At 39.7% G+C, this 68,262-nt stretch overlaps 1 long non-coding RNA gene across 1 annotated transcript; it reads left to right on the top strand.

Annotated features, from left to right (window-relative positions):
* Window positions 1-8,366: 8,366 nt before the first annotated feature.
* Window positions 8,367-14,088, top strand: LOC122702921. The gene is made up of 3 exons (XR_006343368.1): window positions 8,367-8,523; window positions 10,118-10,295; window positions 12,028-14,088. It is a non-coding gene; the product is annotated as an uncharacterized LOC122702921 (long non-coding RNA).
* Window positions 14,089-68,262: the final 54,174 nt, after the last annotated feature.

Genomic DNA, 68,262 nt, shown 5'->3' with positions numbered 1-68,262 from the left:
AAAACAGGAGAAGATATTCCCAACATGTTCTGTTGACAAAGGCCCTGGATCCAGAATACATAAGTAACTTATTCCAAGGACCAATAAGAAATGGACAATAAAAGGAAGAAAGGACTTTGACACCTCTCAAAAGTGGAAAAACACATAGTTAGTAAATATATTAAAAAGCAGCCATCACTTGATATACAAGGACATACAAATTAAAACCACAATGAAAATCTACCACAGAGGCATCAGTTTGGCAAAAATTAAGAGGCCTGACAATACAAAGTATTTGCAAGGATGTGAAGTAATGGGAACTTTTTCCTATTGCTTATGGGTGTGTAAATTGGTAGAATTTTAAAAAACACTTTGGTAGAGTACAGTAAAGCTGAATATATGCAAATATTATGAACCAGTCATTTCACTTCTAAATGTATATGCTAGAGACATGTATAAACATAAACATCAGGAAATGTGTATAGGAATAGCTATACTGGCAACATTATTCCCAAACAGCCTGACTGGAGTCAACCGCAAATATCCAACAATCGAATAAATAAATCGTGGTATATTTGTAGATAGAAATACTATACTCCAATGAAAACAAATGAACTATAGCCACATGAGATAGCAATCATAAAGCAATATTGAGTAAAAGAACAAGATGGAAAGGAATACACACATGGTATTTATATGAAATTCAAAACAGTCAAAACTATATTTTTAAAAGATGCTTATTTGTCAGAACGAAACGACAAGGAAATGATTGCTATAAAAGTCAGGATAATAGTCGTCTCTGGAGGGAAGGAAGGGGGGAGTTGTGATCAGGAGGAGACACATGGCAAACGGGCTTTGGGGGTGCCAGCCATGTTTTCCCTCTGATCCGCATAGTGATTACATAATCGTACACTACTTACTCAGTATATAGCACCCACGCGTTTTACGTGCTTTTCTTTGTTTCATGATCTCAAAAGTTAATGAAATGCATATATGCATATAGTTTTTAAAAGCAGACATATATGTATTGCAAGACCCTGATTGGATTAATTTTTTCAGACACTGCATGGGACCAAATCAGAGCCAATCAAACACAAGTGCATCTTTTGATGAGAATTAGAGAAAAGAGACTTTTGCCCCTTTTCAGGGCCCTTTCCTACTCCAGAATAATTTGGACTTCCTAGGGTGGCAACTCTTCCTCCACTGGCTGGTCTAATTTAATCTAATCTAGTGTGGGCCAACCCAATGGGCTTAATATAAAAACAATCAATTGAACATCCATCCACTTTGTTCCCAATTTCTGGTCAGCTCTGTGCGAGATATAATACAAGGGAAAGATAAGGTCCTTTTTGTTCAATGATCTGACAACCTAATTTTGGAAACAATAAAAACACATGAAATATGATGAATAGAGGTTGTGCAGGACCGAAAGGTAGCTACACACCTGTTAGAGGAAGCAAATTTAGGAGCTGGCAAAATTCTGTCAGCCCCGACCTTCTCAGATTCCTTCAGAGCCAGCTTACCAGGAAAGGGGTGAGCACACCCCTTGTCACCACGATACAGATGTCTTAACACGTGCAAATTCAGATTTACTCGAAAGTGGCACAAAAAGGGAAACATTAGAAATCAGTCTTGTGTCAAATAGAAATGAGTATAAACATTCACCAAAAGATAGTAATATATGCTAGACCACTTACATGAAGTACTTAGAGTAATCAAATCACCCAGGGACATAAAATATAATGATGGTTGCTAGGGCCTGGAGGAGGGAATGGAGAATTCATAGTATAGAATTTCAGTATTATATGATGAAAAAAATTATGGAGATAGACGGTGGTGATGGTTGCACAAAATTATGTATTTATTAACTACTGAACTACATGCTAAAAAAAATGGTCAAGATGATGGGTGTTAATTAGACTTAGTGTGGTAATCATTTTGCAATAAACACAAATATTGGATCATTATGTTGTCCATCTGAAACTAATATAATGCTATATGTCAATTACATCCTAATTTTGAGAAATGGTTAAGGTGGTAAATTTTATATGTATTTTACCACAATAAAAAATACTGGGGAAAAGATAACCACTAGGAAGTTCAGAGAAGTACTACTTATAATACTTGCCCCCAAATGGCCAACAATTGTAGAATGGATAAATTGTTGTATAGTCACACAGTGGAATTCCTTACAGTAAATAGAATAAACAAACTATTATTGCTACTGTGAAACATGATGTTTAATGAGAGAAGCCAGAAGCCAGAAAGAGTACATATTATATGATTTCATTTATTTTAAGTGTAATATAAAAATAGGCAAAAACTAACTTGTTCTCTTACAAGTGGGGCTGGTGTGCACCCTGGTGGGAGTGGGGGAGGTTAGTCGCGTGAGCAGGGAGGAGGGCTGTAGGATACTGGTTGTATTTGGGTCTCAGTCTGGGTGTTGGGTGTTGGCCTGAAAATTCAGTGGGCTGTACACTGATGTCCACTTTGTAGGATGTCAATTACACCTCAAGAAAAAGTTAATATAGTAAGAAACTTTAAAATAAAAAGTCAGTTCCTATATAACCCCTACTTTATCTTACAGATGTGGAAATTGAGGTTCATAAAGTTTAAATGAAGTCACACGGTCACACGGTTGTCAAGAAACAGAAATGAAAATGACCATGGTGTGGGGGCTGCAAGTTTTGCACACTTTGGCCTATACCTCAGCGTGATTGCTTGTTATTTCCCTAGCAGATTTCACCAGTTTCAGTTTGTGCTGTTTTTCAAGGGCAGAGGGGGGAGTAGGGAGTGGGAACCAGGGCAGAGGAAGTAGACTCCCGAGCAATACATGCAAAGCACCTAGCCTAGGGCCTGGCACATAGAAGAACCTTTATAAACGCTGTGTCCTCCCCCCACCCCCTTGCCTTTGCAGGGTGAAGAAATGGAGAGGATGTCAGGAGTGCTGCTGGCTCTGGAGCGGACAGGGCTCACCTCAGGACGAAGTGACCAGACTGGGGCCTCTCCCTGTCCGTGGGAGAACCAAGCTCTGCTGCAGGTGGGTATGTGGAAGGAGGGCTTCAGATTTAGGCTCAAATTCCCTGCTGTGTGTAGGGCAAGTGAGAAGTAAGATCAGGAAGTGGGGTAGAAACCCAGTTTGGGAAGGGGAATTCCCAGCACCTCAATTGCCTAAAGTGTGTGTGTGTGTGTGTGTGTGTGTGTGTGTGTGTGTGTAAGAAGGTGGACCCTTTATGTGCTCTCTGCTGCCGTTCTTGCTGGTTGCTTTTTTCATGTTTCATGTCATCTGAGCAGGGCAGAATAAACACTCCTGCTTAGACACAAGACGACCCTGCGCTCTGAGCTCCTCATCACTCTTAGAAACCTGTGTTTCTAAGGTCTGGAAACCAGTATTGTTCCTTTTGTGATTCCCAGGTGGCTCGGAGTTAAAGAATTTGCCTACCAATGCAGGAGACAGGGGAGACGCAGGTTCAATCCCTGGGTCCGGAAGATCCACCTGGAGGAGAAAATGGCAACTCACTCCAGTATTCTTGCGGGAAAATCCCACAGCCAGAGGAGCACGGTGGGTTACAGACTGTGGGATCGCAAGGAGCAGGACACAACTGAGCGCGCGCGCAAACACACACACGAATACGCTCAGGCACACACGCACACATTATTCCTTTAGCCAGAGCGGCAGCAAAGGTAAATTTTCCCTTGAAGCGTCCCTACCAGCCCTGGATTTCACATCATGACGGCGCCACCTAGTGGCTTCTTGTGGAAGTCCAGCCTGCCCCGCTCCCTGTTGGCTCTGGGAGCGAGGGGAGGAGTTTGGAAAGGTTCCAAACACTGCCCTTTGCAAACACAGCTTCCAGGAGCCCTTGATCGCTACGCTGCCAGTTCTGAACAACTCAGCCCTTAATCACATCCTGTCCTGAGTTGCCCTGTTTCATGTGTAATCATTTTAAATCATTTTGTCTATTCAATTAGACTAAGGTTTTGAGGCTAGGGCTCTTTGAATCAGATCGCTTTAGGTTTGGATGGGAATTTAGTATCCTCTCATCTGACCCACACGGTTTTCAGACAGGAAAGGAAGATGTTGAGGGGTGAAAGGAATTGCCCAGCAACTTAAAAATGAGGTTTGGACCAGAGCCCAGATGTCCTGAAGAGTCCCAGATCAGTACTATGGTATTTCTTTGTGTCATTCATAGGGCTTGCATATAGTAGGCACCTGGCACAAATAGGTGCTCCACAGATCCTGCCTGACTGACTGTTGTTCTCAAAACCCTATTTGAAAAACGAAGTGAGTTTTCAGTTGTCATCTGGGCCACCGCCCAGCTTTGTGCTTCTTGAGAGTTCTGATCAATTAAAGTGGTCACTCTCCCCATAGCAAGCCACTGCCTTTTCCATATAAGGCACACAGTGTGGGTTCAAGGGAAAAAGAAATGAAGAGGAAACACACACTTTAAAGCAGATGTCCCAATCCCACATCCATTCAGACCACACAGGCTTCGTGGGTTCTAACTCAATGCTTCCCAAACTTTGATGTGCATCCAAATCTTCCAGGAATCTTGTTAAAACACATACTCTGATTCTCTAGGTCTTGAGTGGAAGCCGAGATTCTGCATTTCTAACAAGACCCTAGATGTTGTGGATGCTGCCCTTTGAGGAGCAGGGAGCAAGGATGCTCTGGACCCCCATCTGGTCCAGGGTGTCTTAGAGTGCCAGAAGCCCAAGCTGAGCCTCTCCTTCCACTCAGCCCTGATGCAGTCCCTCAGACTTCAGACCCTGACCTCAAGGAAAAAGGAAAGGGGTTGAAGCAATTGTGAGCTCCGGGACCCCTGGGTGAGTCGTTTCAAGTCCCTTTCCTCATCCCATTCCCCACTCCTCCCAAAGACCCTGCCTTCAGACAATCTGAAGAGGAAGGCAAGGTTGAACCACAGCAAAACATTGAACAGAAAGCTGGGGGCAGACCTGCTGTTGACATGCCTCACAGTTTTCCTGAGGAACAGGCCTGCTTGGCTGCCATTTTATGTCTGGGTGCTATGACATCCCTGCAAGCCACAGAGTTCTCTTTTTAATATAAAAGATACTTTAATTTACATAGCTTAATTATAAAATATATATTATAGATTACACATATTTTCACTTTTACTATTCTTTTGCTACCACTAAACACACTCCAAAAAATTCATTAATGTTAAAGAAAGAAAGGAAATTGGAATTTACTGAGCTACTATTAATGCTATATACTATTAATACCAATACTGTGGTGAGTATTTTCATGCACATTATCTCACTCCTCACAATGCCCCTGCTTGCACAGGTGTTATCACTCTATTTTATAGATGAGGACACTGAGTCTCAAGGAGGTTGGATAACTTATCCAGGACCACCTAGCAGTCATAGAAGCCCAGATAAATTTGATTGAAAGGTTTCTTTTTATTATAATGATAGTAAATACTAATATTTGCATTGTGTTAAACCGTGGACCAGACACTATTCTAAGCACATACATTAACTCATATAATCTTCACATCAACTTATGAGGCAGGTAACTATAATTACTCCCATTTTACAGATGAAGAAACAGAGGCACAGATAGGCCAAATTTCTTGCCCAGGTTCATACAGCTAATAAGTGATGGTGCTGGGATATCAATTCAGGCAGCTTGACTCCAGAGTAGTACTCTCAAATAATGCTGCTATTGCCTGTCAATTTCCTATCAATTTCTTAAATCTCACAATTGAGTGGAAGTCACAGCCCCCATTGTTATGTCACCCTTTTATTATTCAGTGTATACTGTACTGCCTGGAAAAATTCCCACTTACCACACTAGTAAGGACCTACATATTTTTTTCAGCTAGGATTGTCTAGGGCTTTGGACCCTCTTTGTATATGATGAAGGCTGGGATTTCCTTGGAGAACCCTTTTCCCTACTGGTTGGAAGTTGAAAGAGTCAGAAAGAGTTTGGGGTGTCATATGCTCCCCAGATAGCACTAGTGGGAAAGAAACCACCTGCCAATGCAAGAGACAAGAAACTCAGATTCGATCCCTGGCTCTGGAAGATCCCCTGGAGGAGGGCATGGCAATCCACTCCAGTATTCTTGCCTGGAGACTCCCATGGACAGATGAGACTGGTGTGGGCTACGGTCCATCGGGTTGCAAAGAGTTGGACATGACGGAAGCAATTTTGCATGCATACTTCTCTCTTGATTCGTCATCCTATCCCACCTTGTCCAGCTGGCCTAAGACAGAGACAAAAGGATGAGGCTGGCTGGCCTGCAGGAGTCCACTCTATAGACACAGTAAATGTCAGGTGTGTGCACAGGACCCTTTCCCCACCGACAGGGAATATTTTGTCACTCTGTTGTTTTTCAACTCATTTCCTATTTACCTACCACTCTCCCAAGTCTTGTTTTCCTACTCGCAGGAATTCAGATGGTGAAGGGAGCTTCATATTTCTGAGTATCCAGAAGTCGTGACCTTATAGTCAGTCCTATCCTAGTTCTACCTCTACTTGTGTGACTGAGAGCAGGTTATTTGAGCTTTTTTTAAACTTTTGTTTCCTCACCTGTAAAGTGGGGATAATGAGAATCTGTCTCAAAGCTTTGCTGCATAGGAAAGGTGAATTTAAAGTGCTTTGCTTATCATAGGCCCATCAAGAGTATTTATTAATACAGTTTATAAATATATCCCTTGTGAGTGAGTGAATAAGTTGAATGAATATAATGGAAGGTTGGCTGAGAAGTCTAGCCTGATTTCCCCCAGACCAGCAAACAGCTTCCTTAACTTCTTTAAACATGTACATTTAGAAATGTGTTATTTTGGGTGAGAACTGGGTAAAAAGAGAGCACTAAAGGTTGTTTGGGAGAGCTCCAAGGACAAACTTCTTCAACTTTATAGCTCTACTGGGGGTTAGGCTAACTCAGCAACTGGGGAGAGGACATGCCTCTCACATCCTCCTATGTTTCCTTGCTGACTCAGCTCTGAATTCAAACCCAACCAGGGCTTCCCACTGGAGGCTTCCAGAATGACAGAATCCATTTCGTTGGTGAGGGAGGGGGAATAAAGAGGGGAAAGGGGACTGTATTATATGGTGGCTTTCTATGAGCAAAGCAAAGTAATTTCTTTTGTTGTCTCTTTTGGAAAGAAAAAAGTTATTGAAGAAACTTAAGGCTCTCTGGTAATATGAGTGCACCTACTAATAAGACTGAAGACTTTTTTGAAAAGAAATAAAGTCTAAAAGCAGAAAACAGCTCTTCATGTTTCTGAGAAGATAACAGAGTTTAAAATAAGATGGTCAGTTTTTTATTGGTCTTTTTTATGCTTGCTATCGTCTACTGAATAGGGTATTTTCATAATGAACGAGTGTCTTGAAAAGCAGTTTATTCTCCAAATCAAGATACATCTGGTTTACTGATTGTAACATCCTTGCTTTTTTTTTTTTTTTTAATGGGTTGTGTTTGCCTTGTAAAAATAAAATAAAATGCAATTAACAACACCCATATGCTCAATGCAATGAGCATACGACTAGTAAGTTTTAAAACTTCTGGGATGGATTTCTAATGTGATTACAATAGGTCATAAAAGTGGGTGAGAGAAACTAGTTTTCCAGGTTAGGGTGTCTACTTACCATCTACTGGAATCTATGACACTTTAGAGTAAGACAGTAATCATCTAGGAAGAAATGACTACTGTTGACTCATCAATCCATGAACTTGCCACTAATTACAGTGCCTCAGTTTCCCTATTTTATAAAATGAAGTTGTCACCTGCCTGACTCTCTGGAGTGTTTGGAAAACCCAAGGAGATAATAACCTGAGTGTTTTGAAAAAAACAGAATACAAATGCTGAATAATAATAACAGGGAGTCTTTAATAACAGGGGTCCTTTAATAATACTCATCAAGCATAATGACATTACTAACCAGTAGGAACAGGACTCTGTCTTGTTAATCATTAGTTCGCATCATGGGAAACTGGTGGGGGATTGGCATCTTCTTCAGGTTGGTTTTGGCGCCTCAGGAGGCAGAGCCTTTAGGAAAGCTGGTCTCTCCAGCTAACACTTGAATGCCTTTAGAAAGACATCGTGCATGCAGGTGAGCGAGGAGGGGACAGGCGCCTCAGAGTTCAACTCCTTGTCCACGGATTTAAAATTTTCCATTCCTAGGTGGTTGGGGGAAAGAAGGAACAGTACTTTTTTTTTTGGAACAGTACTTTTGAGACCTAAAAAAGTTACAGGCAGGCTGGTCTGGCCGATGGGCCAGTGTGGCCACCCAATCCTGCCACAAGATGGCGACAATCCAGCTGAAAACACCTGCCCGGGCCGGCCCTGTGGGTTTCCAGGCGGGGAAGGGCTTCCTCCCTCAGACACAAAGAAGGGATCCTTCGAGCCAGGGAAAAGGGAGTTTGAGTGCTCGCAGAGCGGGGATTGGGAGCCTTTGCCGCGAGAAAGTAGGCCGGGGGAAGTAGGGCGGCTACCTTCTTACTCACATAGGTTTCAACTTTACAGGACTTGAAAAGCTCGAGGGGAATTTGTGCAAAAGCACCCGAGAAATTCCAGGTTTGACCCCCTCCCTCTGCCTAGAGGACCGTCCAGATGCTTCCCGTACCGGCGACATTCCCGGGATTCCGGCAGGGGGAGCGGGTGCTTCCCCGGGCGGGGCGCGTTCAGCCTGGCCCGGGACCCGCAGGGAGAGAGGCTGGGACCCGGCCCGCCCCGTCCCTAGGCCCCGGAGCTTTGAGGCGTGAGACTTCTGACTTGAGCCCCCGAGAGGGATGCGCTTGTTGTTGTTGTTTAGACGTGCTCCTAGGCTCCAAATCCGGGCAGCAGCCACAAAAGGCGCCCCCCCGCCCCTCTTTCGCGGCACATTTTGCCTGGGAAAAGGTCTGCCGGCCTTCCGGGGGTTGGCAGCGGGGGTTCTCTTTGTTTTCTTGTCTTTTGTTTTGAATGCAAGGAACCGCCACACCCGCGTTTGTCTCAGTCGGGAGTGAACTTGCTTTGAAACGTAGAGCTGTTAGAAAACACACAGATTGTCATCTCCTAATCGCCCTGAGGTATGCTGTGTATGGGGGCTGCCGAAACTGGACCTGGCTAAGCCTGGCTTCCATTTCCAGCATTTAGCCTGACTGTGGCAGCCCCTGAAGGATCTCTATTCCTCCAGTCCGGGTGTTGGCCAGCGCTGGGAAGCAGAAGGGGAAGCCCAGAACAATGGGGTCACTGGCTTCAGTTGGCCATTTATCTGCCCACCCTTCTGGGGTCTGGGGTGAGAGTAACAGAGACCTTTGATTGAATTTGTGCCACAAACAATTGATTGCCTTATTTAAGCCTATTTATCTCGTTTAAACCAAGGTTGTATACTCCTCTGTCCATAGAATTCTCCAGGCAATAATATTGGAGTAGGTAGCCATTCCCTTCTCCAAGAGATCTTCCAGACCCAGGGATCAAACCTGGGTTTCCTCCTGCATTTCAGGCAGATTCTTTACATTCTGAGCCACCAGGGAAGCCCATTTAAGCCTTACACACTATTATTATCTTCATTTTACAGAAGAAGAAACCAAGGTTTAGAGATGTTGAGTAATTTGTTTGCCCAAGGCCACACAAGTCTTAAAGAGTGGGGCTGGGATTTGAATACAGATCATTTCTGCTAAGCACCAGGTTGTAGTGCCTCCTTCCGGTAGTGCCCACAGCACCACTGGGAGACAACAGGGTCAAGTCTAAGGACATACGTGATGCTGTGATGGTGCTTACCTCTTCCTGCCTTTAGATGTGTGCTGGGCTAGTCTGGCCTGTCTTCTTTCCTTCCTTCCACAATTGCTTGTGTGTGTCGCTCAGTCGCTCAGTCGTGACTGACTCTTTACCCATGGACTGTAGCCCCCCAGACTTCTCTGTTCATGTACTTCTCCAGGCGAGAATGCTGGAATTGGTTGCCATTCCCTTCTCCAAGTAAATTCAGATAGTAAAGAATCTGCCTGCAATGCGGGAGACCTGTGTTCGATCCCTGGGTTGGGAAGATCCCCTGGAGAAGGGAATGGCTTCCCACTGCAGTATTCTGGCCTGGAGAATTCCATGGACGGAGGAGTCTGGCCGGCTACAGTCCATGGGGTCACAAAGAGCCAGACATGACTGAGGGACTTTGACTTTCACTTTTCTTCAGGGGATCTTCCAGACCCAGGGACTGAACCAAGGTCTCCTGCTTTGAAGGCAGATTCTTTACCTTCTGAGCCAGCAGGGATGCCCCTGTAATTGCTTATTGAGTGCATATTATACACCAAGGATAGCCTAAGCACTGAAGTATCACAGGGAATGAGGCAGATGACACTACGTAACCTTTGGTAAGTCCCTTAATATTCTAGTTTTTAAGCTATTGTCTCTCACCCCAAACCATCTTCTATATGTGACTTTAAAATACTGCAGCTGGGGACTCTGCAAACTCTTTGCTGCTGCTCTCTGTTAAGCTCTGTCAGTAGGGGTGCTGGAGGGAGATTCAAGCAGGAGGAGAAGGCAGGCTTTCTGTTGGCTTGCTATCCCTATCAGTTTCACCCCAGCATCAGTGGTAGGTTGTGGCCCCCATGTTCCTTTAGTATCTCTATAGAGTATCATTGTGCCCCTCAGCTGTATGCGCACCAAGGGTGCAGCCACCCCTCTACAGACTGAGCCTGGACTCTGGGGGCCCCTCCTCCGACATCCTAGGTTTTTATAATCCAGTCTCTTTCCTTTGTTTCCTGGTCCTGGGATGGTAACTGCTTAATCCTGTCTCTGTTACATCATTGTTCTCTTTTCCCCCAGTCTTCTAGTACATATAATGGGTGATGGACTGGTAAATATTTAATAACCAATGCTCCAGGAAAACAATAAGAAACTTGATTTGTAATGTGTACTGATTTTTGTAATACAGATCATTCACCATGTATAATTTTTAACTGCCTACATGGCATCACTGAATTTCACAAGTTGATGTGAATAGTTTGTGTACATAGATGCCTGCAACCAGTCCCCTAAAATGAATTCGTTCTGTTGAAGGACCTAGTTTGCTTCCTCTTTCCATGACTGGGTCCTGACAACACTTAAGCTTCTGAGAATTGATTTTTGTTTTTACTGTAAAATGGAACTACTACAATTTCTTCCACCTAACTGACAGTTGTTGGGATGATATGACATAACACATATAAAACACTCTGCAAACTACTTTTTAAAACTGGGGACTCTCACAATTTGGGGGCATTTCTGCTGGAAGGATATAAAGCTGAGATGATAAAACTGGGCAAAATATTTTAATGACAGCTCACAGAGGTGTTCCAAGTACCTTTAGGACTTCAGACCAGGTGTGGAGCCTGGTGACTCAGAATCAGAACTGTGGTCATAGCAGTAACTGGGCTATGATGTTACTAAGTGTATTGATTAGTTTTTCAAGGACTCTAGGACTGGATATTGTGCAAATCAAGAAAACACACAAAACCAAGGGACAAACGATTGATATCATTCAACTAATAGCACATATGTTGAGCAGCATTGAGCTTTTACACTTTGCACTACTCAGTTGTACAAAGGAAATAAAACTTCTTTATCTTTCCATAACTGATCTAATCTTCAGATTTTCAACCCATGAGTAATGAGAAAAGAAAATAATCTTTACATTTTCAAATCACCAGTATCTCCATCTATGCCACTTAAATAATCTCTTTTGAATGACTCTGAATTTGTAAAATGCTCAGTTCTAAATAGATAGCCAGTGGGAATTTGCTGTTTGATTCAGGGAACCCAAATCTGGTACTCTGTGACAACCTAGAGTGGTGGGATGGGCTTGGAGGTGGGAGGGAGTTTCATGAGGGAAGGGACATATGTATACCTCTGGCTGACTCATGTTGATATGTGGCAGAAACCAACATAATATTGTATTATCCCAATAAAATAAAAAGACACCTATGTAGGTTAAAAAAAAAAGAGTTTGGCATAACTGAAAACAAATTAAAATTTTACGTTAAAGAAAAAAGTAAAGTCATAGGGAGTACTCAAAAGAAAAAAAAAACCTCAGTTCTCTCCATTTCCTCTCCCACTCTCATTTAGGTTACTGTTGCTGCATTTGGGGAAAGTGGGAGCTTACATGACTTCATGGCACCAGGAGAGAGGAGGACTCAGATCCACATGTCTCCTGCTTCCTAGCCTGGCCACTGGACTGGTCTTACCCAATCTTTTGTCGCTCACTGGCACACACACGTGGAGTCTGAGTTCTCAGACACTTCCTTCTGATTTGAAAAAGTACTACATACGGAGGTTTTTTCCATCCTGACTCCAGATTGGCTGTTCATTCAGACCTCAGCCCCTTTCTGGTACCTCACTAAGGCAGTTGGGAACTCTATATCTCTATATGCCACACACAGGCTATAGAGAGCTGCCTCTGCTCTCCTGCCTTCTCTGAGACCACACCATCATTTTCCTAGGCCGGATATAGAGAAGCTAAAGGCTGGGCTTCCAGAGGCCTGCAGCCTCTCCAAATCATGCCCTGGGAATGGAGTCACCAAATTCAATTAACTTGGGCTCCCCACTGCCCAACCGGATGTCTCGATAGTCTCCTCACCTTGAAGTTCAGCCAGGAAGGAGGGACTGGAACTCTGCCATTGGCATCTGAACATCTCCGTCTCCCTCTGGATCTACTGTCCTTCCTTTCCCACACTTATACCTCTTCAGATTGAACGATCCTCACCATAGCCTCCTATCCTGGGGGACACCAGGCCTCATGAAAAATGGCTAAAGGAGTATCTTCTCTACCTCGGTCTGGGTTGATGGTGAAGCCTCAGTAACTCTAAGATCTATGAGTTACAGAGGATGAAAATACGTAGGTTTAGTACTCTCAAAATATTGTATATGAATGCTTCATATATATGAAGTATTCCCCATTATATATGAATACTTCAAAGCAGAAGATCAACAAAAGTAGAATACAGTAACAATTTTGACTAATGTTCTACCGATAGTATTTTCATAGCTAAAAAAAAAAAGATCCTTGGCTTCTCTGCTTACTAAAGTCATGCATGCTTATTGTAAAACCAACAAAACAACCCAAAATACATTTCTAAATGTACAGTGAGGGCAGAAGAGTTCCTTAGTTCTGGATTGGCCAAGGACTGCTGCTCACAGAAAAGTACAGCTTACAAGAGATTTCTCCTTTAGAAGGTGCCAGGGTCTAGGGGCATTGTCCTTACAACTGGAAATCTCTCTTGAGAGTTGGAACCCAGCAAGGATATTTTCCCTCGAGTTTGGGGATTATGAGCTTGAGAATAAGAATATGACCCAGGGGCTGAACTGGATGGTGGGATATATATGAGGCGTAGGGGAATCGTGGATACAAAATTCCAAATAAATGTGTTTCTGGAACCAACCTGGATTGGATTTCCAACTGAGCTTCTGCTATATCTTTCTTTATGAGCACAAATGCATCCTAGTTTATTTGGGTGTGTTTTACAGTGTTTGATGACATTTATATAGTGGGGTAGGAGTGTTCCTTCTCAGTGACAATATTCTGGAAGTATGATGGGCTGATGGGTCCCAATATAATACAAATACTCTGATAAGTACCATGTGCTGTCACTTCCATTCTCCCTTTTTGTCCTCCAAACAGCACCTTGCAGTAGCTAACTCTGTGTAACAGATGAGGCAGCAAGAAGTCCCCAGTAGGTGAACTGATTGCCTCCAATCTCATAGAAGGTAGAAAATAGAACTGGGACCACACCAATGTGCACAAGGAACATTGCACACCAAGCCATCAGCCACTGCAGCCGCCCCTCAGCATACCCTGAGGGGAACTCAGGATGAAGAAAAATAGCATGCTAGCCTTAGACAGTTAAGATGTATATCAAAGGAATAATTTAGGTGAGCTCAGACTCTTGCATCTTCCCATACATAGAAAAGCATTGAAATCATAAACTCGAGATGTCTGTTTTTGTGTGTGTGACTAGCAATAATCTTTTGATGTTTGACTACATTTTGTTCTTTTTTTTTCCCAGCAAAAACTACTTACCCTGGCTCCTTTCTTACCTTTTTGAACAGTCCAAAAAAGCTATCTGAGAGGTTATCTCCCAGACTGTAGTCCTCTGTATGGTCCCAGAATAAAACATGACTCAGCTTTTAGGCTGTGCAGTGTTTTGTTGAGTTATTCTCAGTTAATACCTACGACGGCTAATTCTCAGTTCCAGGTCTCTTTTTCTCTGCACCAGGTTGACCCCGTAAGGCAAATGAGGAAGAGCCAACTAGCTTTCCTTTGGTCCCTTTTGGAGGCTGGGTGTTCCAGAGCAGAGCTGAGGTTTATCAGCCTTTGTGCTGCTCTGCCCCAAAGTCAGGTGATTAGTGTAGAAGTCCCAGTGACCAAATATCCAAGTTGACTTTTGTGTTTTCCCCCATCCTTCTCTCCCACTTTACAGATGACACAGCTGAAACCCAGGGAGGCAGAGTGTGGATCAAAGAGGAACTTGAACAGGGGAACAGAAGAGGTTACAGTACATGCTCAGTTTGGAGGATCAGGGTATAATTGGTGCAAGTGGAGATGGGGAACAGAACCACCAATAACTAAAGACATCTCAGCATTCCTGGGCTCTCAGGAATCAAAACTCTGAGGGTCAGAACCCAGGCAGTTCTCAGTAAATACTAAGTCAGTAATTTTGCATGTCCTTATTGCAGTCTTCCTTCACTATCTTCTCTCCCCCATCAAGCTCAGGATTCTATTTCCTCCAAGGAATAAAACTGCATTATATATAACATTTGTAATAAAGGCCTTGATAAGCTTTTAATAGCCAAAAAAATGTATTAGTAATTACCAGAGAACTTTTTTGATTTCTCTTCAAATATTACTACCTCTGCAAATTCTTTGAGGGGCAGTATGAGAGTACATGTTAAAATATTTAAAATATCTAGTAGTAGTACACTACTCGTAAGTCCATCCCTGGGGTCAATTATGAACTTAATAAGAGAAAGAAAGAGCGGGTTTCTCACAGCTGAATGAGATCTCTGTTTCTGTTCTATTCTATTCTGGACCAGCAACATTAGCATCACCTGAGAGCTGGTTAAAAAATGCAAATTCCTGGGTCACAAACCTACTGAGTCAGATATTCTGGGGGTAAAGCCCAGCAATCTGTGCTTTAACAAGCCTTCCAAGTGTTTCTGCTGCACCCTCAAGACATTCTTAGTCTGGACTGTATACACATTTCCCCTGCTTTTGGGAAATAGAATGTTCCTATGAAACCTTTTGAAGCCAATATTGTGTAAATCAAAGAAGCAATTACCTTAGGACACATCTTGCTCATGGATGAAAAAAATACATCAAGATAAAGCACAGATACTCACAGATGCAGTTCAAAGCTATGGCTTCAAAGCTTGAGGCTGAGATGCTGAATGTGGTTCCTGGGGAGGGGGCTTGGTGTCACTACTCAGGGTGAAACTCCACCTCTTTAACTGCTCCCTGTGAAACAAACGCTTAAGGCTATTTTAGCTTTTCACCATTTTCTGTAAAATCAAAAATCCTCTCTGGATTCTTGTTGTTGTTAACAAAAATAGGTACTAACATAGGTCGTTCATAAAAATGAACTAGCATAAAGGGAAAGGGACCTTTTAAAAATTGTGGGATACCTGTATTACTATCACTTGGGAATATTTTAAAAATACTCATATTCAATCCCTACCCAAGAACATCCAAATTAGAAATTCTGAGAGTGAGACCCAGGCTTGTGCATTTTTCTGCGGTTTCCCCAGTGGTTCCAAATGTGCAGACAAGGTTGAGAATCACTGGCACAGAGATTCTCCAGAACATGGTACTATCACTTGTGACTGTTTTACTTATTTATTCCACACATAGTGAGCATCTACTCTGTGCCAGACCCTATACTTGTTACCACATAAAGATGAATTGCCTTAAAGAGAAACAGACAAACACATACTTCTTTGCAGCAGTGGAAGCTCCAGAGGATGGCTTGGGGAAGGGGTGGGCATAATCTTGTCTCTATCTCCTCCCTCTTCCATTCTTTGACACCAAATGCTGACAAGAATGTGGAGCCACAGGAACTGGTAGAAATGCAAAATGGTACAGCCCCTTTGGAAGATAGTGCGGCTCTTTCTTACAGAACTAACAGTACTCTCACCATATAATGCAAAAACTCACACATATTGTTATGAAGGCATTATTCATAATTGCTAAAACTTGAGAGCAACTAAGATGTCTTTTAATGTACAAAAGGATAAATAAACTGTATATACATCAATACAGTGGACTATTATTTATTGATAAAAAGAATTGAGTTACTGACATTTCTCTAAGGAAGATATGCAAATGGACAGCAAACACATGAAAAGATATTCAACATCACTAATTATTAAGGAAATGCAAAACAAAACCATAATGAGATATCAACTCACACCCATTAGGATGGTTACCATTTAAATTAAAAAAAAAAAACCAGAAAATAACAAGTGTTGATGAGGATGTGAAGAAATTGGAACCCTTGTGCACTATTGATAAGAATGCAAAATAGTGCAACTGCTTTAGAAGTTCCTCAAGAAATTAAAAATGACATTACCATATGACCCAACAGTTACACTTTTAGGTATATATCCTCCAAATTGAAAGTAAGATATCAAAGAAATATTTACACCCTTGTTCATCACAGTATTATTCACAATTGCAAAAAAGGTGGAAGCAACCCAAGTGTCCACTGATGGATGAATGGATAAACAAAATGTTGTATATACATCCAATGGAGTATTAGTCAGTATTCAGAATTACCATTAAAAAGGAAGGAAATTTCAACAACATGCTACAACATGCACAGACTTTAAGGGCATTATACTCAGTGAAGAAAGTCACTCACAGAAATACAAATACCTTAGGGATCCTACTTATATGGGGTACTTAGAGTTGTCAGATTCAGAGACAGAAAGTAGAATGGTCATTTCCAGGGGCTAGAAGACGGGGCACGTGAGTTGTTTAATGGTTGCAGAGTCTCAGTTTTGCAAGACGAAAAGTGTTCTGGAGATTGATCACACACCATTGTAAATGTACTTTACGCTACTGAACTGTACACCCCAAAGTTGTTAGGATAATAAATTTTGTGTTTTTGTTTGTATGTGTGTTTTTTTTCTTTTCTACTCAGCTGTGTTGCACTGCTTGGAGAATCATAGTTCCCTGACTAGGATTCGAACCCATGCTCCCTGCGGTAGAAGCATGGAGCCCTAACCACTGACTACCAGAGAATCCTCCATGGTTGCATATTTTAACACGATTTTAAAAAATTAGCAGCAGTGGCCAAAATGGTGGATACATTAGGGATCATAAGCCTCTAGGCTTTAATAAGAAATAAAGAAACTGAGATCAAGCTGACAGAAGTGTAATTAATGAACCACACCATTTGTTATCTAGGTTTTTTATATCCATAGACCATTTTTGCTGGCTTCTGGATTTGCCTAGGGTGACAAGAATAGGATCATCCGTAACTGTCAATGTTAAAGTAGAAGGCCTTTTGAAAGAGTTAAAACACAGAAGCTGACATGGGCATATGCCATATAACAAGAAAGGGCTTGCACAAATGTGATAGAATTGGTGAAAGGCCAGAAGGCTGAAATTCCAGAGGAAAGATGGGACTCTAAACTGTACAGTTGGGGAGTATATCCATGATGAGATAAGCCAAAGTACAGAGGTGATATGGATTGGGAAGAGAGACAGGCCGTCTTGAGGGAATGTGAATTTGGAGAGTAAAATCTGTCAGTCTCCTTCTCGCTGATGGAACCAAAACTGAACTTTTGCCTGAAATATGATCGCCTCCACACCAGGGCCCTGCTTATCCTTCAGTCTCATTTCCCCTCCCGCCATGAACTTGTCTTCGATATTAAGGAACTTGAAGTGCTCCAACATGTATTTGTTCTTTCCACAAACATAAGTCCCTACTATGTGCCAGGCCCTGTGCTAGAGGGCTTCTCTGGGAGCTCAATGGTAAAGAATCTGGCTGCCAGTGGAGGAGACACAAGAGATGCAGGTTTGATCCCTGGGTCGGGAAGATCCCCTGGAAAAGGAAATGGCAACCCATTCCAGTATTCTTGCCTGGGAAATCCCATGGACAGAGGAGCCTGACAGGCTACAGTTCATGAGGTCAAGAGGGGTCAGACACAACTGAGCAACGGAGTACACAGAAACCTACTGTTGTAGAAGGTAAGGGTACAAGCCTTCATGCAGCCTATTATCTCATAAGAGAGGTAAGCAAGTGAGTAAACAGGCAATTATAACATAGTATGGTACTATTATGGAGCAAACAGCATGTAAGGGTCTAGGAAGACTTCCAGAGAAGAGGCTTTAGAGCTACGACTTGAGTGATGAGTTAGAGTTAACCACACCAAGAAGAGAGTAGGGAGGTTGTAAGGAGAAGAGAGATGGAACAGTACACGCAAAGGCACAGAAGACTGAGAGCGTGTACTTTGGAGGAACTGAAAGTAGTTTTCTGTGATTGGAGGCTGTGAATGGAGAGAGCTGAGGATGCTGCAGAACAAGCAGGGGCAAATCACGCAGGGCCATGTATATGGTGTTCAAGTGTCTCGGATTTAACCCTTGGAAAATGGGGACACGGGAAGCAAGGAATAGTGTATCCAATTTTTGTTTTAGAGAGATCATTCTGTCTTTAAAGCAGAGAGTGATTGGGGGTTACTGGAGAGAATGAAGGCAACAGTGGAAGTAGATGACCAAGTTACAGAGAAAGAGTGTGACCTAAACTAACCTAGAGGCAGTAGAAACAGGATTCCAGAGCCTTCCCTGAAGATCTGCATTCAGCAGGCTAATGGTGGGGTCCAAGCTCATCATCTGTGGGGTCCAATACAAAATGAACATATAGGCCCCTCTTGTTTATAAAACGGGAAAAATGATTTTTTTTTCTTTTATGCTCTCTCATCTGTCACTGTGTTTTTAGTCGTAATTTAATGTTTCACTCCCTTAGGCATAAAGATACTTGCTGGGCAGCTGCAGGCCTTATAACACCTCAAACACTGGAGCCCTGCCGCTGAAAAGTGCTTAAAACAGTGCCTGACCAGGAAAATGCAAATTAAGGCCACCGAAAGATACAACTACTCACTCAACAGAATGACTTAAATTTGAAAGATCTACAGATGGCCAACAGGCACATGAAAGGATACTCACCATGTTACTTAAAAAAGAAAAAAAAAAAGGATACTCACCATTGCTAATTATTAAAGAAATGCAAATCAAAACTACAGTGAGGTATCACCTCACACCTGTCAGAATGGCCATCATAAAAAAAAATCTACAAATAATAAATGCTAGAGAGGGTGTGGAGAAAAGGGAACTCTCCCACACTTTTGGTGGAAATGTAGATTAGTGCAGCCACTACAGAGAACCATATGGAGGTTCCTTAAAAATCTAAAAACAGAGGAAAATGATGTTAGGATGCAAGTGGAGGTTGGAGTGATACAAGGTCAGGAGCCAAGGAATATGGGAAGCCTCTAGAAGCTGGAAAAGGCTGGAAAACGTGCTCTCCCCAAAAGAACAAGCCTTCAATTTTCATTGGGTAGACTCATTTTGGACTCTGACCTCCAGAACTCTGCTGTAGAATCCTTACCCTGCATCTGTGATGAAATGCTCTGAGGCTGGCTATAAACCTTCAAGAATTAAACCTTCAATGGAATGATGATGTTGACTCTCCTGACTTCAATTAACTATGGATTAGACTGTCGACATTTGCCCCAATTCTATGCTGAATTTTCCGCTGTTCAAGCCACCTCATGGATATGTGTGTCCCCTTAGCTTAAAATTTTCCCAATTTTGCTATTTGTGGAGACACTGCTTTGGGAAAGATCCCCAGTGCTCTCCTTACTTGCTGCAAGTAATATTAAATCCTTCCTTGTCCCAGAAAAAAAGAAAAACTAAACTAAAAAGACAGTTGCATATGATCCAGAAATGCCACTCTTGGGCACATATCCAGAATAGATCAAAACTCTAATTTGAAAAGATACTGTTTTTCAATATTCATAGCAACACTATTGACAATAGCCAAAATGTGGAAAAAACCTAAGTGTCCATCAACAAGTGAATGGATAAGGAAGACATGGAATATATAATATATACTTATTATATATTATATATATATATAATGGAATGTTATTCAACCACAGAAAATAATGAAATAATGCCATTTGCAGCAACGTGGATGGATCTAAAGATTATCACGTTAAGTGAAGTAAGTCAGAGAAAGACAAATACCATGTATTATCACTTATATGTGGAATCTAAAATATGACACAAATGAATTTATTTAAAAAACAGAAGCAGAGTCACAGACATAGAAAGCAAATTTACTGTTACCAAAGGGAAAAGTTGTGGGGGGAGGTGGGGGTTGCGGCAGATAAATTAGGAGTTTGGGATTAACAAATCACACAGTACTGCTAATATATATATAATAGAAAAACAACAAGGACGTACTGTATAGCACAGGAACTATATTCAATATCTTGTATTAATCTATAATGAAAAATAATCTGAAGGATATATATCTACATAAATCACTTTGCTATATACCTTAAACTAATACAACATTATAAATCAACTATACTTCAATTAAAAGAAAAAAAAAGAACTGACCATTCCAAGAGTTACCTAGGATGTATTTAGATGTAAATAGACTCAATCATTTTGGGAAAGTTGACAATAATTACTAAACATAAACCTACTGTATGATTCCAGAATTCAGCTCTATATAACTGCACATGTTCATCAACAGAAATGTATAAGAATATTCACAAATCTTTATTCACAGAAGATAAAACCTGAAACTCTCAAATGTTCATCAAAAAGATAATGGATAACAATATATATATATGGAGAGAGAGATATATATAATATGGATATGCAGTATATATGTGTATATATATAATAGGGTAGGGAACAATGTATATGATATATATGGATAAATATAATATGGAATATTCATAGAGTAATATACAGCTAAAAATAAATGAACCAGTCATAAAATATTATTTATGGATGATTCTCACAGATATTACATTAAGCAAAAGAAACCAGATAAGAAAAGTTCACACTATATGATTTCATTTATATGAAGTTTCAGCACAAGCAAGACTAACTGATAATAGGAATCAGAATAGTGTGTACTTTGGAGGGGTATAGACTTTAAAGGGGCATAAAGGAAGCTTCCAAACTTGAAAATGTTCTATATTTTGGTCTGGTAGGTGGTTATGAGTATACACACACAAAAGTAAAAATCCTTCAAGCTGGACATTTAACATTTGTATTCTTTACTGTATGTAAATTATACCTTAAACGTAAATAAAAGAAGATAACCTACTGCTCAAAACAGTTGGAAGTGCTTTAACCCTTGAAAGAAAATAAATATCAAAGAAATATTCAATATGGGTTAAATTAGATGCCCTCATTGCTAAATCGGGGCTTCTCTGATGGCTCAGACAGTAAAGGATCTGCCTGCAATGCAGGAGACCCAGATTCAATCCCTGGGTCAGGAAGATCCCCTGGAGAAAGAAATGGCAACTCACTCCAGTATTCTTGCCTGGAGAATTCCATGGACAGAAGAGTCTGGTGGGTTACAGTCCGTGCGGTCACAAAGAGTCGGACACAACTGAGTGACTAACACTAACTAATTGCTAAGTCACAGTGGTTATTGATGATGGGGCATCACAAGGTAATATCCAGGTCCTATGGAACCAGGAGGTTGGGTAACAAGAAATTGCTTGAACTCACTTGCTATATGACATCTTAAATCCTGTCTCCTCCTTCCAGCAGAAGATGGGATGGGGTAAAGGTCTTTCCCAGACACCAAAATGTTTCCCAGAAGCAGTTATAATACTCTCCCATAATTTCCCTTCTTCCCAGACTTGAGGACCAGAAGAGTGTCTAAAGAGGCATGGGATTAAGGGATTCTGAATGTGAGCATGTTAAAATTTGAGCTCTGGGAACCGTTTTCATGACAGGCAAGTGCTACTGGTCATTTCTGGGCTTCTTTAGCTCAAGTCCCCAAACGTGCTAGGAAGCTGATGGCAACTATGAGCCTCTGATTAGCAAGACTTGTTAAACATTTAAATTGATCTGGGGGCTTCCCTGATAGCTCAGTGGTAAAGAATCTGCCTGCAATGCAGAAGACCTGGGTTGGATCCCTGGGTTGGGAAGATTCCCTGGAGGAGGGCATGGCAACCCACTCCAGTATTTTTGACTGGAAAATTCCATGGACAGAGAAGCCTGGTGGACTACAGTCCATGGGGTCACAAAGAGTCAGACACAACTGAGCAACTAAGCACATGAAGTGATTCAAAGAGTTAAATGAAACAGACAAATAAAGAAACATCAATTCATATTTAATGCAGAGTGAAGATACTGAGAGTTAAATTTCCCCTATGTTTTATTTCGCCTCTGTCTTTATAGACCATAGGGGCTTTTATGATAGGAATCGAGAGTTGGAATGAAGAAAGACAATGGAGAGATTCTGTTACTGTTTCCCTTTCTGCTTAACTGAAACCCAGATGTTTTCTATGGTCCAGAGATGACCACTCCGTCTCTGTTCTAAAAGCTCTAAATTCTATACTTTCAATAAAAAGCAGAGAATTATGAGGATCCATCATGAAATGTGTCTATTCCATACAGAGTACTTTAGGCAAGGATGGGATGATTTACTGGCTGGTAAGATTTCTTAAGGATCCATGGTGTTCTCCTCAGGGCAACAGGCTCACAGACTTGGTCTTGGCTTCCTCCTTGGACTGGACTGCTGAATTTTTGAGATCCAGTGAAATAACAAATTGTCACCAGGCTTAGACTGCTCACTCCTTTTAGGAGTGGAGGGTTGGTTCCAGCCAGCTAAGAAGTCTGGGTAGAGAATGTGAATGTTTCCTTTGAGAAGCAATATTAGCCTTAGGTTTGCTTCCAGCATGTGTTTTGGGTTTTTTCCCAGAGGTTTCAATGAGGAATCACATGTCTCAGAGGTGAAAATAAAAAAAAATATGAGTTCTTAAAAATCACAGTGGATTGGAAACTATGTAGTTAGCTTTTTATGCTACAAACAATTTTTGAAAAATTTCAAGTGTTTTTGTTTTTTCTCTCATTAAAAAAATATGTGGTTTTATATATACATACACACTGAAGGGCAGTGGGGGGGAGGTGTTCAGAACAAGATGTTTCTCATTCCATTTGTTTCAAGCAATAACTCAAGAGGCTCTGGAGAAAATAAACCATACATAAATAGTAGAAAACAGACTGCATCTTGTTGCTATGGCAACGCCCTACTTATATCACATTAAGCTGATTCATGTCTTTTCCCACCTCACTGTTAATAAATTATAGTGGCTGATGAGAATTAAGCTGACTGGAAGAGTTGGCATGGGCAAGTTGCATATTAATTTGTTGTCCAATCCTGGATAGCCCTTGTTTCTCTCTCTTTTTTTTTTTTCCCAAGGAGAAAGCTGCCTTTTAGCTAACAATATATTTTTAAACCTTATCTTTATTGTCTTTTTTTTCTCTAAAAACTATGTAAACAGGAGTCTCAGGTTAAGCTAATGGTTGCTTCCTGGCTGTTCCCATAAGCCTTATGCCTCTTGCGGAAGGAGAAAATGCACACGTGCAACAGAGCTGAGAAAGTTCCCTTGTTTCTTTTCCTGCTCTTTAATCTTCTTCACTTCTGTGTGCTTCGGGGCTTTCAACAATCCTGTACTCTTTTCAGATGCTTTAATTCATACACACTCCCATATCCACACTCACACCAAAAGTAACAAAGTTAAGAGACAAAAATCTAGGTTGATAGATAACAAAGGGGGGAAATATTGGCAACACATATAACAGGTTATATATAACCTGTTACATATAACAGATTAATTTCATTAATATGCCAAAAACTAAAACAACAAACAGACATCTTAAAAATTAAACAGAAAGCTGAATCATAACAACAAATGAATGGACAACCCACTAGAAAATGGGCAAAGGATATGAAAATCAGTTAATCGCAAAAGAGAAACCAATAAATATATGAAAATTTGCTTAATTTAAATAATTATTAGAGACATTAAAATAGCAAAGATGTGCAAATTTTCCTCTGTGTTAGATGAGGGAATATTGAAAAGCTCCATGACTTGGCAATGGATATGATGAGAGGAAACAGACCCTTTTAGACACTGTTTATAGTAGTATAATTTGGCATTACTTTCATGGAAATAAATGTAGCTGCACTTATCATAATTTTAAATTAATTTACTCTTTGACCCAGAAGTCCCACTTCAATGAATTTATTTATAAATATACTTACATAATGAATTAAAATGTTTTTACAACATTCATTGCAATATTGATTGTTGTTGTTTAGCTGCTAAGTCATGTCTAACTCTTTTGTCACTCTGTGGACTGTAGCCTGCCAGGTTCCTACGTCCATGGGATTTCCCAGGCAAGAATTTCCCAGGCAAGAATACTGAAGTGGGTTGCCATTTCCTTCTCCAGGGATCTTCCCAACCCAGGGATCAAATCCATGTCTCCTGTATTGGCAGGCAGGTTCTTGACCACTGAGCCATCAGGGAAGCCCAACACTGTACTAGCAAACAAAAACAATGAAAAATCCCAACCTACATAGGACTTAAATGCCCATGAATAGATGACTGGTTAATAAAATTGATTAATTCATCCTACACAGCTGTTTAAAAAGGGAAAAAATTGCAGCTATAAATTGACAAGTTTTTGAACTGTACATATGATCCCATTTATGTTAATATGTATATGTATATACATGCTATTATGTATACAGAAAATTTCTGGAGTCACATAAGTAATCTTTGTTTCTGTGGAAAGGAAATAGACGATGAGAAGGCAGGAGATAAAAGGAGTCAGTAGTGAGTAGAGAGATTCAGAAGAATTGAGAAAATTTAACTTTTGTTTTCTACTCCTTGGCACTGTTTAAATTTTTTAAAACATGAAGGCATATTACCTTTTTGATAAAAAATCTTTAAATAGCACACACACACATGCACTATGTACATTTTCATACATAAATCATCTCTTTGTCATTATAAAGAAATAGAAGATATATAAGATAGTTCTGCCCACAGTCTATAGTTAGGAAGACAAAAACTTAACAGAAAATACAAAGAATATCACACAATGGAATTGATCATGTACCAATGATATCCTAGAAAGTAAAGAGGAGGAAAGTTACTGTGACTACAGTAAGTATAGAAGATAAAGGTATGGGGATTTGGCAGCATCTGGGTACAGGACACCCCAAGATGTCACAATGAGGAGTGTTTGCTACTGAGAAGAGTGGCACTGGGCCAGCCTTAACAATGACTCACCCACTGCAAGGCTCCTCTGGCTATAAGTGGTACAAGACTGTGACGAAAATTATACCTGTTCTGCCTTTAGGAATTCCCAGCCCACTGGCTGTAAAAAGCACTGCTGGCTGGTTTCTGTTAAGAAATGTCCAAGGTCCTGTAGTACAGAGAGGAACTGTTTCATAATTAGTGTTGACCTTGTATATCAGTCAAGAACCCAACTTCATGTTGTGTTAATCCCTACCATTGGACATAGTGCCTGAAACTCTGCACTAGTGGGAATTTCCTTTGGTTACTTTTACCTTCCTGGAGAGGCTAAGAATAATGATTAGGAACATAGACTGTAGAGTTGAACTAGATATAAATCCTGTGTGCATTAACAGCTAGCTGTGTGTCCTTGGGAAAATCAGCTAAACTCTCTGTGTCATGGTTTCCACTTCTGTCAAACGGGAATAATTAGTATCAACAACATCACAGAGTTGTCTGAGGATCAACTGATCCTCAAAGGCTGAGTCACATACAAAGCAGAAAGAACACAGAGTAGTTATTCACAATATTACTCATTCTCACTAGAGATAACAAGAATGTCCTAACAACAGGTTTCAAGAAAGAAAAAAAAGAATCACACACAACACATTGGGAATAAGAAAATAATGATAGTGAAGAAGAAAAGGAATGATGCCCACAAAATTAATTTACACTGAGAATGTCATGCCTGGCAAATTGAGCATGAGGACATGATAACAACATTTCTAGACATGCAAAGCCTCAGAACTTTTCACTCTCAACTGGTCTTTCTCAGACAGCTGCTGGTATATATGTTTCATCAAAAAGAGGGACTGGGACTTCCCTGGTGGTCCAGTGATTCTTCACTCTCAATGCAAGAGGCCCAGGTTCAGTCTCTGGTCATGGATCTAGATCCCACGTGCTTCGACTAAGAGTTAGCACGCTGCAACTAAAGATCCCAGACTTCCCAGGTGGTTTAGTGGTAAAGAACAGCCCCCTCCCCGCCCCCCGCCAATGCAGGAACCACAGGAGACTGGGTTCAAGCCCTCAGTTGGGAAGATGCCCTGGAAGAAAAAATGGCAACCTATTCTGGTATTCTCACTGGGCTAATCCCATGAACAGAGGAACCTGGCAGGCTACAGTCCCAGGGGGTCACAAAGAGTTGGATATGACTGAGTGACTCTGCATGAGGATATACTCAAAGTAAAGATTCCACATGATGCAAGGAAGATGGAAAATTCCATGTGCTGCAACTAAGACCTGGTGCAGCCAAATAAATAAATAAAAATAAATATATATATTTAAAAAAAGAAAAGAGGGACTAAATCAAGAAGAAGCCATGGAAACGTGAAGCACAACACTCAGGGCAGGGAAGAAGTAAAGGAATTTCCATGTTGAGACCTATACTGCCAGCCGGGAGGACACCAGAGCATATGGCAGGGGAGACATAGAAAGGAGGTTATCTAACAGGTTAAACTGTGTGGGAAATTGTGCTGAAAGGCCTTCTACAGAGCTATTGGGGTATATTGGGAGACCTAGCAGTAGGTTCAGGGAAAACAAAGCAAATGAAAAGACAGTCAATGAATAGTAAAGAAAATCAAAGTATCTTTCAAGAAAGGAAAATAATAAGAGTATGCCACTCGTTTCAGCAGTGTGCAAGATTTATTAGAACAAAAATGAGTATGGATTTTTTTTTAGAAGATGTAACTATTTTAAGAGAATGGGTAAAAGAATAGAAAGTGTTTGAAAGTTAAAATCTTCAGCTACCAATATAGGAAATCAATGGATTATACATAAATTGACAAAACAAGAGAGAGCAGTATACATTCATTATTTGGAGATACGGTGATGAACAACAGAAGAAACATCAAATGGATTCCTTTGGGGGCTGGGCTGGCAGGATAGTGATTAATATTTTCTTTATTATATCACTGTTAGTAACATTTGAGTTTATATCTTACATAAATTTTCAAGTACTCCGCAAATCTAAGGTTTTCACACTTCCAAAATGACAATATTTCAATCATAGTTCAGTGTCTATGAGGCCTGGGGAAATTGATGTCTTAAAATCAGTGGATATGTTTAAAGATTCTATTCTAAAAAAATGAGATGAGTAGAGGAAATGTAAGTCTTTTATTATCATTACTTTTCATTTCACTTTCTAGATTTAACCTTGAAAAGGTTCATTAATGCCTCAGAACTTTATCATCTTATATTCTTCTTTTATTTAAAATCTGTTTAAGTAAACACAGTAAAAGGTGGGAAGTTTATACAACTGTAACACTGAAACCAGGGGTGGGGGGAGGCCAAAGCTCAATCTCACATGAAATATAAAAATCATATCTCATTACAGCAAATTAAATATAATAATAGTATGCTAAAAAGATAAATATGTTTTGAGCAATTAGCATTATTCTCAGAATGTAAAGTTGGCTAAAAATTAGGAAATTTATAATGCAACATTAAAAAAATTTTTTTAATGGGCAGAAGACCTTAAGAGACATTTTTCCAAAGAAGTAATGGCCAAAAAAAAAAGAAGTTATGGCCAATGAAAAGATGCTCATGAAAAAGAGACACCTGGGAGGGGGGATCGGGATGGGGAATACAAGTAAATCCATGGCTGATTCATGTCAATGTATGACAAAAACCACTACAATATTGTAAAGTAATTAGCCTCCAACTAATAAAAATAAATGAAAAAAAAAAAGAAAAGAAAACTATTAATATAGAAGGTTAAAAAAAAAAAAGAAAAAGAGACACCTGAAAACATGCTCAACATCATTAAGCATCAGAGAAATGTAAATTAAAACTGCAATGAGATATCACCTCACACCTGTCAGAATGGCTACCATCAAAAAGAACACAAATAACAAATGTTGACAAGAATGTGGAGAAAAGGGTACATTGTTGGTAGGAATGCAAATTAGTACAGCCACTGTGGAAAACAGTATGGAGGTTTCTCAAAAAACTAAAAATAGAACTACCATAGGACTCAGCAATTCCATTTCTGGATATATATCTGAAGAAAATGAAAACACTAACTTGAAAAGATACATGCATCCCAATGTTTATATCAGCATTATTTACAATTGCTAAGCTATGGAAGAAACCTAAGTGTCCATCAACAGATGAAAGGATAAGAAGATGTGGTATATACATATATACAATGGAATACTACTCAACCATAAAATGAGAGTGTAAATTTAGCATTTGCAACATGTATGGACCTACAGAGTATTAAGCTTAGTAAAATAAGTCAGACAGATAAAGACAAATAATATATGATATCACTATTATGTGGAATCTAAAAAATAAAGCTAGTGAATATAACAAAAAAGAGACAGACAGATATAGAAAACAAACCATATGTTACCAGTGGGGAGAGGGAAGGAAAGAGGGGCAATAAAGGGCTAGGAGACTAAGAGATACAAACTATCATGTATAAAGTAAGTTACAGTAATATATTGTACAACCCAGGAACATAGCCAATATTTTACAATAAATATAAATGGGGAATAACCTTTAAAAATTATGAATCCCAATGTGTACACTTGAAACTGATATTGTATACCAAGTATATTTCTATTTTAAAAATTAGGAAACTAATTAATGTAATTTACTACATTAATAAGTTACAATGAGAAATACCATGTGCTCCTTATGATTGATACAGGAAAGAGGTTTGATAAAATTTAACATCTATTGTTAATTAAAATTCCTGAAATAAAACTACATGGAACTTGAGAAGAGATATTTTTCAAAAACTAACAGCAAATATCATGCTTTTGGTGAACTACAAGTGACATTTCCCAATTTCTTTGGAAAGCCCATTAAGATCAGGAACAGACCAGGAAGATAACACATATATAATTCAATGTTATTCTGAAGGCCCTTGTCGAAATAATAACATAAGAAGAGGAAGCAGAAGATTTGATTTTAGAAAAGAAACATATAAAATTGTCATTATTTGCTGCTGATATGAAAAAATACAAAAGAATATGCTGAAAAACTTGGGATTAATAGGAAAGTTTAATAAAAAGTCAGGTTACTAGATAGCTGTGTGTGCATGCTAAGTCGCTTCAGTTGTGTCTGACTCTTTGTGATCCTATGGACGATTGACTTCCAGGCTCCTCTGTCCATGGGGTTCTCCAGGCAAGAATACTGAAGTGGGTTGTCATTTCCTCCTCTAGGGGATCTTCCTGATCCAGGGATCAAACCCACGTTTCTACGTCTCTTGCACTGGCAGGCGGTTCTTTACTCCCAGCACCACCTGGGAAGCCCACTAGATGGCTATCCCTCTGTCAACTATCACATACGCCAAACATGACCAATTAGAAAATGGAAAGAAAAAAATCCGTTCATAACATAATTACTCATAATAATAACGTAAAATGTAGTTTATAGAAATACTATAAACTACTCATGAATAAATGAATAAATAAATTCAAAATATGATTCCCCATTGAAAAATTTCACAGAAAATGGGGCAAAATGTAAATCATTGGTAAAGGAATATCTTACACTATTGCAATCTTTCTGTACTGTAAAAACCGTATCAAAATGAAAGGTTACCCCCAAGTTCAAGAGAAGTGAAAAAGAAAATGGACAATGCTGAAAGGGAAATGAGTATTCTGAACATATAAATGGAGATACTATCTCACATCCCTAAGGAAAATTATCCAAAAAAAAAAAAAAAAGAGGGGGACATTAGGAGTAAAAAGATGATCAATGAAAGGCATATTTGAAAGCCCCAAAATGGGAATCATGGAAGCTCCAGATTAAAAAAGAATAGATGGAAAAGATGAAATTATGAAAGAATAAGTTTAGAAAAGTTCCTGAACTACAAGTTTTCAGATTGAAAAGGCTCACGAAGTGGCAGGAAGGAGTCAGGAAAAAAGGAACAAACCTGATCACATCCTAGTGAAATTTCTACACCTGAGGCATAAAGAGGAAGTCTTAGCAAGTTTTCAGGCAGAGACGTGGTACCTAAACGAGAAGATAATCAGGCCAAGTTCAGATTCTGATCTGCATTTCTTGACTCTATATATAGTGAAACAACATTCATGGACATTTGAAAGAAAGGACCACAAGTCAAGATTCCTATTCTGAGCCAAGGTATCACTATACATGAAAGCAACAACAGATTTTTTTTCAGATGTACAATGGCACAGAAAATAAACAGCCATATGTTCTTTCTAAAGAAACTGCTTGGGAAGTACGCCAGCCAAATGAAAGTTAAATTCAGAACAGAGATCTCAAAATGGGGGAGATTGAGGGAGAGAATTAAAGAAGTAAAAAGATAAAAGTGTTCAAATAGTTTCATCTTAGTGGTGGGAAACATAGGTCTGGTCACCTCAGCAAAATTAAGGAAAGGGAAAAAGAGGAATCATAATAAAGTATCTCAGTAGGTGTGAAAAGTATTAAAACTTGCATAAATGAGTTAAATTTTCTTTAAGTATGAAGACAGATGTTTTCTTTCTAAAACAAATGTACCAGAAACAAAATGATCAAGGTTGAAAATAAAGGAACTAGCCAAACAGATCACACAAACACAAATGAAGTGTCATGGTTTATATTGTGACTCTCCCCCCAGAAAAAGTTATGTTGAAGTCCTAATCCACAGCACTTAACTTATTAGGTACTTCAGAATGTTATTATGCCTTATTTGCTATTATAAAAAAAAAATCCACAAACACCAATGCTGGAGAGGGTCTGGAGAGAAGGGAACCCTCCTACACTGTTGGTGGGAATGTAAATTGGTACAGCCACTATGGAGAAGACTATCGAGGTTCCTTGTGAAGAACTAAAACTAGGGCTACCGTATGATACTGCACTCCCACTCCTGGGCATATAGCCAGAGAAAAATATGATCCACAGGATCCGTGTACCCCAATGTTCACTGAAGCACTGTTTACAATAGCCAAGACATGGAAGCAATCGAAATGTCGATTGATAGATCACTGGATAACGAAGATGTGGTACATATATACAATGGAATATTACTCACCCATTAAAAAGAATGAAATAATGCCATTTGAAGCAACATGGGTGGACCCAGAGAGTGTCATACTGAGTGAAGTAAGTCAGATAGAGAAGGATAAATATCATATGGCATCCCTTATAGGTAGAATCTAAAAAGAAATGAACTTACAAAACAGAAACTCACCAACTTTGAAAATGAAGTTATTGTTGCCTGGTGGAGAAGTGACAGGGAGTTTGGGAAGGTCATGTATACATTGCTGTATTCAAAATGGATAACCAACGAGGACTCACTGTATAGCACATAGAACTCTATTCGATGTTATGTCCCAGCCTGGATGGGAGGGTGGTTTGGGGGAGAATGAATACATGTATATGTATATGTATGGCTGAGTCCCTTCACTGTTCACCTGAAACTACCACAACATTGTTAATTGGATATACCCCAATACAAAATAAAAACTTTAAAGTTTGGGGGGGGAAGAAAGTTATTATGCCTATTTTGGGTACTTATTGATTGACTGATTGACATCAGAGATAGTCAAATTAAAATGTGGTCATTAGAGTGGGCTCTAATCCAATGTGATTGGTGTCTTATACAAAGCTAAAATTTGGACACAAACTGAGATTTCACAGAGGGAAGACAGTATGAAGATGCACAAGAAGAAGATGGCCATCTGATCAGAGTGATGCATTTAGAAGACACAGAATGCCAAGGACTGCCAATGAACACTAGAAACATCTGAAGAAACAAGGCCCTGCTCACACCCTGATTTCAGGCTTCTACCTTCTAGAACTGTGAGACAATAAATTTCTGTGGTCTTGAGTCATCAAGTTTTTGGTTTTTTGGCTGCCGTAAGAAACTCACACACAAAGTAAGGAGGAATGCCTAAGTTATCATCCAATAATAAAGATTTCAAAGTCAAAAACATTAACTGTAATAGAATAAACAATTTATGAGGATAAACAATAGAATCCATCACAGAAAATATAGCATTACTTAAGCCAAACATCAGCACAACAGAAAATGTATGAAAAAATTGCTCAGAAAGTAAAGGACTTGATAAAATACTATCATTTGGGAAGGATGTAATATTTCCCTTAAGAATTTGGATGCTCAAATTGACAAGAAGTGGATAAGGGATGAACAGAACTTGAATAAGACAAGCAAAAAATTTGATGTGAAAGAGACAGATAGGTTGCTAAGGAAGTCACACATTTGCACCCACAGATATTTGGACATGTAAAAACACCCTGTGTAGTAAAAAACAGAGACATTACTTTGCTGACAAAGGTCCATACAGTCAAAGCTATGGTTTTTCCAGTAGCCACGTATGGATGTGAGAGCTGGACTATAAAGAAGGCTGAGCGCTAAGAATTGATGATTTCAAACTGTGATGCTAGAGAAGACTCTTAAGAGTCCCTTGGACTGCAAGGAGATCCAACCAGTCAATACTAAAGGAAAACAACCTTGAATACTCATTCATTGAAGGGACTGATGCTGAGGCTGAAGCTCCAATACTTTGGCCGCCTGACGTGAAGAGCCAATTCGGTGGAAAAGACCTAGATGTTGCAAAAGTTTGAAGGCAGGATAAGAGGATGACAGAAGGAGAGATGGTTGGATGGCATCACTAACTCAATGGACATGAGTTCGAGCAAGCTCCAGGAGATGGTGAAGAACATGAGAAACCTGGTGTGCTGTAGTCCACGGGGTTGCGAAGAGTCGAACACGACTGAGTGACTGAACAAACAAATCGTCCTCACAAGCTGTTCCTGACTGGGCACTAAAAGGGTTAGTAGCAATACTTGCCCTTATTAATTAATGGTATCTCAGTCTTTCTGGGATCTTTTTTTCTTTTTTTGGTTCTATATCCAAGTTTCAGACTTCTTCTCCACTCCCTGTCACTCCTAAGAAGGTGTCTGTTATATAGCAGAAGAGGGTTTAGATCTGTGTGGGCAGGAACTGGAGCTGTCTTCAGAGTCGTTGGGTTTCTGCAGTGGTGTTCCTGGTTAGGTGGAACCATCACTTACGTCTATGGCTGGTGGCCTCATTACCCTTCACTAGGCCTAGGTAGGCTGTAGTGGCCCTGCTTGGGAGCTGGCAGTCGGTGTGTGAGCACCCCTCTGATCAAGCTAGCATCAGACCTCTCACTCTGGCTTTGGCTGTCCACTGGCAGTCTCTGTGGAGGGGTCAGCTCAACCGTCACTCTAGAAGCCAGTCACCCACCCTACAGGAGTGTGTGGAAACTTCTGACTCCCTCCCAGAGCACATAGACGGCAAGGGAGCCCATGGATCCACAGTTGCCCTTCCTCTGCCTGGCTTTATCATGCAACTTATGTTCCCAGAGTCAGGCTCTTCCTCACATGATAGTGAAAAGGCCAGTCTGTAGGAGACAGTCCTAAGGGTTCTAAATGGAGTGACAGGCACAAGTTCACTCTGACTGCAGCTTTTCTGACATCCTATTATTTGGGGCCACTCTGCTCCAACACCAATACCAGCATCAACCTCTAAACCACTCTGTCTGAGACTTCACCCTGGAGAAGGGTGGTCAAGACTTGGATCTTTATCCCTTTCCAATAGAGAACAAGACCAAGACAAAGAAACGCAATCTCCTTGCAAGGAATTCACAGACTCAGCTCTATTTACCCATAGTTTACTTTAAACTCAGCATGTATATATATCTGAGACCTTGGTTCAGATGTGCTAATGAAGCATAAGATATTTAGAAAATCCTTTTCTCTCCAGTAAAAGCCTGATTTCTAAAGAATACTGTTTTACTTTAGATTTTTAAAAATCTTATTTTGGTGATCAAAAAGTGGACATTGACAACCACTTTTTCTTTTTATCCCTGCTGTAACTGTCCAAATTCCCACCTAAGGCAACAGATTACTCTGAGGAGTGGGAGAAACATATGCAAATGGAAATATAAAAAGAACATTCATTTAAAGCATAAATGTTATCCTTATTTACATAAGAGTTTCTATAAACAGATAAAAAAACCATTCTTTTCAACTGCTTACAGAATATCCATAAAAATTGATCATGTACTTGGCACAAAGAAAATCTTAATAGATTCCAGAGCATAAAGATTTTACAGGCCAAATTCTCTGCCCACAATTCAGTTAAGCTAGAAATCAACAGAAGAATATAGAAACATAACAAAAAAGAAACACTTAACCATTTCAGAATTCAAGAATATTTTCCAAAATAGCCTCTGAATCAAAGAGGAAATAAAACCTGAGATCACAATTTATTTAGACATTAACAATAGAATAGAAATTTATAATAAAGCCTACAAGAAATGGCTAAGGTTGTATTATAAACAAATTTCATAAACTTAAATGTCTTTATTATCTTATGAAAGAATGAAAACAAATGATAATTGACAAAATTAAATATCCACTTATGACTAAAAGTAAAAATAAAAACCTCTCAGCCCGAGAAAGCAATTTTCTTTTTTTTTTTTTTGAAAGCAATTTTCTTAATCTGAAGGTTTGGTAATCTCTATGATGCATAACAAATCTTGTGCACCATCTGTGGTCAGGAATTTAGGTGTGGTTCTAGCTCAGTTAGTTGGTAACTGAGGCTGTGTTCCTCTCAAAGCCTGCTTCTCTCATATATTTTGTGGGTTCCTTAGTGGCAAGGTTCTAGAAGAACGAGTGGAACTGGAAATACTATTGCAGTCATGTTTGGAAAATTCTATTCTCCGTGATGACACAGATCCTACCCCAAATCCCTCCAACAAACATGATGCATAATTTTGAGACCCTGAACCTATTCGCTTCACAATTAAGAATTGTATAAAGTGAAAAGTAAAACAGTCACACAGTCATGTCCGACTCTTTGTGACCTCATGGTCTGTAGCCTGTTAAACTCCTCTGTCCATGTCACTTCATGACAAATAGATGGGGAAACAGTGGAAACAGTGACAGATTTTATTTTTTGGGTTCCAGAATCACTGCAGATGGTAATTGCAGCCATGAAGTTAAAAGATGCTTGCTTCTTGGAAGAAAAGTTATGACCAACCTAGGCAGTTTATTCAAAAACAGAGACATTACTTTGCCAACAAAGGTCCATCTAGCCAAGGCTATGGTTTTTCAAGTAGTCATGTATGGATGTGAGAGTTAGACTATAAAGAAAGCTGAGCACTGAAGAATTGTTGCTTTTGAACTGTGGTTTTAGAGAAGACTCTTGAGAGTCCCTTGGACTGCCAGGAGATCCAACCAGTCCGTTCTAAAGGAGATCAGTCCTGGGTGTTCACTGGAGGGACTGATGTTGAAGCTGAAACTCCAAGACTTTGGCCACCTGATACAAAGAGCTGACTCATTTGAAAAGACCCTGATGCTGGGAAAGATTGAGGGCAGGAGGAGAAGGGGACGACAGAGGATGAGATTGTTGGATGGCATAACCGACTCAATGGACATGAGCTTGGGTGAACTCCAGGAGCTGGTGATACACAGGGGGCCTGGCGTGCTGCGGTTCATAGGGTCGCAAAGAGTCGGACACGACTGAGCTACTGAATTGAACTGAACTGAATATTGTTGTACAACAGAGAATTCAAAATAATATCTTAATAAATTATTAAAATTAATAAAAGAATTTAGCAAGGTTGCTAAATAAATCAATATAAAAAACAAAACAATGACATGTTTATGCATCAGCAATGAGTTAAAATATAGTGAGGTAGGAAAAAACTTAAAAAGGGTAAGAAAGGAAAAACCTATGTACCAGCAAAGAAGTAGAGCCTAGAAAATAACATAACTAAAGATCATTCATTGATGGATGAGCCAGATACATGAAACTAAGTAGGGAAAAAAAACCTCAGGCATTTATGGAAACAGTATATGATAAAGATGGCATTCAAAGGGGAGATGTATCAAGATGTACTCTTGATACAAATGGCTTAATATTTCAAAAAATGTAAAGTTAAAATGACTATTCATTTTTTTTACACCAAAATAAAATCCAGAGGATCTAAAACATAAATTAAAAATTAATAAATAAAGCCATAAAAGCAGTAATGAAAACAAAATTAAGGAAATATATCATTTGCAAAAGTATCAAAAGCACCACATACTTAGGAATAAATCTAAAAAGATATGATGACCTCTACCCAGAAAAATATAAAACAGTACTATTAAAGAAGATTGAAATGACTATGTTAATGAATTGGTAGACTCGATATTGTAAACATGTAAATCATTTCCAAACTGTTCTATACATTCCCTGCCCATCTATACACGCAATGTAAACGAATTCAAGAATCCAACAGGTTTTTACAGAAATCAACTAATGTTTATGGAAGTGCAAGGAACCAAAACTAGCCAAGACATTCTTGAAAAAAGACAGTAGGTTTGATTTATCAGCTATGAAGATTTATTATAGTAATAAGATAATCTGGTTTGGAAACAGGGAGAAAGAAATCAAAGTAAATGAGAGGACAGAGAAACAGATCCATAGACTATGCAGAATCTTGGCTTTTGGACAAACCTTGCATTGCAATCCTTGAGGAAAGAAGGGTTTTTCCATACTTCAGAATGGGGCACCTCGACATAATATGGGGAAAAAATTGAATGAGGAACTTTGTAAGTTATAATTGAATCCTTTTCTGCTAGAGGATTATATACTCCTACCCTTTGCCATGTGATTTATAGTGCCTTCCTGTAGGAGAAATATAGTTCTCTATCTCATTGAGTTTGTCACATTTACTCAGATTAAGTGTAGCAGGGTCTTGCTCTTTCCTTCTGCCACAAGAATAGTGGTGGTGGTGGTTTAGTCGCTAAGTTGTGTCCAACTCTTGTGACCCCAAGAACTGTAGCATGCCAGGCTCCTCTGTCCATGGGATTCTCCAGGCAAGAATACTAGAGTGGGTTGCTATTCCCTTCTCCAGGGGATCTTCCCGACCCAGGAATCAAAACCAGGTCTCCTGCATTGCAGGCAGACTCTTTACCAACTCAGCTATGAGGGAAGCCCACAAGAATGGTATATCCCATAAAGGGGCTATTCTTTCAAGACTGGGTTCCAGAATAAGAATACACATAGGGCTTGGAATGAGAAGACACCCGAGGTGGAGTTGAAGGAGCAGACCTGCAGTTGCTGCTTTATTCTTGCTCATTAATATGAGCAAGAAACATGTATGTTGTCACTAAAATGTTGAGGTGTGGGTTTTTTGTTACTGCAGCAAAGCTGACTAATACAGACTTTATGTCATACCTTACATAAAAATAAGTTCCAGGTGGATTAAACATGTAAATATTGAGGGAAACCAATAAACATTTAAGAAGATGATATGGGAAGCATGTCTTTATGAACCCAGGAGAGGGAAGATATGTTGTTTTTGTTCATTTGTAGTCTTCTTGTTTTGAATCCTATCATGTTATTATCGGGGCTTTCCCAGGTGGCTCAGTGGTAAAGAATCTTCCTGCCAATGCAAGGAGATGCAAGAGATGCAGGTTTGATCCCTGGGTCGGGAAGATCCTCTGGAGGAGGAAATGGCAACCTATGCATGTTCTCGCCTGGAGAATCCTATAGACAGAGGAGCCTGGCGGGCTACAGTCCATAGTGTCACAAAGAGTTGGACATGACTGAGCACACAAGCACACATGTTATTATTACTGTTTTATTCAGTCAGTGCTTGTTTATATTTGCCTACATATTTATTACTTCCATTGCTTTTCATTCTTCTCACATAGCACACCCATTTCAGGCATCTACCTGTTTGGGGTCTCTCTTTACATGGAAGAAAGGATCACTTTCTCATTGAAATACACCCTTAGAATTTCCTTTATGATGCAGGCTTCAATAGTTGCTGCTCAATAGTTACAGTTCCATAGCTCTAGAGCACTATAGTTGTGACATACAGGCTTACTCGCTTCTCAGCATGTGGGGTCTTCCTGGATCACGGATCAAAACCATGTCTTCTGCATTGGCAGGCAGATTCTTTACCACTGAGCCACCAGGGAAGCCCAATAAATGCTTGTTAAGTTGTATGGACATAAAAATACATAGAAGAGTTCAGCATTTCTTTTGGCCTAGGAGGTTTAACAAGGACGCTTACTTTGGTGCAGAAAGTAAGAGCACCAGGGTTTAGTCTTGTTGAACCACTGCATAGTGGTTAAAGCTTCTGTACTCAAGCTTCATGTGTTCAAATCCCACTAAGTTTTCCAGAAAAATCCTTCTCTTTTATATTTTCTATATCTTTGTTCCTTTATGCAAAATTTTGCATAATTTTTGTTACCTGCCTTTTGCTTCACTCTCTCTTTATTTGTATCTAATCTGCTTGTTAAAGCCATTCATTTAACTTATAATTTCACTTTCCAAATTTCATTTTTATAAGGTTTATTTCTCTGATATGTTTGGTAATTCCTCATATTATTGTTCTTTACTCATTTTCCTCCTTACCTTTTTAAAATTTCACATTCCATTTTTGATAAATCCTCTATCTGAAGTCTTTGATGGTTTGATTGTACTAACTCTAGTTTCAGCTGGCTCTCGATCAAAGTATCTTGCTTTCTTTTGTATTTTGCAATTTTTGATTACATATTATATTTTACAAAATTATATCTCTGGGAATATTTTGAGGTTGGAGTGAAGATACATTTCCTTCTGTAAGGTACCCAAGGGCACATTCTAAGAATAATTAATGCTAAATAAGTTCTCAGCTTTACCTTCTAAGTTAAGTGTTAGTTGCTTAGTCGTGTCCAACTCTTTGCAACCCCATGAACAGTAGCCCACCAGGCTCCTCTGTCCATGTTATTCTCCAGGCAAGAATACTGGAATGGGTTGCCATTCCCTTCTCCAGGAGATCTTCCCAACCCAAGATTGAACGCGGGTTTCCTGCATTGCAGGCAGATTCTTTAACATCTAAGTGAACTCTGGTTATGAGTCTAGTTGCGACAAGAATTTGGTTACAAACTCTTAAGTGAGTGTTTGTCTTTTTTTTTAACTTAGTAGTGAAATTTGAGGCAGAGAATTCTTCTTGCAGTCTCCTGGGTTAGGGGAGAGGGTAACAGGTTTCTTCTTACTCCTCTTTTACTACAGTAAGTTGAGGCTTTTAAAATCCCAGTTTCATTAGGTCTCAGATGCTCCCACTCCTACCAACCCTTGGGGTCCATGGACTTTGCCTCATATCTCTAGTACCTAGGAAGTTGTAACAACCAAAATTCAAATTTACCCAATTGAGCAAATGCCCTCAAGGAAAAACTCAATATTGCTCAGCTTTGGGTTCCACCTCACCCCTCATTCAGTTAGTTTTTGGCCTATGTATTCCTTATTTTCTTGCTAGATCACTCTACATTTTAAAAGATGGTTGTAAATTTTACTGTTTTATTCATTTTTACCGGAAGGGTTGGCCAGTTTACTAGTTTGCCATACTGCTGGAAATTGACTTTTTATCTGTAAGTATATTAACATTGATGATTAAGCTGCAACTTCTTTGACTTTGGGGAAAATATTTATTAGATTTCGAGTTAATTCTTCGTTTTGACTGGGGAAACTGTCTTTGAAGCCAGCTTCTTCAGAACTTCAACCTGATGTGTATTTTCTTTACAGATAAACTCTCAAATAGTGGCTTAATTTCTAAGTCCCTCATGTTCTGTTAGGCTTAGGGGCACACAGCAGCAGAGCTGAATTACAGTTGATCTATATTGATTCTTTCTCTCCTTGCATCTTTGTAAATCTTTTTTTACCTGGAAAATTACACATTAAACAAACAGAATGGTTTTTAAAATATATAGTGAAGCAAAGTACCTATGTGTAAATGGTTAATTGTATACACAGAAAACACAGGCCCTTGATATCTGTTAGGACACCTAAAGTCATTACTTTGCCATAAATAACCAAATTTCCAAATATAACCACAACATATAATTCTCCCATGAATTGTAGTCAGTTGTTACTGCAGTTTTAAGTTCTTTCAAACCTTTGAAGAGTTTCTAAATATACCGCTAGTCTTTTATAAATCTATTAAAATAAATAAACCTATCCTACCTTACATAATGACTGGGCATACATGCTAAATCCCTTCAGTTGTGTCCAACTCTGCAACCCCATGAACTGTAGCCCACCAGGCTCCTCTGTCCATGGGATTCTCCAGGCAAGAATACTGGAGTGGGTTGCCATGCCTTGCTCCAGGGGGTCTTCCCAACCCAGCAATAGAACCCAGGTCTCCAGCATTGCGGGCAAATTCTTTACCACTAATGCCACCTTGGAAGGCCAACATAATGACTGAAGGAACATTAACTATAAACGTGGTCTGAAACTGCAAAATTCAGTCTTTGCTGATGCAATTGTGGCTCCTCAAAACTGTTGTGTATAGAGAATGACAAGTCACAGATCAGCAGGGTCCTTCTGTCCTTCTTAGTGATTATCTAGCATCAGGGTTGGGAGAGATGTGGAAAGGGGATTATAGAGGAAGATACAGTATGAAAGCAGAAAACCAAGGACCAACCTCCGAAGGCATTCATAACTTTGTGCTTCCTTTAAGAACAGTATGATTGACTTCCCTTCTAGTCCAGTGGCTAAGACTCTGCACTGCTTATTCAAGGGGCCCAGATTCCATCCCTGGTCAGGGAACTATATCCCACATGCTACAACTAAGAATTTGCATGCTGCAACTAATACTAAGACCCTGTGGAGCCAAATAAATATTTTTTTTTAAAAAAAAAGAACAGTATGACTGGCAACTACTTTTTGTCTCCTTTGCAACTCTATTCATTTCCTGGCATAATGATAACACTAAATGTATTTCTGAAACAAAGTAGTTGTCTTTGAATATAGGCAGGTTCTCTGTGAGTTGAACACTGCTGTGCTAGGACATGTTTCTTGTACGATTTTTTTTTTTTTTTTTGGCTGCACTGTGCTGCATGCAGGACCAGGTTTCAAAACCCTGCTCCACCCTGCATTGGGAGTGTGGAGTCCAGGGAAGGTCCCTATATGAATTTCTTAAGCTTGAGAGGAGCTAAAGGGAAGGAGCTGAAGCTGCCTTCCTATTATTATTACATTATGCAGGTTGTTGAACCAAATTTTCCTTTTGGTGCTTCAATTACAGCAGTAGAAGCTATAGCATTATTGCTTCATAGAGATGCCCCTACAGACCTCCAAACCTTCTCCTGAGTTCCATTTCTGTAAAAGGAAATTATTTTCTATGCATTTCCTCAAATACTAGTTAAGGGCTTTTCATATGTCACTGAAGTTTTATTGTTTTATTTCTCACTTGAAAAGTAGTTGTGCAAGACAAGGGTGCCCACTCTCACCACTACTATTCAACATAGTTTTGGAAGTCTTAGCCACAGCAATCAGAGAAGAAAAAGAAATAAAAGGAATCCAGATTGGAAAAGAAGAAGTAAAACTCTCACTGTTTGCAGATGACATGATCCTCTACATAGAAAACCCCAAAGACACCACCAGAAAATTACTAGAGCTAATCAATGAATATAGCAAAGTTGCAGGATATAAAATTAACACACAGAAATCCCTTGCATTCCTATACACTAACAATGAGAAAACAGAAAGAGAAATTAAGGAAACAATTTCATTCACCTTTGCAGCGAAAAGAATAAAATACTTAGGAATAAATCTACCTAAGGAAACAAAAGACCTATATATAGGAAACTATAAAACACTGTTGAAAGAAATCAAAGAGGACACAAACAGATGGAGAAACATACCGTGTTCATGGATCAGAAGAATCAGTGTAGTGAAAATGAGTATATGACCCAAAGCAATCTAAAGATTCAAAGCAATCCCTATCAAGCTACCAATGGTATTTTTCAGAGAACTAGAAAAAATAATTTCACAATTTGTATGGAAACACAAAAAACCTTGAATAGCCAAAGCAATATTGAGAAAGAAGAATGGAGCTAGAGGAGTCAACCTGCCTGACTTCAGGCTCTACTACAAAGCCACAGTCATCAAGACAGTATGGTACTGGCACAAAAACAGAAATGTAGATCAATGGAACAGAATAGAAAGCCCAGAGATAAATCCACACACCTATGGATACCTTATCTTTGCCAAAGGAGGCAAGAATATACAATGGAAAAAAGACAATCTCTTTAACAAGTGGTGCTGGGAAAACTGGTCAACCACCTGTAAAAGAATGAAACTAGAACACTTTCTAACACCATACACAAACATAAACTCAAAATGGATTAAAGATCTAAATGTAAGACCAGAAACTATAAAACTCCTAGAGGAAAACACAGGCAAAACACTCTCTGACATAAATCACAGCAGGATCCTCTATGACTAGCCTCCCAGAGTAATGGAAATAGACAAATGGGACCTAATTAAACATAAAAGCTTTTGCACAATGAAGGAAACTATAAGCAAGATGAAAAGACAGCCTTCAGAATGGGAGAAAATAATAGCAAATGAAGCAACTGACAAAGAATTAATCTCAAAAATATACAAGCAGTTCCTGCAGCTCAATTCCAGAAAAATTAATGACCCAATCAAAAAATAGGCCAAAGAACTAAACAGACATTTATCCAAAGAAGACATACAGATGGCTAACAAACACATGAAAAGATGCTCAACATCACTCATTATCAGAGAAATGCAAATCAAAACCATAATGAGGTACCATCTTACACCAGTCAGGATGGCTGCTATCCAAAAGTCTACAAGCAATAAATGCTGGAGAGGGTGTGGAGAAAAGGGAACCCTCTTACACTGTTGGTGGGAATGCAAACTAGTACAGCCACTATGGAGAACAGTGTGGAGATTCCTTAAAAAACTGGAAATAGAACTGCCATATGACCCAGCAATCCCACTCCTGGGCATACACACCGAGGAAACCAGATCTGAAAGAGACACCTGTGCCCCAATGTTCGTCACAGCACTGTTTATAATAGCCAGGACATGGAAACAACCTAGATGCCCATCAGCAGACGAATAGATAAGGAAGCTATGGTACATATACACAATGGAATATTACTCAGCAATTAAAAAGAATTCATTTGAATCAGTCCTAATGAGATGGATGAAACTGAAGCCCATTATACAGAGTGAAGTAAGTTGGAAAGGAAAACACCAGTACAGTATATTAATACACATATATGGAATTTAGAAAGATGGTAAGGATGGTCTATATGCAAGACAGCAAAAGAGACACAGAGAACAGACTTTTGGACTCTGTGGAAGAAGGCGAGGGGTGGGATGATTTGAGAGAATATCATTGAAACATGTATATTATCACATGTGCAATGGATCACCAGTCCAGGTTCGATGCATGAGACAGGGTGTTCAGGGCTGGTGCACTGAGATGACCCAGAGGGATGGGATGGGGAGGGAGGTGGGAGGGGGGTTCAGGATGGGGAACAGGTACACCCATGGCCGATTCATATCAATGTATGGCAAAAACCTCTACAATATTGTAAAGCAATTAGCCTCCAATTAAAATAAATAAATTAATTTTTTAAAAAAAGAAAAGAAAAGTAGTTGTGCTTTGCCTTGGAATTTGCTAAAATACTCTCATAAACTGAATTTATTCTCTGTCTCCTCTCTCCCTTTGGAGGTATATGGGAGACTCATCACATCATTTATCAACCTGAAAAAAACTAGAGATTTTGACAATGGGCTATAATTAATCCCAAATTATTTTCAGTCTAAGATCACTCACTTCCTTAGATTTGTCACCATTTCTCCAACAACATTAGGACTAAAGACTATTTGTCTTTGCAGGGCTCTTTTCACAGACACAAAAAGAGAATTTTTGTACCTCTTGGGATTTACTGCTTATGCAGTTGATGAAGAACAGCAAAGTTAGACTGAACTGAGGCTGCTGGGCAATAGGCTGGGCACACATCCTAGATTCATACAAGAACTTCAGATACTCCAAACTTGTAGACATCTATTCACATTTGTACTCCCACAAAATTGCACAGTTCTGCCCACAATAAAACTTCAGGGTCACTTAAAGATAGTCAAGCCAGAAAACATTGTTTCCAAATGCTAATGACCAGGTATTTCCAAACATACTGAGTTTACTTGGAATTCTCCAAGCCTTCAAATAACTGAATCTCAGAATTAGCATTTTAAATAATGCAGTATATTTCTTTTCCCCCTGTGAAATTCAATAGAGAGTAGATTTCATATTGGCTCTAAGAAAGAAATTGCAGACTTAGTTCATTGAAATTTATCTGACATGAAATATCAAGACCAACATAAAAATTATTAATTTGCTGCTCAGACCTTTGTACTCATTGGCTTTTACTCTGCTCAGAGCATTCATTCTGAATCCACCACAAATTTCTGATGCCAGTTTTTATAGTTGCTTTAAAAATGAGTTTTCCATAATCTATCTTTCTTATAAATAGCTCTCTCCAATAATGGAGTATGTTAACCTCCAGAGATCAGAGAAAGATGAGGAACTTAATGTGAAATATAAAATCACCACACGTGTGATATCTTTGGGAAAATTTCAGGTATTTATTGTTACTCAGGTCCTGGTTGTCCAAATTTTTGGCGTTTTTTGTATCCTTTTTGAGGAAATGCCTATTCTGATCACGCCACTATAGGAGGTGATGCAAGAGATAAGATTCAGTAGAGTTATTATCTTTTCCATTTGTCAAAGTTTGCTAAAGAGAGAAAAGACTTTGCCAGTAGCATGAATTATAGACTTTGAGATATTACAGGGACTCTGGGCTATCCTGGGAGTGGAGCTCCCAGTATACAAAGGAAAATTAGGTTCAACCTTCAGAACTTTACCCATGTGTTTTACCCTTTAAATAATGCACATATGAAAATTAATGATGATTAAATACTCAACAAATACCCACAAAATGTATCAAGGGTAATTTCTACTACTTCAAGAAAAAAAAAAACAAAAAAAAAAAAACGGAGTCACCCGCCTGCCAGTGCAGGAGATGTAAGAGATGAAGATTCGATCCCTGGTTGGGGAAGATCCCCTAGAGGAGGAAATGTCAATCCACTCCAATCTTCTTGCCTGGAGAATCCTATAGACGAAGGAGCCTGGTAAGCTACAGTCCATTGGATCCAAAAAGTCAGACAAGACTGAAGCGACTTACATGCATGCACTTTTTTAAAAAGCTATAGATTTTATGTTTTAAATATACATTTTATGGTTATTCCAAAGATAATTTTAAGTTATGGTATGGTGAGGCATGAGGCTTCCCAAGTGGTGCAGTGGTAAAGAATTTGCCTGCCAATGCAAGAGATACAGGTTTGATCCCTGGGTCCCTGGGAAGATCCCCTGGAGGAGGGCATGGCAAATCCGCTCCAGTATTTTTGCCTGGAGAACCCCATGGACAGAGGAGCCTGGCAGGCTATAGTCCATGGGTTGCAAAGAGCTGGACACGACTGAGCAACTGAGCAACCAATGCATGCATGCATAGTGATATGTGCTACATTCTACTAATAGAAGGAAAAACAAACAAACAAAAAATCCACTATTAGTCTGGGCAATACTAAGCAGTCCCTCATTGTTTATGATAAATGTTTATTTCTTGCTCTGCCTATATTTCCACTCTGGTTTGGCAAAAGGGAAGTGGGTGGCTAGGGATTCTGCTTCACATTGTTCCCACTCTGGGACCCAGGTTGGTGGAACTTCCACCATCTGGACAGTGTTGGCCACTGTGGAGGAAACTGAGATAATTAATTAATTATTAATTAGCTCACCAGCTCATACATACTTCTGCCCAGAAGAGATATGTTGTTTTACACACACCTTGTGAACCAGAGTCTCATGGACATTGTTCAAGATGGATGAGAAGAAGAGAACTGAATATTAGCAAATGGTAGTAAGGCCCACTGTAACTGCTTCCACTAACATGCCCAAAGAAGAAAGCACTTGCCTATCAAAATATTCATGCTCTACCCCCACCCACAGGATCTGATTCTGGATATGTGATGTGTTTTTGTACAGGGTTCCTGCTCAGAAGGACTCCACACTTGGGTTTTCCTGCTTTGCTGTTGTTCTTTTGAAAATCTTAATAATTTTATCCTTCAATTTGTATTCTAAAATGAAATCCAATAGGACAATGGAGCATGTGTTTGAACAGAGGAAATACATATAGTGTGCATGTCCACTTCTGTCTCTTACCACCTCCTCCTAAGGCATTCACATGTCTCATTAGCATTCATAATGCCTCATGAGCACAGCATTGCAGGGGACCCACATGCATGGGGGGAGTTCAGTTCATTTCAGTTCAGTCGCTCAGTTGTGTCCGACTCTTTGCAGCCCCATGAATCGCAGCACACCAGTCCCTGTCCATCACAAACTCCTGGAGTTTACTCAAACTCATGCCCATCGAGTCGGTGATGCCATCCAGCCATCTCATCCTCTGTCATCCCCTTCTCCTCCTGCCCCCAACCCTCCCAGCATCAGGGTATTTTCCAATGAGTCAACTCTTCACATGAGGTGGCCTAAGTATTGGAGTTTCAGCTTCAGCATCAGTCCCTCCAATGAACACCCAGGACTTATCTCCTTTAGGATGGACTGGTTGGATCTCCTTGCAGTCCAAGGGACTCTCAAGAGTCTTCAACACCATAGTTCAAAAGCATCAATTTTTCGGCACTCAGCTTTCTTCACAGTCCAACTCTCACATCCATACATGACAACTGGAAAAACCATAGCCTTGACTAGATGGACTTTCTTGGCAAAGTAATGTCTCTGCTTTTTAATATGCTATCTAGGTTGGTCATAACTTTCCTTCCAAGGAGTAAGCGTCTTTTAATTTCATGGCTGCAGTCACCATCTGCAGTGATTTTGGAGCCCCCAAAAATAAAGTCTGACACTGTTTCCACTGTCTCCCCATCTATTTCCCATGAGGTGATGGGACTAGATGCCATGATCTTAGTTTTCTGAATGTTGAGCTTTAAGCCAACTTTTTCACTCTCCTCTTTCACTTTCATCAAGAGGCTTTTTAGTTCCTCTTCACTTTCTGCCATAAGGGTGGTGTCCTCTGCATATCTGGGGGGAATTCAGTGAGAGTCAAAATAAGTACAAGGTGTTATGTCTACAACTGAGTGAGCAGGGGCACAGACAGCCCCAAGAGGTTATTGGAACTTGATCTCAACACAGAAAGTAATGGTGTTCTTAGAAACACCAACCACTGAGGAATCCAGTCATAGACTTTCTTATTCCTGTTAGTTCCCTGTTTTAGCTAACCATTACTGATAAAAATTATGACATAGAAGGAAAGGAAAAGATAGGGTAACCCACAGCTTCTTTTTCCCCAGTACTTTCTTATTTATCAGTAGAACATAGAGAGTTTGGTAGAATGTGTTCATTATTCATTTTATTTCACATTAAGATGTGAAATAAAAAACAGTTGATTTAGTTCTATGCAGTGTTCCCATGTTCTGGCCAGAACAAAATATATATGTTTGTGTGTATGAGTTAGATGCTCTTGTATTTGCATCTGAAACTGGCATTGCCCAGTGTAAATGAATGGTAAATTTTATGCTAGTAATTTAAAAATTTACTTTCTCTTTATTTAGGATGACATAAAATAGTAAATAAAAAAACACCATAACAAGTCAAGAGAAAGACCACAGAAGAAAGGAAGAAGTTCTATGCCTTTAATGGTGTTGGGGGGGTGGGGTGGGTGGTGCTTTATAAACAAGAGGCACTGCATTTTCATTTTGCCCTGAGCCCTGCAAATTATGTAGCTGATCCTCTCACCCACAAGTCCCAGAGGGAAAATGTATAGGAAGTTGGAATGAATAAATGAGTGCTATGCATAGAGTGAGCTCAAAGGGACCTTAGAGATAATCTTATCTAGTAATTTTCAAATTTCTTTTAGCAGTGAAACCGTTTTTCAGAGTGCAAATCCAAAATGGAAAACATTTTGGTGGGGAAGTATGGCAGGCTTTAGCCCTGTCCACTTGACCTCTCCAAGGTCAGGAGACACATCCCTAGGTGGCTTTTTGAGTGGGAATGAAGGGGTCTCTGTGAAACCCCTAGGGTTCCTCAAGGCACAGTGAGGAAATCTCTGATAGCTGAAATTAACTTCAGTGAGCCTCACTGAAATTAAGTGACATGTCCAAGCTCTTGATTGCTAATCTAACCCTCTTTCTTCTGCTCCTTACTTTTTTTTTTTCATTTATTTATATTAGTTGGAGGTTAATTACTTTACAATATTGTAGTGGTTTTTGCCATACATTAATATGAATCAACCATGGATTTACATGTGTTCCCCATCCTGAACCCCCCTCCCACCTCCCTCCCCATCCCATCCCTCTGGGTCATCCTAGTGCACCAGCCCTGAGCACTTGTCTCATGCATCAAACCTGGACTGGCGACCTGTTTCACAGTTGATAATATACATGTTTCAATGCTATTCTCTCAGATCATCCCACCCTTGCCTTCTCCCACAGAGTCCAAAAGTCTGTTCTATACATCTGTGTCTCTTTTTCTGTCTCGCATATAGGATTATCGTTACCATCTTTCTAAATTCCATATATATGTGTTAGTATACTGTATTGGTGTTTTTCTTTCTGGCTTACTCCACTCTGTATAATGGGCTCCAGTTTCATCCACCTCATTAGAACTGATTCAAATGTATTCTTTTTAATGGCTGAGTAATATTCCATTGTGTATATGTACCATAGCTTCCTTATCTATTCGTCTGTTAATGGGCATCTAGGTTGCTTCCATGTCCTGGGTATTATAAACAGTGCTGCGATAAATATTGGGGTACACGTGTCTCTTTCAATTCTGGTTTCCTCGGTGTGTATGCCCAGGAGTGGGATTGCTGGGTCATATGGCAGTTCTATTTCCAGTTTTTTAAGGAATCTCCACACTGCTCTCCATAGTGGCTGTACTAGTTTGCATTCCCACCAACAATGTAAGAGGGTTCCCTTTTCTCCACACCGTCTCCAGCATTTATTGCTTGTAGACTTTTGGATAGCAGCCATTCTGACTGGCGTGAAATGGTACCTCATTATGGTTTTGATTTGCATTTCTCTAATAATGAGTGATGTTGTCTTCTGCTCCTTACCGCCACTCCAATAAACTAGCAACCCTAAAGCGTGGGGAGATAATTTGATGACCCTGGCACATTTGTGAATCCTCTTATCTTAAAATACAGATAGTGATGCCTACTTTAGGATGTTACTTTAAGGATTGAATGAGATACTGTAACTAAGTAAATGCTTAGTTTAATAATTAATAGCTGCAATTAAATCCTAATTCTTGTAGTTATTATTCAAACCTAGAGTCCTAACTTCCATAGAATTTAGTGAAGGCTAGTAAAACATTTGTTTTGCTTTTCAACCTTTTACAAAATTCTATTTTTAATTGTAGTAAAGTACACATAACATAAAATTTACCATCTTAACCATTTCCAAGTGTATAGTCCGGTAGTTTGAAGTGTGTTCACATTGTTGTGCAACCAATCCCCAGAATTTTCTCCTCTTGCCAACTCAGAAACTGAGTATCTATTAAATCACAGCTCCCTCTTTCCCTCCCCACTCCTCCAGCCCCTGGAAAACACCATTCCATTTTCTGTTTCTATGAATTTGACCACTTTAGGACCTCATATAAGTAGAGCTATTCTAAGCAACAGAAAAAAGGAATAAGAAACTGTGAAATGCATGATATAGTGTGAAGAATGTACGTATTCCTTCTTGCCACAAAAAGAAAGGCAATTCAGAAACTTCAGGGGGAAAAAAGCAGATTAAAAAACAACTGCACCAACAAAACAAAACAAAAAATATGGTCTCAGTATGAAGCAGATGGGATAGGTGTGAGTGAGAGACTTTTCTCCACACAACTGTTACATCATTTTTGTTTTTGAATCATATGAATAAGTTAGCTATGCAAAAACAACCTGAAACAAATTAAAAGGTTGCATGGGTTTGAGAAAGAAGAATCTAAGTGGACTTCTTGCTAGGAAAATTTTCCAAAGGATCATGATATTGAAACGATAGTGTGTTGTAGTAAAAAATATATTTGCTTTTCCATCTTCATGTGAATTGTCTTTCTCTCCTTTCTAGTCCCTAGCCACTATCCCCAACATTCTCTTTTGCCTTTAACTGAAGATGGTGTTTAAGGTAAAGGTTTTGCCATTTTGGTGAATTACTCAGTTTTCCTGGATTTTTCCCATTTATACATATTATTAAACTTTTGTTTGATTTTCTCCTGTTAATCTGTCTCATGTCAATTTAATTCTAGACCAGCCAGAACTTAGAAGGATAGGGAAAATATCTTCCTCCTTGACAAATGTATTTGATACATGGTAGAGAAACTTAGGGAGAAGCCCACAATACCTAGTAGGCATGGGTGGTGCTTAGAGGGAGAGGACGAGTTCCTGGAAGGCAAGTTCATTCTAAGCAGATAACTACTAACTTCTTTAAATTTTAGGCCTTTTGGTCAAAGGACACTTTGACTAAAAAATCTCTTGTGGGTTTATAGGATACCCAAAATTACTATTTTTCAACGTACAAGCACAACTCATCTTGCTCCTCTTAATGTAGAAATTGCGATCTTAACAAAAGACTCATGTGTTAAAAAAATGTCTTTTTTTTTCCCCCAATACAATTATATCAGATTCTGGGCATGGCTCACAGTGGGTTTGTATAGCAATTGGAGTCAGCATCAGAGACCTCTGTTCTGGTTGGAATATGTGGCCCTATGAGGTTCAGTGGCTTTCTGCCTCTATGCCAGGAGTCAAAGACTCGTTGCTCAATGTTGAAACTCTGGTACTGGGTTGGGGGGAGGGGGGCCAGTCGACCTAGGAGCACCATTCAGTAACCCTCTGCCTTTCTGGCCTTGCTCCCTCCTCAAGGCCAGAGGGATTTTTTGTTCTCTATCCCTGAAGCATCTAATCTTTGATCTCTTGACCTCATCTTATTCAGGAAGAAATCACTTGCCACCCCATCCCCCCTTGTTTTATTGCTATTAAAGGCACTTTCCAAAGTCTCTTCAATTCATTTAAGCTTTTACAAAAGACAGGAAGAACCTTGTCTTGGAGCAGCTTCTGCTTTCCACTCTCCTTCTCTTCTCCTCTTTGAGAAATCTCTTGAAAACTCTCATCTGTGGGTGACTTACCCCTCCCACTCTCTTTGCTCTTACTTTTTTTTTTTTTCCTTTTTGTAAGAGCACATTTGACTTGAGTTTCGAGAGGGACAAGAAGCAAACTTGGTACTGATTCCACCAACAAGAATTTTCATTTGTTAAAATGACTCCTTTACAAAAGATTTACAGGCCAGGTTCCTTGTAGGCAGTCTTCCTCATGTACAGAGAGCATGCCTATAATCTTTATACACAGTTGAATATTTGAAAGCATAATCATCTTATATGTTATAAGGGAAGGTTTACTTGCAGAAAGCCAGAAAAATGACAAAATATTTAATTATATCTTTTCTGTCATATACACTCTTCAAATTATTTCCAGCTTTCATGCATGTTGTTTAATTTTGTTCTTCCCATTCAAACACACAAAATATTGGCTTAAAATCAATGCACATGAGATTGAAGCTAAAAATGTTCTGCTTTGAGTATTCCTAATAATTTCCATCTTTCTCCATTATGTTGTTTTTGAGCTCTACTTTTCTTTTCACTCTTTTTTTCCCTCCACTTAGCACTTAATTTATAAAATAAGAGCAAAATGCAAAAGAAGCAAAAACAGCACTGGACACACAAAGATAGATACTCCGCCAGAATTAAGCTATTAATAGGCTAGCAGTGCAGGCAGAAATTTAAATGCTCATTCACTAGCTAATGAAGGAAGTTTTAAATTGAATGTGTAATACAGATGGTTTAGGGATATCAATGTTAAAAAAAAAAAATCAAAGGGAAGATTGTATAAAAGTTCAATGTCCCAAAATCTAGGACAGCCCAAATATACTGAGTTGTAGAAGAGTTTAAGAATAACCACTTGACACATATGGCAGAAGGTATACACAAAGTAGATTAATTTGAAGTATTAAGACATACCTTCCATTAAATGTATATGAAGAATGAGGAAAATACATCTCTGGAACTGCAATGTAATTTGTTAAGCACAGGACTTTGTACCTGGCGCTCAGTAAATATTAGCTTTAAGTGATTTGCTGTAAAGAAAGATTAGCTAGTCTACTGAGAACTTTGGAGGAGCTAATTATCATGACTACTGACAAAGTGCCTCTGTACTGTAGTATTAACAGATCTAACGAGACAATGAGGCTTCTCCTTCATCCAGACTTTTGTTCCCTCCCTTCTGATCCATGAGAAACATAAGTCAAGCCCTCCTGTTGACCATGATTGTTATTGTTTAATGTTGACTTTTCCAAAACACTAATTAACTTGAAGGATTTTTGTCTCAGCAAACAAATGCTCCTCTAGCACCCCCAGCCTCTGCTGGGGTTAATTCCTTTGCAGAGATGCTTTATACTGGCAAGAATTTACACTGTCAGCTCCAGGCACTGGGCCTGCAGGAACCTGGCTTTGTAAGCACCGGTATTTTTGGTGCAGCAGTTCACACTCCTCTAGTGTGTAAGCACTTCCCCCCGGTTTGGTACAGAATGACACTGAACTGCATCTTCTCAAATAATGTAATATGCTGATGTAGTAGAAATGGGGTTCAGGAGAAAAAAAGAGTAACAGAGGCATTTAACGTTTTTCAAGCGACACAATCTGTTGTTGGGTGTTTGACTGGGGGTTGGGGGTTGTTGAAAAGGGGATCATCTTTTTTTTTTTTTTTTTTAGGGGATCATCTTTTAACAAAAAGAAAGAAAGCAAAAAGGATCTACTCTTAACTATCTGCAAAGCCAAAAACGTACCCTATGGCTCTAGGAAAAATGTGAAAATGCCATCTCTGGTAACTGAATTAATCTCATTCTCCTAAGGAGAATGAATAAAAAGCACAACTGTTACTTGGAGTTAACTGTTTATTGGAGAGGAAAGACTTCTCTTTAGGAAAATAAGATGATGAAGATCAGGGATAGAGTTCTTCACTTCACAAAAGGACTTATTGTTGGATCTTTAAATAATGGACAGGTTTCTGCCACTAAGGGAGTTAAAGCTAATGATCTCAGAAGTGGAAGCAGATATATCAGGCATTTGCTATTGAGTTGAATTTTTTTGTTTTTAACTTTTCAGAAGCACACTCATTTCATAAAGTAAGATGCTTTTTGTCCTACACTTTGTGAGTTTGCTATGAAAAATGGAGAGACAGTACAAAGTGTGCATCAGACACTCTGTTCTTAGTTTTCCTGGAATCACAATGAGGGCACAGCTCACAAGATTCCCCTGGGCAGTTATTTGAGATCAGGCTGTGACTGTACTGTAGTGGGGTAATTTGACTTGCAGGTTTCTTGAATTTTCTGGATGAAGTTTTTACATGGTTATCACCAGTCTTTTCTAGCCCACTAAGCTAGCATGGAAATAATCACAGTGCTGACAGTGATAATGATAACAATAGTTAAGGCTTATTGAAGTGCCAGGTACTACTCTAAATACTTTACAAGAAATTTCTCCTTAGTCCTCATAGCAACTCTATGAAGCAAGGATGATTTTTTAACCCCATTTTACTGATGAGGACATTGAGGCTTAGACATATTGATGACTTACTTGTGGTTACACAGTTAATAACAGAATTCAAATGCATAGCTTGCCCTTTGGGAAAAAATTGGTCTTCCCATCCATCTTCCTCAAACTTATACTCCCTTTCTCCATTAAGAGGAAAAAATAAGATGAAATAAAATGAATCATTTCCAGTGTGGCAGGATCATAGCTCTCTATATATTTCTGCTTATTTCCCTTTTAGTTTGCTCTCTCACTATTACCCAAGGGGCGGTTTTCCCTCGTTGAGTCACACAGAGACAGAAACAAAGACTCACAGATGCCATCTATCAAAGTGGAGAAACAAAGATTTGGACACAGTTTGATCAGATGGGTCTTCCTATAGACTGGGAAGTAGAGGATGATGGAGGATGAAGTACAGGAGGAAGATGGGAAACTCAGAAGATGGGAAGAAGCACCCCAAGAATCAGCATGTGCAAGAGTCTTAGGACCAGGCTCTTCTCTCACTACCAACCTATCCCCTGGGGCTATGTAACCTGCATCCAACAGCCTAGACCTAGAGTGAGGGACTGGATACCTTCTGTGGGATGGATGAAACAAGAGCAGGCCAAAGTGAGAGTGAACAGAATCAGGCAAGAGTTTCCGTGAAGTAGGGCAGTAGTAAATACGCATCATTTTATGGTGTGTGTGTGTGTGAGTGCATAGTCATGTCCAACTCTTTGTGACCCCATGAACTGTCCATGGGATTTCCCAATCAAGAGTACTAGAGTGGGGTGCCATTTCCTTCTCTGGAGGATCTTCCTGACCCAGGAATCAAACTTGCCTCTCCTGCATTGGCAGGTGAATTCTTTACTAATTGCAACTCCTGGGAAGCCCCTCATTTTATGGAGGCAACGCTAAATGGATAAAAGTAGGTGGCTCCTTTTAATAAACATGTGTCTGAATGAAAAATACTATAGAAGACCAAGCAAGGTCTCAGTTAGTTTTATCTCAATCAGAAATAACTAAAATTATGAAACATGTTTCACTTGGCAAGCCAGAAGGCACTCAGGAAGGGTGAAAGTAAAAATATTTCCTAAGGCTAGATTCCTGTAATAATGAAGGCCGTAGTTGACCATGATCATGATGCAGAAACCTGTGGGCTCTTCACAGTGTGGCTCTTTGGTAAGCGAGCAGAGAGCAGTTTCTGCCACTGGTGAGCCAAATGGGCCTCCAGGGAGGGGCCACCAGTCACATGTGAAGCCTCCCACTGGCAGCACCAACTTGTTACCAGCAAGGAGATCACTTCTGTAAATGTGGGATTTCAGGGTCTTTAAGGATGGCTTTTGAGCACCAAAAACATTACACAAGTTACTTTACTTTTAAAAATTAATATTCAAGTTACTAAGGTTACAAAATTTAAAACCCAGTTACTAAACTTTAAGTTTAAAATACAAATTGTAATAGTCTGTGTATTCCTCTGACAAACTTTAATAATCACTCTGAAGTGGCCTTTAATTAAAATGTTTTGTATTATTCACAAACATAGTAAATTAAATTCCTATAAATATCTCAAATGCATTGATAGATTTAATGTATTCTACTTCCTTTAAAGAGCTACAATTCTCTGACTAACAAATAAGCCTTAAGTTTTATAAATGAGACCTTAAGCCTTATAAAGCTAATAATAAATTAAACTTGTAAATACGGTGAATCTTACATTCTTTTGAGTATTCTAATATTGTTAACAACCTTAGTAAAATTTCAACCTAAAATCACGTCTACATTCATTTTACTCTAGACCTATAGGGTTAATCTATGAGATAGTTTAAAGCCCCCAATTCTCTTAAATACGACATTCTTAACATACTAAAACTTACAGATTATTTCTAATATTTTAGTTTGATATATTTCATATCTACTCTGGAGCAGGAACTGGCCACCCATTCCAGTACTCTTGCATGGAGAATTTCATGGACAGAGGAGCCTGGCAGGCTACAGTCCATGGGGTCACAAAGAGTCGGACATGACTGAGCAACTAACACACATACATTTCCTATCTATATATATAAATCTCTCTTTCCAACTCACTAAGGAAATATGTCATCTTTAAAAGTTTGGCCTCCCTTCCTTGCAAATTTTGACAGAGTTTTTCACGGACTGGAGATATTGGTGAGGTTTGAGGGCTGGCGCCACAGGTTCCAGGGGAATTTTTGTTATGGCCTTAATTGCCATCCTGAGCCTGTTTACTTAGTTTTTGTCTACACAGTTTAAAGAAATGTGTGGTCAAGTTAAGAGAGTAAGTGTAGTTGCTCAGTCATGTCTGACTCTTTGCAACCCTGTGGACTGTAGCCCACCAGGCTCCTCTATCCGTGGGATTCTCCAGGCAAGAGCAATGGAGTGGGTTGCCATTTCCTTCTCCTAATTCTCCAGCCTATCTGGGAAAGTCTATTGTATTTTGTATTCCTTTGGCTCTTTAGAAATGTAAATGTCTTTCTAGTAAGTCTAAGGACCTCTGGATTCTATGGAATTCTCCTAAATTTCTTACCTCATGGAGCCACACATTATACAGATATTAAAATCTGTTTGAATTCTGGCTCTAACTCAAGGCTTGATCTGGCTGCCTGGTTACAACTTCTAAGGTCTTTCTTCACCATCTCTATGAAAAGAAAACAAACAGCCCAAGTACAGTATAAGACATCATCAGGAAAGAGAGGAGTCTAGAGGCTATATGGAACAATGTGGGATCTAAAATTTTGGTTTAATTTTTGGCAAACATGATAACTAATTCATGACCTTGCGTTGGATTCTGGATTGGAATGAGATGTGGGAGAGAAGAGATAGGAGAGATTGGCACCACAAATTTTATCAGGATACTTGGCAAAATTTTAATATACACTGTTTATTAGATAACTATAGAACAGGGGAGGAATGGGCAGGGCAGAGCCTTTAAAAGAATGACAGAGCCATTGAGGACACAACAAAAACTGGTTAGAACCGATTAGGCCAACAGTGACGGAAGATTTGACTTCCAGTTGACCTTGAGCCTCATTGTAATACATTCAGTTCAGTACAGTTCAGTTGCTCAGTCGTGTCTGACTGTTTGCCACCCCGTGGACTGCAGTATGCCAGGCCTCCCTGTCCATCACCAACTCCCGGAGTTTACTCAAACTCATGTTCATTGAGTTGGTGATGCCATCTAACCATCTCATCCTCTGTCATCCCCTTTTCCTCTTGCCTTCAATCTTTCCCAGCATCAGGGTCTTTCCAAATGAGTCAGTTCTTCAAATCAGGTGGCTAAACTATTGGAGTTTCAGCTTCAGCATCAGTCCTTCCAATGAATATTCAGGACTGATTTCCTTTAGGATGGACTGGTGGATCTCCTTGCAACCCAAGGGACTCTCAAGAGTCTTCTTCAACTCCACAGTTCAAAAGCATCCATTCTTCAGTGTTCAGCTTTCTTTACAGTCCAACCCTCACATCCATATATGACTACTGGAAAAACCATAGCATTCACTAGATGGACCTTTGTTGGCAAAGTAATGTCTCTGCTTTTTAATATGCTGTCTAGGTTGGTCATAAGTTGTAATACATTAGCATATGCTAAATGGCACACCCACAGGTGCCATGACAGTTCTGAGGCCAACCATAAAAGGCCAAAAAGTGGGTGGTTCCCCAGTTCCAGGAACTGTCTGCCCCTTCCCCAAAACAGTTGGAATAATCCTCCCATTCATTAGCCTATGAAATTATCCAGCCCATAAAAACTAATCACCCCACATTTTGGGGCCTGTCACCTTCCAAGATAACCTATACTTGTCTGTGAAGTGTGTTCCTCCCAACCCCAGTCTCACCTTTTGAGACAGAATGCATCTGTCTGTGGAGTGTTTCTCTCTAAATAAGTCTACTTCTTACCTATCACTTTGTCTCTCACTGAATTCTTTCTGCAATGAAACATGAAGAACCTAAGCTTCATTAAATCCTGAGACCAGGTATATGATCTCAATTAAAAGACCATGGATTCAAGACCCAGTCTGGGTTTTGGCTGGGTTCAAGTTCTAGGCCCTGGATTCAAGTCCCAAGCTGAGTTGTGCATTTAAATGGTATTGCATCAGTGTTACTGTGCTTATTTAAGGGAATGTCCTCATTCTTAGGAAATAAACACTGAAACAGTTGGAGGTAAAAGAACTTTATGTCTGTAATTGTCAAATGATTCAGGAAAATAAATGCATACAATAGAGAATAATGAAGCAAATGTGGCAATATGTTTAAGTGAAAGAAAGTGAAGTTGCTGAGTCCTGTCTGACTCTTTGCAACCCCATGGACTGTAGCCCACCAGGCTCCTCCATTCATGGAATTTTCTAGGCAAGAGTATTGCAGTGCGTTGCCAGGCAGTATGTTTATAGTTGCTCAATTTTTATAATTTGTAGAACTGATCTAGGGATTAGTTAATTTTTATTTGATTCCACATTATTAGAGTAAGCCAGGCAGAAATATTGGGATGAAGCATTAATAATTCTGTCACTTGAACACTAAGATCAACTAGACTATCTAGAGATTTTCATCCTTTTAAAAAATCATAAGCCATAGCAATATCAGGGCTTAGGATTTATCTATGCAGTGCTTTGTAGTAAAGATATAAAATAGGGTTTATTGAGGGGCAAACTTACACAGAGAGAAGGAGAAGAGTGCTTAGGACCCCCAGGCCCTCATCTATCCACAGAAAGGCGTGCTTAGATGGAACTGCTGGACTAAGTTGAAATCATTGGATTTTGAGCAGAAGTGATAATTTCCTCATATCTCTAAAAGGATATTAGCCATCACTTTGCTTTTTATCCTTTCAAGCAGACTGGAATGAAGATGTAGCCATCAACCAGCTTCAGCCAAGTGGATGAGGACGAGACCAAGGAGAGAGCGCAACCACCATAGAGAACGGACCTGAGTGCCTGCGTGTTCTGTGCAACAGAACTGTCTGCTGACTGCTCTGGACAAACTGCAAACCCACACTTAACAGGAAACTAAAATCAGCCTTTCTTGTGGAAGTCTTCACTATTTTGTCTCTGTTGAAGCATCCAAATCAATACTCTAAATGACATGATACGTGTACCCATTACTGAAAGAAAAGGTTCACAAAATAATATCTATTCTCACAGTGAGATGCCCTCTGATATTTTCTGGTCTATCACTTTTTAAAAATATTGATCCCAATCTATTAAACTGATTTCATTACTCATTAATGGGTGGCAACTTACAGTATAAAAACCACGAAGTTGAACCACATGAAATTGCTGGTTTTAGAGCAATTTGAGCAATGCTCAAATGTTGGCGGTTTCATATAATTGAATCAAATAACTATTTATGAATCAAATTATTAATACTTGCTTTGTTTACATTTATAGTCTCAGATGGACAATTACAACCAACTAGTAAATGTGTATACATAAGTGATTCCACAATTCACACTCATGGACTTGTGTATATACACACACACACACACACACACACAGGGAAGGAGGGCCTTTGGTATGAGTGTTATTATTCTGATGTCTATGTTTACATGAATGCTTTGTGAAGCAAAAGTTATCAAAACATGAAAATATTCACTAATAAAGTGAGCATTTAAAAAATTAGATTCTGGCTACCCACTCCAGTATTCTTGCCTGGAAAAGTCCATGGACAGAGAAGCCTGGTGGGCTGCAGTCCATGGGGTTACATGACTGAGCATGTGTGATGGGTTGGTAGCAATAAACTGGTAGAACTAATAAAAAAAAATTAGATTCTACTTCAAACCTTCTTTTTTTACTGGTAATGTCTAACTACTTAACAATTTTTTGGTCAGTTTCTCATGCATTGTTTGATATATATTTGATAATCATTACAAGTACAATGGAAATTAACTGCAAAGTAAAGCTATAAGTCTTATAGAAATACAGAACTTCATCTTTTTCAGAGTGAAAAAGAACTACTTGAACTACATGCAGAGTCATCGTTGGTTAGAGCAAGTATCAATTCAGAAAATCCTCAAAGTCAATAAGAGAATGAGTCTTTCAAAACATAAGAGAAGTCCTTGGAATACTACTAAAGAATAAAAAGAAATGAGTTGCAGATATGTGCAATGACATGGATGGATCTCAAAATACATATTCTCAATGAAAGGAGGCCAACACACAAAAACTATACACTGCATGAACCCAATTATTTGTACTTCTAGAGTAGAAAAAGTAAACTGTGGTGGTAGAAATCAGATCAGTGATTGCTTATGGAGGGAGTAGGAAGGTGTATGAAGGAGTTTTCTGGGGTGAGGTTAATTTTCTGTCTTGATATGAATTCCTACAACTAATGGAATGGTACACTTAAGACTTGAGTCTCACTATACATACATTATATCTCTATTAAAATTTTATTTATTTATTATAAACTAACAGAATTTCTTGGGAAAAACTGATAATGCCTCAAATAGTTTTGCAAAAGATAACCCTCTTTTAAAGTCAAGTAAGAATTGGTTAAAGTTATATCACACTATCAAATAATTTTGTCAGAAAAAGTCTGCTGCTGCTACTGCTGCTAAGTCATTTCAGTCGTGTCCAACTCTGTGCGACCCCATGGACGGCAGCCCACCAGGCTCCCCCGTCCCCGGGATTCTCCAGGCAAGAACACTGGAGTGGGTTGCCATTTCCTTCTCCAATGCATGAAAGTGAAAAGTGAAATTGAAGTCGCTCAGTCATGTCTGACCCTCAGCGACCCCACGGACTGCAGCCTACCAGGCTCCTCCATCCATGGGATTTTCCAGGCAAGAGTACTGGAGTAGGGTGCCATTGCCTTCTCCACAGAAAAAGCCTACACCCTCCCAAATAAGAAACAGTTGGATCCTTCTTTGCTCTAAGATTAAAATAGCTGTAATTATAAACCATATTTTATGAAATATACATTAAAATACTCTAATATTTTGTTTCTGTATTTAAAGATAAATTCACCATGAAATTTTGGTCCTCATTTCAAGTAGCCTCGCTTTAAAATTCATTTAACAAATATTTATTATAAACTTATCATGTGCTTGACATGGTTCTAAGTACTTGAAATTTACCAGTGAACAAGGAACCCTGCTCCTATAGAGTATGTATGTTCTCACAGGGAAAAAGCAAAACACATAAAATAAGAAAACAGAGAAGAATGAGGCAGAACAGCTAAGCAGCTGAGGCCCTGAGATGGGAGAATGCTTGGCATGCTCAAGAGACAGCAAAGAGGCCAGTGTGACTGCAGCAGGGAGAGCTGCAAGGGTGGAGCAGGAGAGATCTGAGTGGGACCAGGAGCTATGTATGAGGGTTTGTCAGTATTTCTCTGGTATGGGTTCCTAGTACTTCTTATCTAGTTAGTAGAGGCCCTGTTCATTTGTGTGTGTGTGTGGAGGTGGCTGGGGTGGTGGGGCAGTATAAATTCCTTTTACTCTGGCTTAGACTAGAGCTATTTATCTGGCTGTCCTGCAATCACCTCCAAGCAATATGTCCAAAACAGGACTCTCACCACTCAGAGTTACCTCTTCTTCTGCATTTTCTGTCTCTGTCGGGAGCATAAACTTCTGCCTAGCCAGTTAAGCTAGAAACCCGAGTCGTCTGTTTCTTCCTTCTTGCTCTTGCCCCAAAGTCCTACCAATTCTAGCCACACAGGCTCCAGAATTCACTTTGTCTCCTTTTTTCCATTTCCACTGCCTCAGCCACCATCATCTCCTGCTTGGCCTCCTACAACAACCTTCTTCCAGCACTCCCTTTGCAGACTGAACTCGCTTGGCTGTCAGGTTGACTGCTCTCAAAACTCAGTTTGATTTCATAACTCCCTTAAAACTTTCAGTGTCCCCTCACCAGTAGGATAAAATGCTCACTTATGGGTGCTGTACATCAGCCCTTCTCCATCAGACTCCCATCCTCTTTTCCAGTCTCATCTCCATCACCTTAAGCTCAGGCCATCCCAGACATCTCACCATCATTAGCACACACCTTGCATTTTCATGCCTTTGTAGATGCTATTTCTAAACCTTGAACTGTTTTCCCTCTCCCCTGTGGTCACATGTGCATCCTTCAAGGTCAGGTCAAGAGAACTCCACCATGACTCCTTCTCCCTGACTTTCCCGGTTAGTTAGGCTCTTTCCCTCTGAGCCCCAGGCAAACTGACATACACTCTGGCCTTGCCCTTACAACTGTGCATGCAACTGCTTTCCTCCTCCTCCCCCCCACGTGTTCTCATCTGCTAGCTCAGGCCTCCAGCTTCCTGCAAGCTCCCTTCATGTTCCTACCACACCACACCCATAATTCTGGTTCTCCCCAGGGGAGTCAAGTCCAGCCAATGTCAATAAGGTCTGAGGATTGTTTTATTCCACCTTTCATACTATAATGTGTACCATCTTCCTATGCGTATGACCAGGTACATGTGGAGTGGCAGAACTGGGACTTGAACCAATTCCCAAATCCTGAGTTCTAGATGCTATCCATCCCATGTATATATGTGTGTGTACATACATTCCATATATATACATTTTCAGAATTGTTCAAAAAGCCCTCAGACTATATATACTGCCTGTGTGTGTGCTCAGTTGCTCAGTTGTGTCTGACTCTTTGTGACCCAATGAACTGTAGCTCACCAGGCTCTTCTGTCCATGAGATTCTTCAGGCAAGAATACTGGAATGAGTTGCCAGTTTCTCCTCCAGGGGACCTTCCTGACCCAGGGATCAAACCCATGTCTCCAGCATTGCAGGTGGATTGTTTACCGCTGAGCCACCAGGGAAGTCCCATATGCTGCATAGATATGTATAAATACACACTTATGTATCCCAGAGCTATTTTACAGTTTATACATATATATACCCACACATACAAAACAAAATTTCTATCCTTTAAAGCTTGTTTATACATGACAGGATTTCTTTCAACAGGGATTTACAGACATGATATCATTGCTTACATACATAACTGTATTTATTGCTATATGTACATACCATAAATAACTTTAGGGTCTTAGTAGCTATCTAGATTCATTTAGAGTTTCATAAAAACTGATAATCTAAAAATTGCCAATCATGCTATTTCTATTCACCTAGTCTCCAAAGGAAAGTCACTTCTCAAACAAATGGTGTGTCTGTCTCCCTATTGACACGCAGAATGTCGTTGTTTCAGCAGACTCCTGTTCCCTGTCCAGTTCCCCACTGAATGGGAGACAGCCATGGATCAGTGGGGAGACCTCAAGCTCAGGGGCTGTGCAGAGCGCTGGGCCAGTTCCCTTCAGGCGTCAGTATCCAGGAGAGGAGTGGGGAGGGGCCCAGCGGCCTGAGGCGCCTCCTTACACCTCCATTTCTGCTGTTGTCAGAGAGCTTCCTGGCTTCCTTTTGTGATCAGCCGGTCCTGCAAAGGCTGTGGCAGATGGCTAATTACCATAATGCGCAGAGCTTTTGAGGGTCCTGGGTGCAAACCCAGGTGTGACCAAGCCAAGAGCAGCTGCATCTACTGCGGCATGTGGAGCCAACATTAAGCTTTACCCACACACTCATTCTGACCTTTCCAATGGGAAGCTGATGGCTCAGCTTGGAACAGATGGCCAAGAGAAACACAAGGGAAAAGCCCTCCCAACCAGCTGTAGTGTCCCTTTTCCAGTTTCCTATCCTAACAGATCTGAGCTGACATGAAGCTCATTATCCCCATTGTGTCTTTCTCTCATGGTATTTATTCTCAGGACAAGCACAAACCCCGATGGTCCCATGTTTAGCAGTCCTAGTTATTGGGAGATGTGGTTTCTAAACCAAATGATGCGTGTGGCAGTCTAGGTCTGTCAGTCCCTGCCTGGTTTCTACCCTTGGCAAGCTTCATTCTCCACAGGTGAGGTGCAGGACCCCCCACCAGCTGATTTAGCTCTCCCTGGTGACTAGAACCAATCCTGAACTTGGAGGGATATTAAGAAGCTCTTGCCCAAACTCATGATTTAACATCAAATCATACTAGTTACTCATCTGGGGGCTTCCCTGGTAGCTCAGATGATAAAGAATCTGTCTGCAATGCAGGAGACCTGGGTTCAATCTCTGGGTCAGGAAGATACCCTGGAGAAGGAAATGGCAATCCACTCCAGTACTCTTGCCTGGAAAATCCCACGGATAGAGGAGCCTGGTGGGCTACAGTCCACAGGGTCTCAAAGAGTCAGACACAACTGAGCAACTAACACACACACACGCATTCATCTGGTGTTGACCTTGAATGTTTAGAGTCATATAATAAATATTTTATTGTAGCAGAGTGAAACAAAATTTTTAAAACCAGGATTCTTCTTCAAGACAGAACAAAATTTTTGCTTAGGAAAAGCCCTTGACATGAGCATGGGGTGGGGGTTGGGTAAAATGACAAAGGAGGCCCATATACTATATATTTAAAGATTTAAAGTTATAAATCAATATAACGAATTGCCAAGTAGAACGTGTTCTACTCTTCTAATTTGACAAGTTGTCCTTCTTAACCTGGAAGGCCAGGTTTAAATGTGGACTTTATGGACTCCTCAGAGTTCTAAGCCAGAATGTTCTCCAGAATCCTGAGGAGAGGCTGGTCCCCAGCCTCCACTCCTAGCTCCTGAGCTACCGCCTCTCCTGCCCGTTCTTCTTAATCCTATTCTATCCCACATGGAGGGAGCCCTTGGCACACAAGTGAGGATGCCCCTGCCTTCACAGCCAAGCTCTGAACACACTGCTGCCTACAGCTGACATAGAGACCATGTGGCCATAAAGCCTGAAATATTCACTATATCATCCAGAAGGAAGAAAGGAGGGCAAAGTCTGGGGGCATATAAACCCTTGGCCAACTGGGTACCTGAGACTCTAGGTCAGGGCACAGGCTCCTCTACATAGCTGGGATCCCACTTATCTGGATTTAAGAGCAGTCACTTCTAGATGTCTTCTTGCGGTGAGAAAGTATCTTATCCTCTGAGGGCATGAAAAATTAATGGCAATTTAGGTGTCAGAGAGTAGAGAAGGGAAGGAAAGGGATTGAACCCTGTGCCAAAGCAGTGGAGAACTTTTTAAAAACAGGGGTGAGGGACTTCTCTGGTGGTCCAGTGGTTAAGACTCTTCACTTCCAATGCAGGGGCTATGGGTTCTCTGTTGGGGAGCTAAGATCTCAATTGCCTAATGGCCAAAAAACCAAAACATGAAACAGAAGCAATATTGTAACAAATTCAATAAAGACTTTAAAAATGATCCACATCAAAAAAGAAAACTTAAAAAAAAAAAAAATAGGCATGATACTTTTTTACTGTAAGTTTTTTGCACTGTTGTAATATAAGCTCATGGCCACCCCAAACTGTCACTAAAAGTCTGCCATACACAGAATGGCTTTGTTTGATTCAGTGGTGAGTGGTAGTGAGGGGCGTAGGGGTGATAGGAACGAAGGAGAGGGCATGATTCCAAGTCTGGGTCTATATAATCATATAGGCAGCATGCAGGGGACAGCAAAAGTGAAAGTGAAAGGTGCTCAGTTGTGTCTGACTTTTTGTGACCCCATGGACTGTATAGGCCAGAATACTGGAGTGGGTATCCTATCCCTTCTCCAGGGGATCTTCCTGACCCAGGAATCAAACCGGGGTCTCCTACATTGCAGGCGGATTCTTTACCAACTGAGCTATGGTAGCAAAATGATCCCCAACTGCTAATTTTTCAGAAGCAGGAGATGAGAACTAAAGTTGACTAGGAACTTGCCCTTGGGACTTTTGCAGAAAATTTGAGGAAGACACTGAACTTGAAACAAATTGAGGAATGAGTCAATCTTGTGAAGCTCTACAGGGCGGGGTGACTCCAGTTATAGTATACGTGTTTATACCTAGATATTAAAAAGTATGTCTTTCTAAAATATATAATAAGTATTTGACACATTGAAAAGTAAAAATCTTTAAAAAAAAAAAAAGTGTTGTCTTTGGTGACCCATCTAACACTCTGATCCTCTCTACCCAGGAACCTCCCTTGCTCTTTCCAGGTCAGGTCCTGCTACCAGATGACCTTTATATCTTTATGAGAGTCATGGTTTTCCTAAAACTTGTCTCTAGCACTTGGGAAACTCATTTATGAACTGAAGTGAAGGTTTTTCTAGCAGGGAACCTATATTATCGCACATAGAGTCTACAGTTCAAACGCAAACAACCGGTGTTCAACTTTTACCCCATGTCTTCAGCCTTATCACCCTTGAGAATCCTTCTTATTGCTGTGAGCTCCTCCTTTATTTCTGGTCTATAGAGACTTTTCTTTCTTGCTTTCAGAGTTGGCTACACAGTTGACTAGGATTTCTCATATTTGGATTGGAGAAGATGGACTTTTGGCATTAGCTCAGCCCAGCATTTTTCATTTGAAGTCTATTCAATTATATTTTAAACTACTTAAAGAAAAAAAAATATGGTGAAAGCAACAAGCATAAAGCAATAGCACTATTTATAGCAGTGCAAACTTGGAAACCACTCAAATGTCTAATAATGGGGTAATAGATAACTTATGAAATTTATTCACTAGTATATTTTGCAATCATTCTAAGTGGTAATTATAAAAGCCATTTAGCAACAGGGGGAAGCAGTTAAGCAAAAAAAAAAAAAAAAAGACCTAAATTATTTATAAGTGATAATTACAATTATTTTTTTAAAAGGTACACAAAAAGGACTACAAGAAAATACCCCAAAACAATAATTTTTGGGTTATGGGATTTGGAGTGATTTTTTTTTTTACTCAATTTTCAATTGTAAAAATTTACTAAACTTATTTAATGATACCTACTTTGAACTTTTCAACATTTTTCCAACTCTTTTAGTATTTCAGGGAAAAAATTAACCATTAAAATAAATACATAAGAAGTAATATAGAGGTGCACAATTTTCCTCTTGCCTCAAGCAATATAAATTGACTCATTACTGTTGGATCCTGTCTTCTCAAACATTTTCATGTTTTACTATCAGGAATTGTTTTTGCACTAATTTTGATCTTTTAAAATATTGCATTAAAATATTATTTATTTTGATTATTTAGTTTTAGGAACACCAGAAGCAAGTACCTTATTTTCCTCACTCTAGTTCTGGCTCTGAATCACAAAAGTCCAGGATCTGCTCTGGTAAAAATGAACCATTCAGAGTTGAGCTGGGAAATTAAGTAGGAAAAGTATTTTTCAAGCAGACTGGCAGTGAGGAGGGAAGAGAGTCTGGACACACATTAATAAAATCTTTCTCTGTCACACGATTACTGGGGTTCCAAGTAAGAGTTCATTAACAAAGAGAATCTAAGAGTTTAGAAAAAAAGTTTAAAAACTAAGGATTCCAGCTCAACTCTCTCATTGATAGGTTAAAAAGTCACACGGTCACAAAGGAAATTAAAGGGAGAGCTAGAACTAGAGTGCAGGTATCCTAACTGAGATGAGCAAAACTTGTGAAAAACAATATTTCTGCACAAGAGTAACCATAACTAACAGTATTTCAATTCTCTGCACTCTCACTCATCCCACCCCCCCACCCCCCCGCCCACCACTGAAGTAAAAGACAACTCTGCAGATATTTTAGTATCAGAGCTGTGACTCAGAAGCCAATGCCCAATTCAGAGAACACATGTCACTGGAAGATCTTTTGACCCTAAGAAAAGGTATTAAAAAGTGCTGCTTTTTGTTTAAACCTCATAAGGGGAAGCAGAGTTAAATGAAATACTGTGTGCTGTGCTGTGCTTAGTCACTCAGTCATGTCCGACTCTTTGCAACCCCAGGGACTGCAGCCTGCCAGGCTCCTCTGTCCATGGGGATTCTCCAGGCAAGAAGACTGGAGTGGGTTTCCATGCCCTCTTCCAGGGGATCTTCCCAACCCAGGTATCAAAACCAGGTCTCCCGTGTTGAAGATGGTAGCAACCGCCTTATTCACAGTTTTGCTTTCCTTGATTTCAGTTACCCATGGTCAACTTCAGTCTGAAAATATTAAATGGAAAAGTTCAGAAATAAAAAATTCTTAAGTTTTAAATTACACACTGTGGTGAAGTCTCCCACCATCCTACATGTCCTGCCTGGGACCCCCAATCATGGACATCATCTGCTCCGGCATCCAATCATCAATATCATTATGGCTCCGTGATCCAGGGTTACCCAGAGCAGATGATCCTCCTTCTGACATGTATCAGAAGATCAGTAGTAGCCTAATGCTATGACACGATGCCTGCCTTATTCACGTCACTTCATCTCATTACACAGGCATTTTATCACTTCATGTCATCACAAGGAAAAGGGTGAGTGGTGCACAATAAGATATTTTGAGAGAGACCACATGACTACAGTTTTCATCACAATATTTCATTTAAATTGTCCTATTTATCATTAGCTATTATTTTTAATCTCTTACTATGCCTCATTTATAAGTTAAACTTTTTTATAGGGGTGTGTGTGTGTGTGTGTGTGTGTGTGTGTGTGTGTGTATGAAAAAAAATCACTGCAGATAGTGACTGCAGCCATGAAAGTAAAAGATGCTTGCTCCTTGGAAGAAAAGCTATGAGCAACTTAGACAACATTTTAAAAAGCAGAGACA

The sequence above is a fragment of the Cervus elaphus genome, chromosome 11 (genome assembly GCF_910594005.1).
Source record: "Cervus elaphus chromosome 11, mCerEla1.1, whole genome shotgun sequence".
NCBI classification, from domain to species: Eukaryota; Metazoa; Chordata; class Mammalia; order Artiodactyla; family Cervidae; genus Cervus; species Cervus elaphus.
Note: the sequence above shows the minus strand (reverse complement) of the source record. Positions and strands in the feature narration are given on the sequence as shown.